At 30.4% G+C, this 71,878-nt stretch overlaps 6 protein-coding genes and 1 pseudogene across 10 annotated transcripts in view; 2 read left to right on the top strand and 5 right to left on the bottom strand.

Moving 5' to 3' along the window:
• The window catches only part of LOC114380530, a 3,737-nt pseudogene extending 3,291 nt beyond the window's left edge, over window positions 1-446 (bottom strand). The window contains exon 1 of the transcript XR_003659761.1: window positions 1-446. This exon is cut by the window's left edge and continues 14 nt beyond it. The product of XR_003659761.1 is annotated as a lipase-like (transcript).
• A 14,330-nt stretch (window positions 447-14,776) lies between these two features.
• LOC114380521 lies at window positions 14,777-19,660 on the bottom strand. The gene is made up of 7 exons (XM_028339623.1): window positions 19,005-19,660; window positions 18,822-18,908; window positions 18,377-18,586; window positions 17,548-17,712; window positions 17,193-17,246; window positions 16,479-16,625; window positions 14,777-15,424 (listed from the first exon to the last, which is right to left on the bottom strand). The coding sequence occupies exons 1-7, from the start codon at window positions 19,380-19,382 to the stop codon at window positions 15,047-15,049; spliced, it is 1,419 nt and encodes a 472-aa protein (XP_028195424.1). The 5' UTR covers window positions 19,383-19,660; the 3' UTR covers window positions 14,777-15,046.
• Window positions 19,661-28,916: 9,256 nt separating this feature from the next.
• Window positions 28,917-32,300, bottom strand: LOC114380513 (polygalacturonase At1g48100-like). Its single transcript, XM_028339612.1, has 8 exons — window positions 31,979-32,300; window positions 31,746-31,874; window positions 31,049-31,216; window positions 30,908-30,949; window positions 30,411-30,618; window positions 29,868-29,949; window positions 29,641-29,752; window positions 28,917-29,542 (listed from the first exon to the last, which is right to left on the bottom strand). Exons 1-8 carry the CDS (start codon window positions 32,222-32,224, stop codon window positions 29,138-29,140), a joined length of 1,392 nt encoding a protein of 463 aa, XP_028195413.1. The 5' UTR covers window positions 32,225-32,300; the 3' UTR covers window positions 28,917-29,137.
• A 4,944-nt stretch (window positions 32,301-37,244) lies between these two features.
• Window positions 37,245-40,950, top strand: LOC114380504 (cysteine-rich receptor-like protein kinase 3). Its single transcript, XM_028339599.1, has 8 exons — window positions 37,245-37,898; window positions 38,042-38,427; window positions 38,810-38,923; window positions 39,009-39,148; window positions 39,228-39,438; window positions 39,529-39,760; window positions 40,099-40,243; window positions 40,455-40,950. Exons 1-8 carry the CDS (start codon window positions 37,519-37,521, stop codon window positions 40,791-40,793), a joined length of 1,947 nt encoding a protein of 648 aa, XP_028195400.1. The 5' UTR covers window positions 37,245-37,518; the 3' UTR covers window positions 40,794-40,950.
• A 2,321-nt stretch (window positions 40,951-43,271) lies between these two features.
• Window positions 43,272-48,521, top strand: LOC114380481 (cysteine-rich receptor-like protein kinase 2). Of its 4 annotated transcripts, none has more exons than XM_028339561.1 (9): window positions 43,272-43,469; window positions 44,911-44,987; window positions 45,204-46,022; window positions 46,152-46,265; window positions 46,656-46,795; window positions 46,870-47,080; window positions 47,213-47,447; window positions 47,576-47,726; window positions 47,862-48,521. In XM_028339561.1, exons 3-9 carry the CDS (start codon window positions 45,257-45,259, stop codon window positions 48,201-48,203), a joined length of 1,959 nt encoding a protein of 652 aa, XP_028195362.1. In that variant the 5' UTR covers window positions 43,272-43,469; window positions 44,911-44,987; window positions 45,204-45,256; the 3' UTR covers window positions 48,204-48,521. The 4 variants fall into 4 exon arrangements, with proteins under 4 accessions (XP_028195362.1, XP_028195376.1, XP_028195367.1 ...); XM_028339566.1 differs by lacking the exon at window positions 43,272-43,469 and adding an exon at window positions 44,242-44,795; XM_028339575.1 differs by lacking the exon at window positions 44,911-44,987.
• Window positions 48,522-48,736: 215 nt separating this feature from the next.
• LOC114380496 (2-phytyl-1,4-beta-naphthoquinone methyltransferase, chloroplastic-like) lies at window positions 48,737-51,933 on the bottom strand. Its single transcript, XM_028339586.1, has 8 exons — window positions 51,784-51,933; window positions 51,637-51,701; window positions 51,475-51,565; window positions 50,676-50,764; window positions 50,330-50,463; window positions 50,184-50,245; window positions 49,556-49,655; window positions 48,737-49,037 (listed from the first exon to the last, which is right to left on the bottom strand). The coding sequence occupies exons 1-8, from the start codon at window positions 51,898-51,900 to the stop codon at window positions 48,937-48,939; spliced, it is 759 nt and encodes a 252-aa protein (XP_028195387.1). The 5' UTR covers window positions 51,901-51,933; the 3' UTR covers window positions 48,737-48,936.
• A 1,746-nt stretch (window positions 51,934-53,679) lies between these two features.
• LOC114380472 (homeobox protein knotted-1-like 6) lies at window positions 53,680-62,993 on the bottom strand. Its single transcript, XM_028339551.1, has 5 exons — window positions 62,609-62,993; window positions 62,369-62,494; window positions 62,080-62,215; window positions 54,355-54,593; window positions 53,680-54,067 (listed from the first exon to the last, which is right to left on the bottom strand). The coding sequence occupies exons 1-5, from the start codon at window positions 62,873-62,875 to the stop codon at window positions 53,909-53,911; spliced, it is 927 nt and encodes a 308-aa protein (XP_028195352.1). The 5' UTR covers window positions 62,876-62,993; the 3' UTR covers window positions 53,680-53,908.
• Between the last annotated feature and the right edge of the window lie 8,885 nt (window positions 62,994-71,878).

Genomic DNA, 71,878 nt, shown 5'->3' with positions numbered 1-71,878 from the left:
CAAAAATCCCATGAACCAACACAATAGGAGGAAGATCATTAGCATTATTGAGCTTGGAAATTTCCTCTTTGACCTCAACATTCACATTATTATTAGCCTTGTGAAAATATTCATTGAGAACCTGTGAGAGATCCCCAGCAACAGCGGAGCTAAATATGTAAAACCCATAAAGCATGTGAACCAACGAACTCACGAAAAGCTCCAACAATTGCAGATAAGAAATCCATAGCCTCAACATTTTTTTTCTTTCTTCCTTCCTTCTTCAAAAACAACAACAAAGAGCCTTCTTCTCAAAAAGAGAAAAACAAAGGAAGGCTCTTTGCAGGCTTATTAAAATCGAAAACCGTTCCAACCCTTTTTCACATTAAAGAACATCAATTTCTCCCTTCTTCTTCGCTGAAACAATATAAATGGTGAGGGTTGCTTGTTATATATGCTAGCAGAAACAAACACAAACTCGTTGGTATTCAATTACGGTATCATATTATATTATTTATATATTAAAACAAGGGTAAACAAGGCATCTGAATGTGTAATTATGTGAAAAATGAATTCGATAAATATAACATTTAGTTTTTCAAAGTAAAAAAGATTCTATCAATATATCCCATCAATATATCCCATCATGTGACTTGGATACGTAAAGTTTGAGTTTTTGTTCATATGTTTTTTTTAGGTTCGGTTAAAAAAGCTTATTTAAAGACGTTTTTGATTAATTAATTATTTTAAAACCTAGTGAAATACTAACTAAAAAAACTTATAAAATTTTGTATAAGTAATGTACAAATCCAAATATAATTGATAAACAAAATCATATTGAATTCAAGTCGTTAAAACATAAAGTATATCAAAAGAAAATAAAAAAAAAACATAATATTAAAAAATGTATGGAATAGAGATGATTTACACTAATATAGCTAAACAAAAATTATTATTAGTTAAATTAACAATTTTTAATCCAATTTTTGAATATATAATTATATTAAATATTTTTTAAAAAAATATATCTACAATAATTTCATCTTAGTTTACTCAAGCCATATCTTATATACTATTGATCGAAGCCGTACCCGAATCAAATAAACATTAAAAATGCAGTATCTAGGAAGTGATCCTAGGTCGTCTCCCAATGAGCAATGGTCAACCAAACGTTCGTAATAGAACAGTAACGAATTGGGGGGTTGTTTGTTTTTGTAAATTAAACAATAAACAAATTTAAATTAGAAAATAACATAATTAAAACATGTTTCCCCTTGATTCACAAGCAAGTCTCTTGGTTACGAGAATTTATCCTTAATCAGTTCAACCACTTAATCCAACCCTAAATTAAATTACTAAGCGAAAATTAACATAAGGCTGTCATTATGTGATTAAACAACACATACACCAATTAATCATGAACGAAACTGATCATTAAGCATGAACGTAAATTAAGCGCAGAGACAATTAATCAAGCGCTAAACATGCATGGATTAATAGCAACAAATACAAAGTAATTGGTGAAGAGAAAAAACTTATCAGTATTCAATAGTAATAACAAAATCTCAAAGAGAATTGTGTTTGATCTTCAAGAGAAAACAATGTTGGAGACTTAGTCTTCCATTAATCAGTAGAAACGAAACTGTAGATTGAAACTGAAACGAAATTGCAGAAAATGAAATTTATTCTATGTGAACAGTGTGCATGAACAGTAATAAAAACTGGAATTCTAAAATCCTAGAATTATTTCCCTCTCCGAAAAAAAACTCCCTAAACTAAAACCTTGGTGTTGTTATATAAGTCAGCCCCAATGCTCACAAATCTATTTTAAGTCCAAGTCCATAAACGAAATAAAATAAAATCTGGATAAGATATGATAAGATTAGATGAAATAAAATTTGGACGAAATAAAATCTAGATGGAATAAAATCTGGATAAGATGAGATTTGATAAAATAAAATTATTATTATTATTATTGTTGTTGTTAATTAAACAAGCCGGCTTGTCAAGCTTAACAAACTTTTTTTATAGTTTGGGCTTGACCTTTTTATCTAAAAATGTTTTTTAAAAAGCTTGAGCTTGACCTTTATAGTAAACAAGCTGAGCCGAACCGAGCCTTACATAGGCCGAGCCAAAGGCCCTCGACAAGTTGTTCGACTCATTTCCATCCCTATCTGTCACCTTTGATAAAATAGCTTATATGGCATAGAGAAATAAATTTATCAGTAACATAATTGTCAAGTCAATGTGGTCATGCTAACTAGATTAGACAAAAATGTCAGTAAAATATCTTTTTTGGACATAAATGTCGGTAATTTTTTGTTGAACGGAAATGTCAATATTTTTTTATTAGAAAAAAATGTCAATAATTTTTTTGACCTAAATGACAATACGTTTCATTTGACCAAAATGTCAATAAGTTACCATTATTGATAAAAAAAAAATGTCACTAATTTTTTATCGAGCCTAAATATGAGTATGTTTTCTATTCGATTAATGTGTTAGACCCGAAATTTTGTTTCATTTAAGGGTAAAAAAAAATTTTAGGATAAATTTTCACAATTTTTATCGTTATAAGCATAACATTACAATAACTATTTTAAAAAATAAATTGACAAACATAATTTAAAACAAACATAATAATAACAATAATATTGATTATCAACCATAATTTATCTGTCACGGTAGAAATTATCCAAAATAAACATTCTAACAGTGTATCCATTATTACAATTTTTTTCAAATTATAATAATTAGTTAGTCTATTATAAATGAAAGATAAATATATCTCATGTTTCACTTTTTCGAATCTTGACTATTTCATTAACGGTGACAGAAAAAAAGTTAATGATTAGATATATTTATTGCACGTTTTACACTTTTAGAGACTGGATTTTGTATGTTTATATTTTGAGAATGCATTTGTTAACGAATTACACATTTAGAGACAAAAATAACTATTTATCCATTCATATTTCCATAAACTGGGAATATGAAAAGTCAAGAAAATATTATATGACAAATATGTCTCTATATTGGCAATTAGAGATTGTTACGCTGACAATCATTTCAATGACAAATTCGTCTCTCTGTGTCACGTATGTTATTTTATTAACGGCGACGAACAGAAGTTAACGGTAAGATATATTTGTCGCACTTTTTACACTTTTGGGAACTAAATTTTATATTTTCATTTTTTAAAAACGCATTTGTCAGCGAATTACACATTCAAGGATAAAAGTGGTTATTTATCCTTAAAAGAATATATCTTATTATATGTAATATATATATATATATATATATATATATATATATATATATATATATATATATATATATATTACTTATGTCTATTTGTTTGTTATGGTAACATGATATTAATATATTATGTTTGTAAATACATGTCTATCTATACACAATTAACAAAATCATTTGTGGTACATACTTGAATATTATAATATTTAACAAATACATTTATAAATATTGAAATGATCACATTATTATGTCACTTGTTGAATTTTTTTTCTTATTTTGATCTTTAATTATCTTTACTCTTAGGGTATCTACACTTCAATTCTAAGGATTTTTTTATATATATTTTAAAGTAAAATATGAGGTGAAGAGAACAATAAGAAAAATAGATAAATATAAAAAAATATGTGTAGAAAGTAAAGATTATCCAAACATGTTTCTAATTATAATTGCAAAACAAAAAAAAAATCATTCAAGTCATGTTTCCTTTGCCAATGTTTTTGAGTTTGTTATCATTTTTAAACATTTAAATCTAAAATTAGCACATTATAGAAATATACAATGGTGTTTGTTTTCTGCCAGCGTTTGACAAATAAGAAATTTTTAGGACAATAAAAATAATTAATTAATTTTTTTATTTACTTTTTAGAAGAAAAAAGTTAAGGATAATATTATATTGAAATCATTAGAGAAACATGTTAGTTTAAAGAAATTAAAATTTATGTTTTTATTTTATAACGTAACATCCATGTTTCAACGGTTTAACTAAATTTATTTTATAAACTCCTCTCAAGAGAAAAAATCATCTTAAACATCTTACACAAATTCAATAAAATTATTTCTTAACATTATCACCTATCGATTAAGTCATTTTTTTTATAATTTGATGTCCATGATCTAAATATAAAATTCAACAAAAAAAAACTATCTAAATACAAATCCAAAAATCAATTTCAATACAAATTTGTATGATTAAATATTATAAGCATAACATAATCAAAGACAAAAAGAGAAATATATATCATCATGCTCTTCACAATTATGTTCTTCTCTTCTTTTTCCTTTCCTATAGACTCATGGCATACAAACTTTAAATCCCTCAATTACACACAAAAATGAGAGAAAGAAAATCAGAGCAATAAAAACAAAATAAATTAATTGGAAATGTAAATAAAATTAACACATAAGAAGACAAATAAAAAGTCTATAAAATATAAGAGGTTTTCTTACTTTATCTATCTCATTTATTTTCTATTCTCTCTACATATAAAAAAACTCTATCAATAGAATACCATATATGTTTTCATTATCTTTGAATATTAGAAAATTATATATTTATATGACTTGCATTTCCTAAAGACATAAATATAATAAGAAACAATTAAAAAACTTATAATATGAATGAGATAAGGAAAAAATTATTAATTTTTTTCTTCTTTGTTTGTAAAAAAACTTAAAGAAGAAACATCAAAATAAACAAAAATAATTCAAAAGAAGAAAATAGTTAAAAAGTTTTAAAATATAAGATATTTTTTACTTGTCAACCCGATTTCTTCTCATTTTTTTTTTTGCCAATATAATACCATATATATTTTTACCTCCTGAAATATTAAAAAATTATATATTTTCATGACTTTTATTGGCTAAAAGTATGAAGATAATAAAAAAGTAATTAAAAAAACTTTTTATAGTATCAATTTAACATTTTATAACATGATTTAAAAAAAAAGTGAACATTTAGTTATAATTTTAATACAAAAATACAACTTTTTTTAATTTATATATTTTTTTAATAATTAAAAACATAATTATCTTAAAAATATAATAACTAAAAAATGATTAATAAAAGAAATATTCTCTTTATCTATTATTATAGGTTATTACACGAGTTTGCTTCAGACTTTGAATATGGTTTCTTCCCACATTTTCTTCGTTTTCTACCTCACAATTCTGAATTATCTTTACCTTTTTTTTGTCTATTTTTTTATTCGTTCATCCGGCTGAGAAAACCAGCACAATAATAATAATAAACAAATTTATTTATTAAAAATAATAGTAGTAATAACGTATCAGAGATTCAGAATAAATAAATAAATAAAGTCTCGATTGGGGATGTGACAGTTGTCCTAGAAGGTGCCGAATGTGGGCACCACTAAATTCGACAAAATCTATATACAAAATAAAAACTAATATTTCACCTATAAATTCGGAGTAAAATATAGACAAAAATAACTGTAGATAAAGTTGGTTAAATTTCACAGCGTGATAGTAGTCTTATGGCGTTAATGTATTTTTATTACCATAGATAATGTATTTTGACAACGTGACGAGAGTAATATTTTTATTAGTGATCATATTAATAGGAAATAATTCTCATTAAGGAAGTGATTAATATTTCATCAAGTAAGTATTTTTATTTTTTTTACAGATTCTAAGGTGTTTCTTTAATTGTTATTTACAAGTACAGTGCGCTGTAAAGGAGCTGGAAGGTTCCCTGGCTCCAAACAAACCTCAACTGTATCTGAATTCATTCATTGGCCTTATCCATTGGAATTCGATATTCCACATCAACTCAACAACCCCAAAATCAAATCTTCTGTTCGTAATAAAAGGTTTGTTTGTTGGTTGTTCGTTGGGTGATCCACCACCCCCAACGCGCTTTTATGGGGGATTGTGAATTGACGCACATTGTTAGAACGTGGAGTTTTACTATGGACGGCTTTAGATCTTATCCAATCATAAATGTGGATTTTATTTTACCCTTACGGTCTTACCCAATTTCTTTCTTTCGTTAAGAACCATATAGATGTTGTACAAGTAATATTTTTTAGTGGTGTGTACATATCAAATGCAGCTAATTTGATGTGATTTGTGATTTGTGTTTTGTTATTAGTATGCCTCACTTGCTAGAAATAAAGGGTTTCGTTAAGAAACATGCTAGCTTCCCACATCTTTCAAACACTTATATAAATAATTGATGTATATTTACTTCCATAAAATACAATAATACTAGCAATTTTAAATCTTTTTTATAAAAAAACTGTAAGAAAAGTTAATCTTATCATGTTGTAATTTTAAAACTAAAACAAGATATTAGTAATATGAAGCTCTCTAAAACAATATATTAGTAATATGATACCTAATGCCTAAATCTTTTGCATTGAAGAGACCTATACTGACATTATTATTGACAAAACACATGTTTTTGTTAATCAACGCATGCGAATTTATATTGTTAAAGGATGTTAATACAAGTATAAAGGCGTGGGGTGGGGACAACCCCAAACTCTCCATCAAAATCATATCATAGTAATTGCCATCAAAGGTTTTAAATCAAGTGATACTAACTAACTGATAAGTTTTTTTAACAGCAACTAACTGATAAGTTTAGACTTAACAATTCACGATAATTTTTTTTATTAACAATTATTTAACTTTTAAGAGAACCGGCTAAAAATATTCAATGTTTTTATTGTTTTTATTGTTGAATACTTTTAATTGTTTTAGAAATTAGATTGTTGATTTTGACTAAATATTTGCTTGATATTAATTGAAATGAGCCTTCACATAAACAAAAGTTTAAGAGGTGAATACTCAAGTAAACTAACACATAATAAATGATTATCTATTGAAATGACATTAATTGTTTTCATAATAGTTATACGAATGATGAGTCCATTTTTTTTAAAAAAGGAAGTAAATATAATTTTTTTTAATTCAGAAAAAAATTGTTAATTAGAAGTAGGATTAGAATCTTTTGTTTCTTTTCCTAATCTCCCCCAAACATAATTTTGATATGACCAGAGAGATGTTGAACTACAATTAGATCTACAAATGGTTAGAGCGTAGCTTGCACGGCTTCAATAAAACTAGTCAGTCATTCTGCGCATCTTTCAAAAGTCATATGATGATTGAGTGGCACATGCATATTCCGTTTTAGTATTGTTTTATTTTACAGTAACAATACATAAATATTCATTTTTTAAAAAATATTTTATTAATATTTATAATTTTTTAATTTTTTTTTATATCATATTGTAAATCTTATAACATCCATATTTTTCTCGATTCGGTATCTTATAGCATAATAAATAATATTCAAGAAATATTTTTCTTTATTTATTTGTTTTTGTGTGGAGTGCAATAATAAACATTTCTTTTTCAGAAGAAAACAAAAGACGTGCAAATTGAAGCCGCGGGTCTGCACAATCTGTCTGTCATTATTCCTATTTTATAATTTTGCCGAATAGTTTGGTGATTCTTTTCTGTCGTTTGTGCCCATTTTATTAAAAAAATAAATAAAAAAGGAGGTGGAATAATAAAAAGTACTCATCTTATTTAGATTTTGGAACTTTCAAACATTTTGACTTTCTTTGCTGCATAAACAAATATGTTTAGCATTTTAAACAACGGAATACACTGTTTGATTACCAATTGTGTGTCTGATTTGGTTCTTACTCCTTAATTTAATCGCTGACATATAAATAGTCTTGCACGTGTTAACGGTTGAAATTCAATGCATCCAGAACCAGAAATCTTCTACTAGTTTTTTTAGGTCACCAATTTTGAAATATCATTGGATCATTAATGGTCGTCAACTATGCAGCTTAAAAAATACTAACAAGTCTGCTTTTTTCCCCTCCTTATTGCGCATTTACTGAATCTTAAGAAATACTAATGGAAAAATAATTAATTTATGTTTGATTTCTATTTTTAAGGTTTATTTATCTTGAAGTATGAAAATTATAAAATGTGCATCATGTCTCTAAAACCTAGTAAAAAATTAACAATAAGACAAATTAATAAAATAACAGCAAATTGTTTAGTTTAGACTCTAAATTAAAAAAAATTAACTTTAAATAGGTGATAATCACATGGATAATACATGATAATTAGGTGAATCACATATATAAATTTTATTTGTCACGTTATCATAAGAGATATCATAAAGACATGCACGGTATGAATAACATAAAAGAATTAATGATAGAATCAATTTGTCGTATTTTTTATATATTTAAGGATTAAATTTAAATTTTTTATCTTTAAGAAACTAATTTGTTAGTATCTCATACTTTAAGAGATCAAAATAGATATTTATCCAAAAAATAATTTTTTGTTTTTCCATTCTCTTAGTTCATCATAACTTGCACGTTTTTTTTCTTTATCTTGCACGCTAGGACACTGTTAGGTTTCAATTAAACATTTAAACAAGTGAAAAAAAATACTAGGCAAAAGTACATTTTTGGGTTGAGGGCCCAAATCTCAAATTGGAGGTGTAGGATTAAAATGCCCCACAATAACAAAGTAATAAAGCAGCCTCGTGACCAATCTCGTTGGGGCTGTGAGCCCAAAGCTCAACCCATCTTGCGCAACCCAGCATTACGTAGCCCAATTTATTATTTTGTGCACATCTCCAATTGGGCCTTACTAAAACCAAGAGGAAAAAAAATTAAACATTGACCTAAAAAAAATCACTGAACGAGTTTGAAGTTGTGCGTTGAAAAAGAAAATGTTACTGATTGTGCAGGAGCACATGTGATGTTGTGAAGCTTAATTACAGTAGAATTGAAAAAAAAATGAAAATTAAGTTAACAGGATTATATATATACTGTGGACACTATTATAATGAAAATAAATGGCTAAAATATTTAAATGTCTCAGTTTGCAAAAAAATATTTTAAACTCAATCATGAAAATTGAAATGAAGAATTCGCCATATGAATTCAATCATGTGTATTGATCATGCGTGGGAGCCACACACATGCAAAATCACTAAATCAAGACATGATCTAAATAAAGCAACCAATAAAATCATCTTAAGTTATGTTGCTTTTCTCAACTGTTAACTTAACTACAAGGAATTGATGACAGAAAAAGCAGAAGGGAGCTCCGGGTCTTAATTACTAACTTCCACAACTCTCAACGTATATGGCTCTAACACAAAAGCAAGGAATTGTTTTTAAGAATGCAGAAATGGCACTGATGGAATTGGAGAAGACAAATGCTAACTATATATATAATAATCTTTCTGCTCGCCAGTTTGTAGTTATTACATTGTATATACGAGAGAAGAGGTAACAGGGTATGGCATTTCCTCAATTGCAAGTATAAGCTATCTGAATGTTATTCAGGTGTTGATTAACTTCAAGAGTTGCAATACCATAAACCACATCAGAAAAAAAAGCCTTCATCAATACATTTTTTTAATAACCATATTATTAGTTGGAAGTATCACTAATTTTATGAATACTCTCTTTTAAAAGATTTGACTTATGTTTAATGAAGTCTTTCCTTCAATTATATTTTGTTTATATATAAAATTCAAACCCAACAATCTGGCACCTTAAAAGATCTTAACGGTTTTTTCAGAGCTATATTGGCACTGGGGAACCATGGGTCCTCCAAAGTTTTTCAAAATTATAAACATATATATATATATATATATATATATATATATATATCCAATAAATTAATAATATAATTAATAAAAAGTAATTATTTCTAATACTTAGTTTCTTTTACCTTAACTTAATTAATCTACAATTTAGCACAATTTTTTTTTTCCTTTTCAAAGAAAATCAAAAAACTTACATATTAGTTGTTTTCTTTCTTTCTCATTTTTTATTCTATGAACACCTAATCGGCAACTTAGTTTCAACAATTTCAATAGACTTAATTTCATATTTACACGATTTATTTTCATAAGTATATATGTGTTTTCGTTTTCTTTAGTTATATTTTAAAGTATATATATTATCTCAATTGGGTTATCAATTTACTTTTCTGTTTTTTTTTTATATATAAATTCACTGATCCACTAACTTTTTAAGCATTGTTATTACTCTCCTTTTCCATCTTGATGTTATTGTTGTACAACTATGTTTTGATAAAAAACAATCACTCTTTCCTTCTTAAATATGTAATGCTTAAGCCTATAATGTTTTCTTTTTCTATCTTAATATCAAAAAAGTTTATGCAATGCTATATTAATATATAATATATATTAATTACATTATATATATATTTACGTAATAATTTTTTCTTGAGTTAAGACAATTTACATGTATGTTCAAGTAGATGTTGATAGATTTTATCTATTTTTATTTGTAATAATTATGTAAATAATTTATTTTTTATGTAATTGATAATTTTTGTTTCTCAACTTAGTATGATATTGCATATTAAAGATGTAAATTGAAATTTATTTTGGCTCCCTCAAAATTTCGTTTAAAGCTCTGCTATTGTTCCCATGGCCAGTCATAAATTTAAATTAGTAGATTATCATTCACGCTTTAATGCTAATGATACATGAGATGAGGTACTATTAATTTGTGATGCCAGCCGGTGTACATGGCCGTTCTTAATGGACCTCACTACCTCAGGCCCACCTCTCCATCATTATTTCCACCGTGACCAGCTTCCTTTTTCAACAGAATTCCTGCAATTACAATTGGACCCGTTATTATGAATTTGAATTACAATCATAATATCCACAAATACAACTGAATTAGGAAGTCTTTTTTTTTTTTATGCAACAACACTCATCTTTGATCACACCAAAATTATTTATGTACATATATATATATATATATATATATATATATATATTTTATTCTCATTTTTAGGAAATTATTAGTTAACTAAGATATCCTCAAATTAAGATTTTTTTTGACACACAAATTAAGATTATTTGTCCGTATAGTTATGTTTTATTTAATACAGATTACTAAATTTATATCTTTATTTTTCACAAGATTATGGCATATATTCACGTGCAATATGTCATACTCTATATATTCAAAATAATTAAGGTTGGAATGCTGGTGGGAGATATATATCATACTCAATAATCATGTCCCAGATCATGCAATATATATAGTCCCTACATCTCCATTTGCATTGACTTGCACTAGTTCAACTTAAATGTGGTGTTGCAAAGGTCATTTACTTCTTTGTCTCTATAATAAAATAAGTCAATGATCTTTATCGTATGAACTGAGTCACTGCCTCCGGCCTAATTGCCATTCAAGCAATCATTTCTTTACGCTCCTTCCTACTTGATTAATTGCTGCTTTTATTTCGTATATATAGTTTCATTCATTTTTTTAAGGGTATAGTTTCATTCAGTATTGTATATATACGATAGTATTTTTAATTAATATGATATGTCGACAAATATTTAAGTATATTGTTCTGACGTACAGTATACATGTGTACCAAAAAAAACTACAGTGGCATGATCGACAATCAACCACCCTGTTATATATTCTAGAACATGAATAATGTTATTTATATCACAAATATTTAAAATAATTTATACACAAGGAGGAAAGATAAAAAGAACAAAAGACAAGTGTAAAATAAGATAAGTAATATAATGAAAGACAGATAAATGAAATAAATATTTAGAAATTATATAAAATTTAATTTTATTATGTAAATAACATTCTTCTTATATTATTTCTTTTAGTTAATGAGGCATTTTAATTTAAACGAGTGGGATCTAAAATAAACTTTAAGATTTTTTAAAAAAATTTAAACGGGATAATTATGCATTAGACTCTTTTACTAACTTATGTAACATCTTACTTTGTTAAAACTAATACATTAGCAAATATTTTTTTGGTTGATAAGCCTAAATTTAAACTTTAATAGCCTTAACCTTGAGTTTGCCTTGCAGTGAGTCTCATTATCTTAATGTCTTTCACTTTTTTTTTACATGATCACAAATGACCCAATTTAATCTTAGTTATTATACAAAAATAGTAAATTAAGAGATAAAGAAAGATGTAAATTAATCATATATTTTGAGTTGAAGCAATTAATTAAGGAATATTTTGAGTATTATTTGTAATTGGAAGGTGTTGTTCAAATTTAAAAGAGAAATTTATCATAAATCATAAAATTAATGATGTATACCTTATCATAATAAATATTAGATGGTATAAAATATTGTAAATTGAATAAAAAAAATGAATACATTAAAGTACAAATGCATCTATGACGGAGAAATGACATAATTGATTTGTAGAAGCAAATAACACAAAAAAGGAGGTTGAATTGTGTTTTTTAAAATTTAAAATTTTTCTAAGATGAAAAATACACTTATCATTTGATGTAGATAAACTTAAAACCACTTAAAAATGTTTTGATTAAGATTTTATTAGATAATGAGAAAAATATTTTTCTTTGTAAAACAAAAGGAGGTATAAGATTTAAAAATAAATTTAATTCCTTTGTCTATTCAAGTAATATAAAGAAGCACATAAAATCATTTTTATTGTTACTTTTGATTCTTACACTTGCAAGTTCTATTTCAAGCTTGACTTAAACCTAACATTATTTGTCCTATCAAGTCATTATTGACTCTAAACAAATCAACAAATTTTGTTGAAAGATTGCAACTAACTAAATAGGTGATTGTCTTATAGACAGATATATCACTTAACATTTTTACTTTTTTCTCTCAAGGTATACAAGATGCTTTGATAGCTTAGTATATTTATAAGAATTTACATAAAGTTTTATAAGAAAGAATGAAAGAATAAGATTGCATAGTTGATTCATGTCTTATTTCTTCAAAGCTGTTTCTATATATAACATTCATCTCCAAGTATCTGTTATCTTACAACGGTTGGATTCTTCACTTGGTTTTCGTCTAAAGTCTTGAGTTTGGTGGAACATTTAATGCTTGCATTAAATGCACACCACTTCTTCATACAAAGTCCATGCTGATAGGTTAACATTCATTGTACTTTAGCAGGAAAGTCACTTCTTTCATCATAGCAAGTCCGTAACAGCAAAGTGCGCCTTTTGTTGAGGATTTACGTCTTCGAGACTGCGAACTTCATTTATTCTTCATACAACTTTGAGAAATCTTAGTGGAATGTTTTTTGCATGAAAGAATCTCAAATGTAAAATATTAAATGAAAGTCTTAAATGCATTACTTAAATGCTATACCAGATCGTCTTATGAATGCATCGTCTGAAACACCAGACCCACAAATATAGATCATGACCTAATAGCATATTAGACATATATTTTATTATTTATGTTTATTTACATCTAATTAAAATAATTATGAATCCTAACTTGTCTTTAAGACATCATAATTAAAAATGATTTGGAATATATGATCAAATTAATTAAAGCACTAATAAAAATATACCAATTAAAAAATGTTTCAATAGTTAGAAGAGAAAGACGAATTAATAAGCTTCGAAGTAAAACTATTAAAATAAATGCACAAACATAAATATGAACCTCGAGAAATTCACATGGAGTGCTCTAGTTGACTAGTTCTACTGTGAATATTTGAATGCACACCTATTAAAATATGAACTTGGAGAAATTCACATGGACTGCTCTTCCTCTATAATATTTTCTTTGTTTTTGGGTTATGTTCTACAATTTATTGCGAAGCTTGTTTCTCACCTGTTATAATAATGAGCTTGATTTGAACCTACGAATCTTTTGCTATCAAATACATAACTTTGAAACTTCCGTGAGTCGTGGATGTTCAATCATTATAAGATATTGCTACATATATAATACAGTAGTAGTACATATGTAAAACTCAAATAAGTCAACGTGCCATTATATTGGCATGCTAACAAATTAAATGAAGATAATCTGTATAGCTATTGTTAGATATTTGCAAGATCAAAGATCCATGTTGACTATTTCCAAACTTTGATCGTGAAAGTACAACGAGCAAATCATCTCCTAAACTTTGTACATGTGAAAACTACAAACTAAATTACGCAACGGCAATTAGTTAAATCCTTTCATGAAGTTTATATATAGTTACAATTGATTAGGGAGCCCCTATTGGGTAATGGGTGGTGCTTATTCTCTTTTTATTTTGTTAATAAGAATCGGTGTTTTATAAGTTTTTTGAAAAAACTTATTCCAATTAATTAAGAACAGTGGCGGAGCTTGAAACTTATTTAGGGATTAAAGAAAAATTAAGATTAAAATATATAAATTGAATGTAATAGTTTTGATAATAGAATCTCTTGTGAACGATTATAAGAATTTCATTTATGATATTATTCAAATACTAACTATTTATTTAACTAATTAATATTTATGATATTAAAATATTTTCTACTTTATTAATAACACTCAAGTATTTTTTAGCACTTTTATATCCTTGTCTACTATTAAATAAAAAAATGGAAATTTACACCTGTAAAGAATTTTTGTATTTTACATTAATAAAAGATCAAATATTGCTAAACTCGCCTGAGCTAAATAAAATTATGGATTCTGTAAGAATTGTTATACAAAGTATGTCAATAAAGAACCAAAATTAGCTGTTTTATTTTTTCTTTCCTTTTCTTTCAATTAACAAGTCAAATAAGTTAATTTGTTTTTAGAGAGTGTATTTTTTTTTTATAGTTATGTGCCAGTTTTTAATTAGAGGGATAAGTAAACTAGAAAAGGAACAATATATGAGAAAGGTGATTTTAATCAGTAAAAAATATGAGGAAATGAATAAAAAAAAAGAAAGGAATGAAAAAAAACCCAATTCCAAAGAGCAAGAAAGGAATACCAAGAACCGTAATATATATACTATTTTTCTTTTCAGATGTACATAAGAGTCCAGGTGGTAATGGTATAACCAACGGGTGACTAGTTAGTAAAAAAAAAATAATCTTGATCAACAAACAAATTTAAATTAAATATAAGAATAAATGACCCATGACCCAAGCTTCTTGAATGCCCTTGAGACGGAAAACCAATGTCACCCAAACCCAAAAATGCCCAAAAAAGAAAAAAAAACTTCTATATAATTCATCCCCTTAATTAGGGACATCTCACATTTCTCCCAGGTCCACCATAGTAAAAGTAATTCCCCCAAACATTATTAATCCCTCCTTGAATGTCATAGCAATTCGGGTGATCCGCTAGAACCCGAAGATTTGACAATGGTACCAAGTTGTTATCCCAATCCACAACTTGCATGTTCCTAAAATATGAAGCTTTTCCAAAACCTTCACTTGCAAAATGTCCACTACCCATTTGGGTCGAAGTGTGAGACCCTGATTGCCTTGAATTCACAATTTCTCCACCAAATTGCACCATGCTTGCATGATCCCTTAGGTGTGTGAACAAGAATGATGGCCAATACCCAACTAAGATTCCGGATCCAAATTCAAGCCACCAATTTCCATGCTTTGGATCCTACAAAAAAAATGAAGCATTGCACCAAACCTTCAATGTCACTTTTTGTTGCAAACTACTCAAAGATAGACATAATTATGAATAGCAACATGTTAGCCAGGTTGGTAAGTGAAATGGGTCAAAAAGAGGGGAAAGAAAGGTGGTGCATGTTGGGGGAATAAGCAAAATTTTGGGGGGGGTTTTGTTAAAATAATAGTAAAATGAAGAAAAAAATAAAATAAAGTGAAGACCTCAGAATTAGAAGCTCTTTGTTGGGAAAAAAAGGAAGAGAATCTTTAAAAGAAGGAAAGCATAAGGGAAATACAGTTCATTATTAGAATTCACAGTGCATGCGTGTAATGTCCCAAAGTATTAAAGTGGGTAAAGTGGCATGTTAACTAAGACGGGACACTGTACAAAACTTTGTGCACCATGACTTTATTTATTCTTCCTCTTTTTTTTTTAAAATAAAATTTCACGTTTTATAAAATATAAAACAATTATCATGCCATGAAAAGCTTAAAATAATCTCCCCTTGCTTCTTCTAACAGTCTATATCACAAAATTCGATGGCATTTGCGAGACTTTCCAAAATCTGGAGAGCCCACCATTGGCAAATTTTAAACCCATTTTATTTATTTGTCTTTTTATTTTAGTTCCTTTGGGCTTTTGACTACGAAATTTGAAGACTTTTTTTAAACCATGAAAGTATTCAAATCGAACGGTAGGAACAGTCTTTTGTCATCAAATCTTTCATCCTTTAGGTGGGACCCTCAACGTGATCCTACATTGGTTGGTGGATTTAATTTAACCCCATCCATGTATGCTCATAAAAGATTAATCTAAACTAGGATAGAAAAGAACCCTTAGACTTAGTGGCTTAATCCGTTTTATGTATGATTTATATGACAAAGTTTAACTTTTCCCGTCAACAACAAAAACAGCGCATAATCACCACAAAAATAAATAATAAACACAAAGTAACCCAAAAAGAAATAAAATGGAGACTTTTACATGCATCAAGTTGCCTATAAATGTTTTTTAAGATCAATTTCGTAATGGAGCACGAAATTACCTTCCAGATTAGCAGGCTAATATCAAACTGTCCACCAGCATAGGAAGAAGTTGGAGAGATTGCAGCTCCAATTGCAATTCTATTATTCGTTTGAACAAAGCCTGAGCATAGTAAATTGTAACATCCAGTTGCTTGATATGCATCACTCTGCAAATAATAATTAGTAATAATTTTCGTTAGTTTCTTTCTTTGTAAACAAGAACAATAATTATATGTAAATTTAGTCTTATTATAATTTTTCTTCTATCTAAAACCTTCAAATTATTATTTCTATCCGAACATTTAAGATTATACTAAACACGGGATATCAAATAATTATAAAACTTTAGAAGCTACAAATGAATGAATATTTGACAAACTTTCAAAGATTATATAAGATGGGAAGAAAGTAAGATTTTTTTTATTGAGTGAAATTTGATATTTTGATTAGTAAATTTTTAGTACACGGATAATTAAAATAAGTAAATCATTTCAATTTATGAAAATTTTAAATAGAAAATAAGAATTTGAAAATTTTTGAAATAAGAAAATTAAATATAGGACTAGATTTGATTGGTTTTATAAATAAAAGAATTGAATTGACTAGAAAATTTTACCAATAAACCTTATAATTTTAATATTATCATGTACCTTACACTTTAAGCAAGGATAACAAAAAATAATACTACGTACTAAAATTCTGCTTTTTTTTTTTTTCAATGAGAGTTTACTTACCGTCCAATACGTAAAGAATCTCGGGTATCTGTCCCCGTAGATCTCGGGGCTGACCTGCAACAAAATTAATTGAAATAAATTTGGTTGTCTAAAACACAAAATTAAATACATGAACGAAAATGAATGGTAGGTAGTTGAGCATGCTATCTGCCTTATGAATGCTATTGCTAACAAAAAAAGAAGATATAGATTTTTGTTTTAGAAAAATTGAAAGAAAATGAGTATATTTCTGTAAAGAAAGAATTAGTTAAGTCCATGGATGTGTAGTTCTTGAATAGAGTCCGTGAGTTAATGTAAACTTCATTTTATTCTTATAAATAAATTAAGATGCAGCAATGGCTGAATTGAAACTTGCCTGCCAACCAGCCTCAATGGTGTTGAGATCATCCCCAAATGAGCCAGAGATGACCCACATTTGGGACAAGCTGAATTCATCTTGATTTTCCACTCGGGGTGCCCACACGTTTATGCTAGCCTTTGCTCCGTAGTACTGCTCTCCACTCACATACCCAACTGCATGCTGTGCAGTTCACCAACAAAAACTATTGTTAGGTTTCCATATAAGTAACTATAGTTTAATCACTATGCATTGCATTAAGAGTAATAATTATTGATATGACTTTTATGATAATTGTTATAAAAATTAATACAATAATTTATGATTAAATGATAGTGTAAAATTGTTTTATATTATCAATATGTAACTTGCCAACTTATTTTCTTATAAAATAAATAAGAAAAAAAAGTGTTTGTTGGGTCATTTTGAAGAGGTAGTTACTAGAGAAAGTTAAATTTAGAGTTAGATTGTTTTGTTAGATTTTTCTATGCAAGACAATGAGTTTAAATTTGATGATGAGTTGTTTGGTTAAATTTTTCTATACAAGGTAAAGGCAAGTGAAACATTACTAGCTGAGGGGAACCATGAAATTTTGTGATTGCCGTAAATAGGAAAAAGGTTGAAGTTTCCCAATCGTAAGAAAGGAATAAAAATCCAGCTAATCTAAATTTATTGTTTAGCTTCATAGTAAAGAAGCCAAATGCACATTGGGGAAAAGAAAAAGAAAAAACGTTGGATGAAAAACAAAGCACTCAACGTTGGATGCTTTTAACAGTTTCTGATAGAGTTGTTCGTGGATGTCTTCCTTTGGTTTGAAAAATGAAGAAAAGAAAGTTTCTGTGCATACCTCATGTCCATTGCTGTTGGTGTCCCTTCTAACACGTCTTCTTATTTTTCTTCCAAATCTGCTAACAGAACTAGCCCTTAACATGTCTTGTTCTGTTGTTCTTCTAATTGGAATTGTACCTTCTGGACATGACTCCCCTGACATGGTCCATAACTGAAAATTCTCACTCATGTCCATTTGGTTATGACCTTTAGGCCTTTCTGGAGGATCCTGCAAATGCATGAACATCACCACTTTAATTCCAAAATTCTCCCTAACATCAAATAATAAATTCTAAGAAATCATGTCCTTTAAGTATGTAATCATCTATTTGATTTCCCAAGTTCAAGATATTAGTATTTGACTCTCGACTAGGAGATACTCCGTTTAAAAAACAAAAATATATATATATATATATATATATATATATATATATATATATATATATATATAAGAAATTTTTTACCAGTGGTTTGTGTCCCTTCAACATGGGATGGTCAAAAGCTGGTTGCTGATGAGATACCACACAGTCTATTACATCACCATCAGGACTCTGCAAGGAGAAAAAAAAGGAAAAAACTTCACCATGTTATGGTTCAAAACAGGGGAGAAAACAGGGGATGTGAAAAAGCTAGAAACTTTTGCACACCTGAATTGACTTAACGGCGGGTTTGTTGATCTGTTGAAGACGAGTTCTTATGATGTTCAACTTGTGAGCCTCTTCTTGCGGCTTGAAAGTCTGGTTGGCAACTAGGGTGTTGCCAATATCTGAGGAACAAACAGGACAAAACAAAGAAGCAACAAGGAGAAAATGTACAAGTGTGGAAATGATTGGGGAGCTCAAACACAAGCTGAAATCCATGCTTGAGAGATTTCTCTTCCTTGTTTCTATTGGCAAATCCGTGTGACTTTGTTCACATTGGCCTTGTCTTCTTCTTCTTCTTCTTCTTCTACTTCTTTTTCTTCCATGCACAAAACAAAAGTGTGTGTTCCTAGGCTTTGATTCCACCAAATCTATCCAACACATGGTGGTGTGTATTCTAAGAAAGGCTATTTACTCCTTCACCATCTTCAATGTCTTGGAAGCACACAACAAGCAACGTCCTTCTATTCTCTCTCTGACTCTCTCTTGGAGTCTAGTGCACAAGACTTGGGAAAACTTGGGGTTTTATTGCTGACAACTTCAACTTCCAGGCGCTAACCTGATTATAAAATACATGCACAGGACAACAGGGTTGGGGTTTCTTGAAGTTTTGACCATGTGGGTTGGAGTACTTATAAATGCCAGAGTAGTGATGAAATCATGCTCAATTTAAAATTTCCAAGAAAAGAGTGGAGTACGGGGGGGTGCATGAATCATAGATTATTTAAAAAGTTGTGTGTGTATTTTTTTTACACAGTTGTCTTTTTAGTTACCATTTTGGTCTATAAGAAATGTAATTATCATACCGTCAATTAGTTTGTTGTTCAATAATAGGTTCATTAAAATGGTGGTTTAATGTCAATTTTAACATTAAATTAGTTATTTAATATTTTTTTATTAATATTTATGACGAAAGGACCACACTAATGACATTTTTAATGTTCGAAAATTAAAATCAAGAGTTTATTTACCCTTAATTATTGTGCTCAAAGTGAAAAAGCAGAGTTTTTTTTTTTCTTTTTTCAAGTGAAGTAATTAGAATGTGTTGGAAGGGAACTGAAAAACGATTTTTGTTAACCAATTTTAACTAAGAAATGAGTAATTCAAAGGGGTTAAGATTAGCAGAATTTAATGATGTCATTCTGCAGTTGTCAATCATGATAGTTTTCTTTTTATGTTTTTTTCTTTTACTGCAGAGTATTTTGTGTTAGTGCTTTCTATTTTGAAGTAAAAAAAATTGGACAAGTAACCTTCTATTAGAAAAAGGTTAAAAATATTAGACACAAGATGTACTTGAAGGGATCCAAATTGGTCCTAAGGCAGTTTGGGAAGGGAAAGAGAGCTAAGAGGAAAAATCCAAGACAGAGAGATATAAGAGGACATGTTTCCGGTCTCCAATACAAGAACTGAAACTTTAGCTTTTGTGCTGTTAGTTTTTTGGGGCAAAATGGGACTGATGATTTCTGTTATTCTTTACTTTGTGTCTGAGGACAGATTGGAATTACAATTGATTTATTAGGTTCTTTATTTGCTTTGCTCTAGCTTTCTCACTTCCCAAGATGTTCTATTCTGAGTCAGCTAGCTACTACTACATTTTTATTCCATGTATGTGTATACTGTATATACCATTTCAAAGCTAATTTCCTGTACTTTTGAAAAAATATATCAATGTCATATCGTATCTACTTATGCCAAACTAGATAGATGAATTTATCTGTAAGAATACTTAGTATACTAATGTGTGTAACGGACAAATTTCATGCACAAATATTTTACTTATCTTAATTATTTGAAACCATTGCTATTTGAAAGTCGTATTATAGTTTGATTCATCCGAATAGAAGTAAATCAATCCATTTAAAAGAATACAACTTTTCAGCTTTTTTCATATATGTGATAATTAAGTCTTATTTAGTGTTTTGTTCATACAATACGTGACTAACTTATAAATATTTCTTAGTGAATTGAATTTTCTAATTTCAATCCATGACACTGACAAGTTATTTATGCATATTTAGTTTTTTTATATATAAAAAACTACAAAAATGTCTTGTACCTAATGTTCCTTATCTCATGCACCTCGATGGAATTGTAAGTGTTATATAGTACCACAGTGAATCTGGCACTGCAGTTCCTATAGTAGTGGCCATGACTAAGAGTGAATCGAAACTGTATTTTGTGGTAGGGAGGCCCCCCCAACCTAGTTGGCACGCGCGCACCTGGCTTTGTGCGCTGCATGTTTATGCACACACTCATGCTCATTTCATGCACCCTCCATGCGTATCATGGTTTGTCTAAGGTTTTGGGGGCTCAATCTTTTCTTTGTCGTTAATTAGGTGAATCCCATTGAGAGAAAGAGCCATCACTATTGCTAATAATGTTTACCAACGTAACTACCTTAAGGCCACTTATTACATTTATGCTCTATGCTCACCAAATTCTTTTATCTTAAAGGATGTTTGTTCAATTTTCATAGACTATAATCATTTAATGTCTCTATGTTATGTAATTACTACATGGTGCCGCCGTACGTACGTAATCGAGTGGCTTGTCAAAATGCTAACGAACGCTTTTGAAGATCCTTGGTAAGAACGATATATATGGGGAGTAATAAAAGGAGAAGAAAAATTAATGATGTAAAGCACATATTAGTTTATTAAGCACATTGGAATTTTTTGCTTATATTTTCTCTCTTCTTGATTTTGAGTTCCTACATTGCAACTTGCAGTTGTTTCGGGAAGAAAATAGGATTTAATTAGCTCGTTGTTTGCTTAGTATTTGGGGATGTCTCGGTATTAAACATCCAGTCCAGTTAATAAAAGAACTAAAATACTTTGGTTTGAGTATATATTTTGCAGCTAATGGTAGGAATTATGAAAATTAAAATTTTGGAAGGGTAGATTGAATTATGACGTTACTGTAGGGTCAGTTGGCGTCATTGATAGCCGATGTCAGTATGGCTTAATTACTTTCATTGAAAAAAATGTGTCCACTGACACGCTTTAAAAATATGCAACAATATTAGTTAGAAGTCTATATGTTGATTATTGTTGTGATTTTCTTGTTTTTTTATAACAGGATTGTTTCTCAAATTTAGATAAATAAAAATATGCACTAATCTTAATGATAGTCATCATAATGATAAACATCAGCCTCACTATCTCGACTCCATGGCTACATAAAGGCAAAAAAAAAAGGCATGCATAGAACAAATTAATGACCAAGCACTTGATTGCAATTAAAAGAATAATTTCATTGGAGTAAAACTTTAGCTTAAGTTATATACTTAGGCCTGCTTACTTTTTTATATGTGAAGAACGTATGTCCACAATCAAAATAATTAATACCAACAATACATAGTGGATTTGAGCTAAGATAGAGTATGCTACACATACAACTCCTTTTGTAGCCATACCATAGTTTAAAGTTTAAACCTTTGTTAGACATTACCTTAGGGACTATAATTGAAGGCTTAAACGGCACCAAAACTGGAGTTGCCTTTCTTTCACAGTGTATCTCTAGTTTCTCCTTTTTGGGGCTCGGGCAATGATGCCACTACCATTTTGCAAGCATCCCCTTTATGTGTAGCTCTGAATTTTTAAATCCAATTTTTTTTTTCTTGCTTCTCAGAAAAGACCTGGCTCATATTCACTAACATCATCAGCATAAAAAATAGAAAGCATATAGAGAGAATCTGGTCCCCCTGTGAGTCACTCTCATCACAGCTAATTGGTCGGCACAATAAATTACATAATCTCAGTGAAACCAGAAACTCATGTCTCTTGCATCCAGAAACATTCAGCCATGCACTTTACACAAGTTAGTTGAAGGTCAAGGATCAAGAAGTGGTGTTTGGATAGCAACTATAAAACACAAAAGTCCAAAGATTTCTTTCACCAACTGTTGTTTGAGTGAAAACTGAAAAGACAACTTTAACTAACTCTTGAACAATTTCAAACAAGGGCTTAATCAATTTAAATATAGCCACCAGTTTAATGAATATGGACCATTGTACAACCAAGTTTAGATTCACAAAGTCCCCTAATTAATAATGCCTTAAGTTTTTCTGTTTATCTTTTAAGTTGTCAATTGTCACTCACTACATACATTAAATTTTTCATGGATTATTAAGACAGTTGATCCTTCTTCCTAATTGATGGGGGAGTTGAAGGGATGGAGACAGATGCTTTATTTCAGAAAACTATAATATAACAACCAGGGATGCCACTTGTTTTGCTTACTAATCCTTGTTAGTTGTGACTTGTGAGTGCATGAAACAGCAATTTGGCACAAAACTGAGAGTTTGTTTATATTGATAAGGGTTGATACTGAAAAGTTGACACATGTGCCTACATTTCTAAGGAAACAAATTAAGGCAAAACATGCTGCAGACATAAAAATGCAGTCCACAATTAGATGAGCATACAAAAAACAAGTGGTATGTGGTTATTATTAGTGTAATGGAAGGTAATTCTAGGTAAGAAATCAGTCAAATAGCTAATAAGTAAGGAGAGCATGGGTGAATGGTGGATGAGTGTGCCGTGGGAATCCATCATGTAGAGTTATGGTATAATTAATTTAATTAAGATGGGCTTGAATTCAAAATTTGCAATTTAAGTTACAATATTACACAAGAAAATAAGATAAGCCTCTCGGCACACAATGGTTGAAAGAAGAGTGAAAGAGGGGATTATAAAAATAGCAATTCCACTTGCATTCATACGGTTTTCCCAAGGTAAATTTAAATATTTAATAGAAATGAATATGTATGTAACAAGGGAGCGCTAAATATGATTCTATATGAATGATTGATCACAACATCTTGTCAGAGAAGAACGTGTGTGACTTTGTTTATTAATGTTATGGAATTCCATTATGTAAGTTTTCACATCTTGATCAGAGAATGGCCATAAACAAAAATTAGATTGAGGGAACATATGCACTGAAGAAAATATATACACAGAATTCCAAGGCTGCAAATAAGAATCTTAGTTCAGATACTTAATACTACTATTGATAAAAGAACTCTTCTTCTATAGGAAAAGATCTCCTTAGTTTTTAGTCTTGAGCATTTTTTTTGGCTCAGTATATCATGCAGACATTGACATTCCATAAGCTAACTACAAGAAATTTTTTTCTAAATTCTAAACCTCCTGATGTGTCGTTATCCCTTATTGATTTGAAATCTCAGTCATACATTACATCAAAGTTTTGTCATTTTTTCTTTCATATCCATATAAGGCGCTACATATAAGAGACCTTTTTAATGCATTATGTAGTCAGCATTGTAGTGCTCAATTCATTAAGGGCACTGTGCAACTTCACTGTAGTTGGTGGGCTAGTCAGTGACTCACACTCACTCACTTCCTTAACGCTTATATTCTTCTGAAATTCTTTTGTGCAGTATATTCTAATTGGGGCCTATGAATGTAATGATGATGTCTCCTAGTTGAAGATGTGTGATTAGCTTAGAGGGATGAAGCATATGGAAAAAAGAGAAAAAGAGGGTGGAAAAGAGCCACTTTGTGCGGTATTGTTTATGTGGCATTTCAGAGCGGGAGCCAAGCTCCTCTTTATTGACATTATTATTAGCGGCCGGCCGGAGGGAAATTTTCATCACACTTTATCCTAAAATCTTAAGGCTCATGTTTATGAATTTTTTTTCTTATTTATAATATTTAACTTTTTCACTTCTACTTGATATCAGACACTTTTAATGTCATCCTAATTTGAATTTGTCCAATTACATATATAATTATCAAAACAATAAATGTAATTATTATTTTTATTTAGAGAAAATAGATTATGCATTGTTAGTTTAATAAATTTTTACCATACCAAAAAAAAGTCTTAAAATTTTTTATAGCATCATTGTTTATTCATAAAAATTAAAAATAGATATGAAAGAATTTACAACAGATCACACACTTTACTTAACTAATTAAACTACATTTCTATAAATCCTATTCAGTTGGAGGGTTTACACTATTATTTTAAAAAAATATTATATATAATAAATTTATTAACTTTTATGTTAAAAATTATATTAATATTTCTGATAATAACACAATGTAATACTATATCATAGAAATTAAACTCTTTCAATTATGCAATAATTGCATCTGCAACAGTGCATAATAAACTATTAATATCATTTTTCTTTGATGTTGGTCTAATCTCATGCATGTATACTAAGGTGAGTGTGAAATGTAAAGAGCAAACTGTTAAAGAGGTTAACGGCAATTATATTATGACTCTTTATTAGCTTGTTGTTTTAGTTTATAATCATAGGAGAGATCAAAAGTGGTAATAGAAAGAAGGTGTTGAATGTGTACTGAGGAAAGAAAGAACTGAAAAAGTAAAAGCACAAAGAAGGTTTCACAGAAATGTTTGTCGCAAAGGACCCGACCCGTGAGACACATTGTTCATCTGAAGACTCCAATGGCTTGACAAGTAACTATTAGGGGTCATGTTCATTGCTCAGTCCATACTAAAAATTTCAACGAGAAATTCAGGTCAGCAAAGACCCTTAATTCCTAAAGCCAGTTGACCAAACAATGCAATAATAATGGCCTTTGGAGGTAACATTGACCAATGACCAAGACCCATTCCGTTTCTTCTTATATATGGGCCAACAACTTGTTCGTCAAAGAATGCGTTTTTCGTGGCACAATTTCTAGAAACCTCGAAAAGGGGGTGGCGCATTATGTAATGTGATGGGATGGGGAATTATAATTTTGAAGAATCTTGTGTGCGCATAGTTTACAATCTTATCCGAATCAATCCGATGACTTGATAAATTTGATCCAATTCAAATTAAAAACTTTTGATTAGTTTGAATTAAATTGAAAAAATACAAATCAATGAATTTGGATTGGATCTAGAATTTTAATTTTGATTTCCAAAATCTGATTCATCCGAATGGTTACTATGTTTTATTTTGAGATTAACTTTTTAGGTGATTTTTTTAAGATATGAGATTAAGTTGGTGATATAAAAAAAAGTTACAGGTTTAAATCTCCTACTAATAAAAATAATACATTTTCATGTGATTTTCACCTTATCTACCTGTCTTTTTTTATCTTAACATCAGTTAATTTCATAGATTTTTGTGTAAGTGAAACAATTAAATATATTTCATGGTGACTCATGTTTCAAAAGTGAAAATGACAAGTTTTTTTTGAAAAAGATCAATTTGTTACAAAATAATTAATTAAGGGATCATTTTATATTTTTTAAGGGATTATTTTACATTTTTTAATAAATAGGGACCAAATTATAACCTACAATAATTTTTATTATTTTAATTTCTAATATTGTTGTTTTAATTAATCTCTACAAATTATATGTTATATAAATAAATAAAAGTAAACCAAGCGCTATTTACGAAGAAAAAATGTATCAAAAAGAGATTGAAGAAAAATGTCTTAATGAGCCGCATACTCTGGCTAGCTTGTGGCGCTTTAATTCCTACTCTAAAAGAACTTCTATGCTCTAATTATATATGATCCCACCAAAAATAAAAATGTCTTAATATAATGTAGTTTGAGAGTTAAATATTTTAAAATAAGGTACGTAGATTTCAATGAAAGATTTTCTTCAGTCTTTTACGTGGCCATCAAGATTATTACTTTAATCAGCTCCTTAACTTTTTAAATCAAAGTGGTTCGATGATAGGTAAAAAAATTTAGGCATTTACCTCCATATTCTAAGCTAACAAGGAAGCCACAAAGCATATTGTACCTAATTAAAATACATATAAGTAACCACAAATTGAAGGCATCTAACTTTAGAGTTTTGTCTGTCAAAAAAAAACTAAGAGTTTTCTCTACTGAAAAAGTGGGATATTAGTCAAGTGATTCTATAAAAAGAAGAGAATAGTATCATTAGAAACGAAGGTGCTTAGATTTAAATGATGAATCTCCCTCTAAAATTAGATTAATTCGACAACTATCCTCTATATATAAGTACGCGTATAATATTTAAAAGCCAAAAGTTTCATGAAAGGGGGTCAATAGAAATATATTAAGGCTTCCAAGCATGGAATAGTGCTGTTAAGCAATGATTTTGTCTGAGGAGCTTAAAGGGCATGACCAGCTTTCCAAGTTCAAAATGTAAACACATGCAAAACCTGAAAGTGTGCAAAAAAAAACATAGAGATTGAAAACGTTGTCAAACATCTCGATCATAGGCATAAAATAGAGCTTCCATAAACCATAATTTGGGAGAGTGGAATAGTTTGGAATGAATGTTTCTCGGCCAATTTTATTTTCTTTTTCTAAACTTGTGGCATGTGATCATTTGCATGCTAGCATCATGTCTTGGCCAACCTGTCTAATACTGTGATACATCATCATCTACATCATGATGATGTTGCTCCAACGATATACATAATTTAAATAGGAAAAGGTCTTTAAATTGATTGTTATGTGGAGAAGAAATAATTATGATTAATCTTTGCTTTATTCATCCTGCACCTGTGCAAGCATAGATGTAGAACTAGCTCTTTGCAGAAAGGTGTTCAGAAACGTTAGAGATAGAAAAAGGCTTGGTTTAGAATACATACGAACGAATGAAAATAAATTCTACTATTTTTTCTCAACCAAGAAAATTTATTAGGTATAATATTTTCCTTAACTTTCTGTGACATACAAAGATTCACTAAATTTCAGGAAATCAGATATGGAAGAAGGGAATTCACTTGGTTTATAACAATGATCTAAAGGAATTCAGAAAATCCATTTTTCCATTTCTCTCCCTAGGACCCTTGTAAACATCTCTTCTGAATAAAAAAAAATACTTTAAATTGGATTATCAAATCCTTAACAACTCTAACAAGGTTGCAGACTGAATAATGTAGAATTAAAAATTCGGGATTACCAATCCGAAACCTTGTAAGAATTGTTACAAATTTGATAATCTAAAATACATTTTATATTTTGGATTACTCAATCCAGAATTAAGTTAACCTTATTTTAGATTACCAAATCTGTAATAAAAAAAATTAACTTCCAGAATTGCCTATCTGAAACTATAAGCGGATGAAAAAAAACTAGAACTTACAAAATTGCCTGTGCCGTCTACACAAAAGAAGGATGAGATGACAAAAGAATGAAATGCGATCTATCTCAGACGGCTTCCTGGGAAACTCATGGAGGAATGAAAGTAGATTTAGGAAAGTGATGGAGTGAGTCTGACGGAAGAAGGGCAATCTGGGGTTATTAAAAATATGGGGGTTCATGAAGCAAAAAGTGGGTGTAGGAAGCAATGGCTAAAGGTTTGCTCAATAACCAATGTAAAACTATGCCTGGCTGTAGAAGTGTGGATAAAATAAGGCCCGTTACAAAGCGCCATATGATACGTAAAGAATGCATTATTGGCTCATATCATAACCCGTGGACCATCCAATTTGCATTTGGAATGCAATGAAAAATGTAGGATGTAATAGTGGGAGTGCATGAAACAATAGCCTTCAACGCATGTATATGCATTTACTGAACATATCCTTCTCTCTTTGGGACTCTTACGTTGTCTGAATAAATTTGAATTCTATTTTGGAATGTTTACTATACTCTCTTGATAAATGCTTTCTATTTAATTTGTCACTCTTACAGTTATCATTCCTTAAAGACTCGCCCCAGCTATACTGCATGGTGCTAGTATAATTCAAATTAATGTGTCATTCTCTCACCTATTACATCTAGGAGCAATTGGAGAGTGTCTTATTTGCTATTAAGAAGTATTTTTTTAATGTGTATACAGAATTTTTTTTATATATATAACCCATTGGATCATATTAAGAAGTATTTTTTTAATGTGTATACAGAATTCTTTTTTATATATAACCCATTGGATCATAACTTATGTGCAGGTTATTTTAATTTAACACCAGATCTAGATTTCGACTAAAAAAAATAGTGGAGAATAACAAAAAAAATATTCATCAGTTAAAACTCAAATGTTTGGTCTCACTCAACAATGAACTAATAAACAAAGTCTATTGGTACATTAATTCCAATGGAAAAAAAAAAGAACTAAATTAATTACACCATCACCTTCCCACAGTTTAAAATATATTTGTAGAAAGGGAAGCTGCCACACCCACAAGGCTCAAAACTAAAAGTTCTTATCATCTGCAATTAGTAACACACTCTATCATGTGACCTTGCTATCCTCTTGATTAATCCACCACCACTTCTCAAGCAATAATCAATGCTTGAAGGTATCAAAGGACCTTGTGATTTTCCATAGGAGTTCCAGCACACAGCTTGTTGCAAACCTCTATACTTAGGGGAGGGACTCAGTTGAATATCGCTCAAATCAACATCTGTGCATGGTATGGAATTGCTGCAAGCTAGATGCACAGGCTGCATGCCATAAGTTCCATGTATTTGATCAAACTTAACCCCAGAAATCACCACAGTGCTTGTGTGGTTCTTGCAGATTTCCTTGTCACAATAGTATTGGTCTATCATTATTGGGTACATGACATCATAGACTTGAATTCTGGAAAATGTCACATTTTTAACCATGCCAATGCCTCCCTAATAATTAAAATAAAATAAAATAAAAACTCAAGTTAATTCCAAGAACCAGACTTTGTTATAACCAAGTTTAATTGCACAATTAAGTTAATTAATACCTGCCATGTTTTGATCCTTGCTCCAAATAGAGTGTTTTTCATTGAGATATCCTCAACAGTGATGTCAGACACACATGCCGCACTAGTCTTGTCTTTTCCTAATCCTCCCAAACTATATAAAGAAAATTAAATGTATAATGAATGAATTATCAGTGTGGTTTTGCTAACAAAATCACTAAGAGGATGCCAACTTGTACTAGTTAGGTTGTATATATCTTTTTTCTTACCTTATACCATGTCCAGGTCCACAATTAATGTGGTGGACATGAACATTAGAGCAACCAGTTTGGATGGATACACAGTCATCTCCTGATAATATAAAATAAGACCAACTATCAATATTATAATCTTCTGATGGAAAATATATAATTTGATATAGGTATAAGGTATTACTATATATGTTATCTGGTTTCAATTGGGTACCTACTACTATGCACAGTGTTACAAAAGTTAAAGTTAGTTCAGCTGTTAAAATAATTTTATAAGGTGCACGTTTCAAAAGTTAGTTAGTGGTGACAGTTTACCGTTTTAACTTGAAAAGGGTCTCTCAGCCAATTATTCTTTGTCAAAGTATAGTCAAGTGGCCAATGCACCATACTGACCATGATTTAACAATTTACAAGATTTCTACTTTGCTAGCTGGTAGCAATGGAATGTACAGTCATTTAAAATATATATATGATCCTATTTATAAGAAACAAGTTTTACATTACAACTATAATTTGTTTCTTATAAATAAGACCAGAGTTAATATTAAACTAAAACCTTACCTGTTGAAATGATAGAACGTTGAATTTCTACGTCCTGTGTGTTTTGTAAGTGAATGCCATCAGTGTTGGGGCTATTCTCGGGGGAGGATATTGTAATGTTGTTAACTTTAATCCCCTTTGAGTTGTCAAATTTTAGATGGCAAAGAGGACTGTTTATGATTCTGATATCACGAACTGTTACAAAGTTGCTAGAGTAGAATCTTATAGCCTGCATATGATAAACGCCAAATAAGACTTATGAGAAACTAATAGAAATTTAGTTTCTGTACGAATAAGGATAAGTTTCTCTACACTTATGTAGAGAAGAAAATTAGAAGAAAAAATGAAATATGGGAAAGCTAAAAGTAACTTTTTTATTAGTTAAAAACAGTTTTTCAAAGCTAAATGATTTTAATTTTTTCAAAGTGTTTATAAAGAAATTTATCCAAACTGTTCTTAAACTAAACAAAATAAGAAACAAATTAGTATGCACGTTAGACTGTCAGGGAAAATCTTACGGTTGGTTTAATGCTAGGAATATGTTTGGAGTAGGTCTTCTTCTGCAAGAATTGATCATAAATACAAAGTGAGCTAATTGTGTTTGAAAATTCACTTAATTTCGTCACATATACTTGATTTTTTTCTTCTGGTAATTCTACCTGCATGTCATAAAATTCTGAGGAGCTCCACCAATTATAGCCTTGGCCATCAACAGTGCCAGAACCTATGATGGTGAAGTTCTGCACCCACTTGAAATTTATCCACTGAAACAGACTAGATTGTGGCCAGGAAGATGCTTCAGAAGGTGCCAATAGAGTTCCATCTATCTGTTAGAGTTTAATTTGCACTAACATGTTAAACACAGCTTTCAAAATGCCACATAAAATATTGTGTGTGCGCGTGTATATTATGCTATGCAGATTAAAACAGATTAATTATATTTTTTATTCTAAAGCTCTTGTAAGCTATTATTTTGAGACTAACTGCCCTGTGTTTGAAGAAACTTCTTATAATAGGAGAAAAAAAATAAAAAACAAAATAATCTTCTTCTATAAGCTAATAATAATTTATAAGTTAATTTATAAAAAATTTGTTATATCAGTTTCTCTACAAAATTTATTTTTAACTTATGAATAAGTTAATTTTAATTTTTGAAAGAAGTTTATTTTATTTTATTTTCTTATATAAATACTTATAGATAATCAATGAGTCTAACTAACTCATTTAATTAAACATGATGTATGATTATTGTAAATTTTTTAATACATATTTTTTATTCCTATGAATTAAAAAGAATATAGATAAATTTATTCAAATAACTTAAAACTAATAAAAGAGTGAGAAGTGAAAGAGAACCTGAAGAGTAAGATCGGGCATACAAGGGCCTTGTAAAGTAACAGGTTTCATGAGGAACTTGAATTGTGCTGGAATTTTAACTGTAGCAGCAGCAACTTTACATGCACCATTCCATGCAGCTAGAAGTGCCTGATTTATATAAATATTTTGGATAATGTTATATAACTCTAGCAATTGAAACTCACTAATTATTGTCTTTAAATTCTTAATATGTTCTTTCTTTCTTTATTTACCTCTGAATCATCAGAAACTCCATTTCCCTTGGCGCCAAAAGCCAAAACATCAAAGGTACTCCCTTGAGGGGCTGGAACTGGACATGGAGAATGTGACCCTCGAGTGTGACCACCTTTGTGACGTTTGTGAAGTTTTTTCTTGATGTTAGTCTTCCTTGCTTCCATGGAAACTATAGAGAAGGTGGCAAAGACAATCACCAACAAGTACAGGTAAAAGAGTAAGGAAAAGCTTCTGCTCCTCTTCATTTCCTTTTTGTTTGTCACTTTAAGAAAAATACAACACTAGCTAGCAACGAGAATTCTAGGATCTTGAGGTGGTATTGTGCTTCGTACAATGAAGTCATATATATATGGTAGTTATAGAGGGTTTTTATATAGTGGACTATGATGGAAATAGTGTTTAAAAAAGTTGTTCAATCACTAATGCTTAAGGTTAGGTCCATTGAAAGAGACATGGATACCCTTAGTGTCACATAATATATGAAGATTCCCATAAGTATGACATGGGCTGTGTACTTTGTAAAAGTCATATTTGTTTATTATTGTGCTTTCTTTCATGATACTTTTTTTCTTCTTCAAAGAAGTGCTGAACAGAATTTCATGGTTGTCCCTCTGCAGTGAATATGCTTGTTGCCTGAGGAAAATACAGATCACAATAAGCTCCCATTAAGGCATGGCAAAGGTGAATTTGCTATCTTTTTGTAGGTCAAGAAATTTGGCTTATCCTTCCAATTGGTTGTCCACTTTTCCTATCCACATATATATTCATGTCCCTCCAATTGAATAATAATTCAGCACAAAAAAATGACAATGAGAGAAAGTATTAGCTAGAATCGAGAAATTCATCATATAATAATCCATGCCCCTTGATCGATGTGTGAAAACTTCTACACTAATAACTCATGCCAATTAAAATACTCATAAAAAAAATGAATGTGAAGAATTTAGTTTAATATAAACAAACAGTACTTCCGCTTTTCATTGCTCTAATATGGTAATATGATTAAAAAATTAAAACTATTTTTATTAAAAATTATAACATTTAATGCTATTAATACACATTCTACCATTTTTTTAATAAAAATAATATTTGTTATTCCTTAATCATTTTCCTAAGTTAACACAACCGTTTTCTTGAAAAATTGTAATAATGAGTACTAAGATGTATTGAACTGTGTGTAAAGGTTTGGCTTACTTAAACATGTGGTTTTACATTCAATATCTGATTTATATATGTATGAAAAAGAAAATTGGAAGAGGTCTCTACTTTAGCGCTTAACTTTATTTTGAGAGACTGGTTTATTACCTATAAAAAAAATTGGAATCCTCTAGAAGACTAAAAAAATATTATAACTTAAATTATCCAAACAAAGAAAAAAATAGACTATTTATAGATTTTTATATGCATATATAAGAATTAATTTGTTTAATGTTAGAAAAAAACAAACAAATATAAATATTTTAAAACTAATGGCATACTAAGTTGGAGATTTAAAAATTAAATGCAGTGTAAGAGCATTATCCTACATTTTACATGTATATCCTAAAATCTCTCACAATCTATCAGTACGTGAGTAGAATTGAACAATCTGGTAGACTGTTAGTAGGATTGTCTCGTTTTCAATGCATGGAATAATCAAACAAATTCTCCCCACTGGTAAAGTAGTAAGTCAATGAGAAGAATGTGCATAAATTATACTTACCATTTTCTGTTGTTAATCATTGGTAGCATAATCATTTTTTGTTGCAATTTCATAATAAAGCATTATAGTTCTTTATTTGTTTGAGGGGGCGGCGGATGAAAATAAATAATTGTTTCATATATTATATAGGACAGGCTAGCTTTGTTGTTTTTACATAGGCTAGCTCCTTTTTCCCCTAATCGCACCATTTGACCATAATTATAAGCTTGATAAGGATAATGTAATCATTAATTTGAATAAAGCAATAAAATAAATAAAGAAAAGACAGCCTAACCAATTACAAAGTAAAAGCAGCTATGGATAACCCAGGTCACTACCTTACTAAATTAAACCCTTATCTTCTCTGAATTATGAGTAAGAGGTACACAATGCTTCTTGTTATTACTCCATTCATTACATGTGTAACAATGTAGTTCTCAGAAGAAGCCTATCAGGAGTTCCCAGGTTGTTATGTTGCAGACAACTAAGAGAGGACCATTAAAGCAATCACTATTTAAAGCATTCTTTTAGTTGTCATCAATAATGAGGAAAAGTAATGTATATATTTACACAATATAATGCACTTTGGAGGATAAAATTTAAAAAAAAAACAATTATGATAATTGTAACAGCTTATAACCTATATATGAAATTGTTACAATCACAACAATTGATTTCCAAATTAATACTAAAGTTTATTCCTATGTGTACTTTAGAGGAGCCGGTCCTCCACGGTGTCATTCAGCATTTTTTTTTCTTTTTCAAATTGATATAACCACAATGGTCATGATTTGTGTGCCGAAACAGATGGTATAGAACAGCATCTCCGTACTAAAATCATTGAAAATTTGTCACAGAAAGTGTGCTTGAGTGAGGCTTGCTGGGTAGGAAAGTAATCCGTACTAAAATCATTGAAAATTTGTCACAGAAAGTGTGCTGAGTGAGGCCTTCTGGGTAGGAAAGTAAGACACTCCCAAGTTCCAACCTAGTTTAGTTTAATGGTAGCCTTATGGAGTTATGGTATTATATAATACATATGAATGAATGAGAAGGTGGTTTACACGTATAATTAGACGATTAAAAAACAGTTTTTAGCTGACATTGTAGAGTGAGCCTAAAATGGAGACATAATTACTTGTATGGGCTGAAAAGAGAGTCCAGCTGCTAGTTGTTTTTGTGTTGTTCTTTCACACGGGTGGGCCACAATGGGACCGGTGGTCTATATATGCTATTATGCAACTATTCTTTCATAGGATATTGGTAACCAATATCCTTATATATGGATTAAGGAATTAAAAAAATATTTATTATATAAATAATAAGAGAATGTAAAAAAATTATGGACAATATAATTTTTTTTGTCTTTAAATAAAAATATTTTGTATTTTAAATTCTTTAATTAATATTTTTAGGATATTGATTAACATTTGTCTTCTTCTTATTACTCCTTTTGCAAAGCATATACTTTATCCACCAAATTAAGGAGAGCCAAATTATCACTTCTAGCCACCAAAGAGGTGTTGAATTTTTCACATGTTGGAGTACATATGTGAAGTAAAGTTTTACCTTATGTAAAAATATAAAAGTTAAACACCAATATAAGTTGAATACATATTTTCTTATAGTTAGGAAGAACTCATTTTAGTCTTATAAAAATACTTATGGACCCCGACTAGAATGACAATACGACCAATAACAAAAAATAAAATCCATTAAAACAACTTTGTACCATCAATTTTTATAGAAAATAGAATGACAATGGGACCAATAACAAAAAATAAAATCCATTAAAACAACTTTGTACCATCAATTTTTATAGAAAATAGAATGACAATGGACCAATAACAAAAAATAAAATTCATTAAAACAACTTTGTACCATCAATTTTTATAGAAAATATTTATAATTTGATGTTCTAATTGATCAAAATTATATTAATAATAAACATAGAATTTCTTTCTTAATTATATGTTACAAAAATAATCAATAATTGAGTTTATACTATTTTTTAACAAATTTCAATTCAATGTATAGCAACAAATATGGTCAATAAAAAATCATCTTCCATCTTAGTACAAGTGTAGTCTTATCACTAAAATATTAAATAAATACTTTTGCCTCTTGCCAACATCGTACTCATGACTACAACACTTATTATTGTGTGTTTTCATAATTTAAAAATTATAATAACTTTCAATCAATTTAATGACAACACTTGTTTATATGAGATTTGAAAAATAAAAATTATTTCAATACAAGAAAATAGGATTTAACAATTAAACATTAACAAAGTCAAACAAGAAATTGATTAAATAATAATTAAATTTTAATGAAATGTAATATTTAGATAAAATTTCTTATAAAAGATAAAGTTACTATTCATTTTATAATTTAAAATTTCTTAGATAAGATTTATTAAAAAAATATTACTATTGATTTTTATAATTAAAAAAATTTAAGTACTAAAAGCTAATTATACAATAATTAAAATTTACTACAATATAATATTTAGTTTTAAATCATATTTTTTTTTATCAATAAGGCGTGATATGATTGGTTCCTCTTAGATAAATCTTAGATAGATCTTAGTATTTGGAAATATTAGTCCTTAACTTTCTCAAGGAATAGTCTATCCATAAAAAAATAAGATTATTTTATTGAATAAAAATCCAGATTTCTGTAAAATAAACAAAAATAACCCATTAGTTTTTTTTTTTAATTTAGAAATCCCTCGTCCAACGTGGGTCCACCCCTGACTTTCAGTTACGTTTTGGTTTCAGCAGCCAAATACCATTTAATGTCATTAATATTGTGATAATGTGAGGTTGACGTGATGCTAATAAGTGTTCATGTGTGTGTGCTTTACATTTTAGTTTCTATTCTTATTCTCATATATACTAGGCTTTGGCCCTTGTACCCGCACAATTTTTACTTTTCACATCTTTATATATATATATATATATATATATATATATATATATTTATGTTTTAGTACCAATGAACCCCTTTCCACTCTCTTCTCCAATCTCCTCTTTGTTCTCTTCTCTTCTTTTTCATTATCAACATTTTCCTCTTCCTTTTATTTTGCATGTTTGATTTCTTTCAAATCCTCTTGCTTCAACTAATTCTCGTTACCCTAAATCAGAAAATCTTGAAATTGCAGAGTTCGCTTCTTGGACAAGATATCTAAGTAGGGACTTGTGTATACATTTCTTGTAGTATCGGTGACTTATAATATTACATTGTTTCAGTGGTGATGACTTGCAGACTAGGTTGTGGTGATGGTGACTTGCCAAATCAAAATAATAATCATTTCTTAATTTCACTTATTGTATTTAATTCATGCCAAAAACATATTTTCTAAAAAAAATTATAATTGACAATTCAGTGTCATATTTACATACATTAGCACGATTAATTTCTTTTTAAAAATCTTATTCAATCGTGAGTCTTGACAAAAGAATCGGTGCGTATTGCATACGAATATCCGAATAATCCTAAACAAAACTTTAATGTAAAATTCTAACGTGAATACGAAATGTGCATGAATCGTCCTATTTTTCTATATCTTCCCATGTCCAAAATGTCGTGTAAAAAGACAAGTTCACAGATGTAAATATGCAAACAACGAACAACACTGTTACAGATGATATTCCTAGTAGTTAGCACAGAACACACGTAGTTAGCATCAACTTTTGACTTCAATGTTGGTTGTGTTGTGTTGCTCACACGGTTTCTTCCTTGTTCACAAAGCATTCACTTCACTTTCTTTTCTACATTTTCTATGTTGCACACACATTTCCTTGCATTTCAAACCCCATCAACAATAGAAACAATCTATTGTTGCTTCCAACTTCAATGTCCTTCGCATCATTTTTTCTTATCTTCCTTTGTTACCATGCACTTCCTGCTCTTGCTGATCCAAGAGCCACAGAGGTAGCAGTGTTGTGCACCAACACAACAGCACCAATGCCTCAGAGACAAGCTTTCTTAACAAACTTCTATGATGCCTTGGAAGCCTTAACCGCTTTGGTTACAAGGCAAAAGTATGCTTTTGTTGTTAAAGGGACTACTCAAAATAATGCCACTGTCTATGCTTTTGGTGAGTGCAGGAAAGATCTTACAAAACCAGATTGTGATGTGTGCTTTGCACAGTGCAAGACACGTGTCCTTAGGTGCTCTCCATTTCAGAGAGGCATTGATGGTGGCATGTTTTTCTTTGATGGATGCTTTCTTAGGTATTTTCTTTTTTTTATTATCGAAATTGTTAGTTGGTTATTTTTTGTTAGCAGGATTCAGGAGGGATCAAACCCGCCATCTTTTCCTCCTTTTCTTCTTTCTTAATCACCAAACCAACCTTATATCTCTCATGCTTTCTTAGGTATGATGGCTACAACTTCTTCAATGAGAGTCTTAGTCCTCAGGACTTTACTGTTTGTGGAACCGAAGATTTTAGTGGGAATTGGAGTGTGTATAAGGCCAATACTGTGGAGTTGGTGAGAAATTTGAGCATTGAAGCACCTAAGAATGAAGGGTTCTTTGTGGGGTATGTGAGTCAAAGGAATGTGACTGTTTATGGGTTGGCTCAATGCTGGAAGTTTATGAATGGCAGTGCTTGTCAGAACTGTTTGGTTGAAGCTGTCACTAGGATTGATTCTTGTGCTTCAAAAGCAGAAGGGAAGGCATTGAATGCTGGATGTTACTTGAGGTATTCCACACACAATTTCTATAATAGTTCAAACAACAATGTTCCTCATGAAAATCAAGGTTAGTTGGTGCCACTCTTGGGAAATTTGCCTTTTTCTCTCTTGTTTAGTAGATTTTCTTTTTTAAGTCTATACCATGATAGATAATCTTGCATGAGCTAGGTAAGATCATTATGAGTAGTAAAGCTCTCGTTTCCAATATTTCTAGGACTCAATTTGAGACTACTAATTAAACTGAAACAATTAAGTAACGATTAATCTACATGTTAAGTGATTCTTTGTTTTAGAAGATGGTTTTTGGGTTTTAAGTAAATTTGAAGTGCACATTTTGTTCATGTTGTTTTTGTTTGTTATAGTATTTCATTTCTTAACAACACAGCAAAAATCTTCATGACTTATTCTTGGAAACCATACAAATAAAGCCATGTGTTACTGTGTATTAGGACACAAAAATCTTGCTATAATTGTGGCTGTAGCATCTGCTTCCCTGGCTCTTCTGCTGATTGTTGCAACCGTGGTTTTCTTTGTGAGGACAAATTTACTGAAGCGGAGGAGAGGTATTTATGTGTGCACCAAAATTATATTACAGATTGTCCAATGTTTAAACTTCAGGTACTGAAATTTATATTGTTTTTGCCTCAGAAAGAAGACAATTTGGTGCACTTTTGAACACGGTGAACAAGTCCAAACTAAATATGCCATATGAAATTCTTGAAAAGGCCACAGATTACTTCAGTCATTCCAATAAGCTAGGAGAAGGGGGATCTGGATCAGTTTATAAAGTAACTTCTGATCTCATCTTTTTTACCACCAAAATTGTTCCTTTAGATGGCCTAAGTGTGTGCTATTGCATCAACATAGGGAGTTCTGCCAGATGGAAATACCATGGCTATAAAAAGGCTTAGCTTTAACACATCACAATGGGCAGATCATTTCTTCAATGAGGTCAACTTGATCAGTGGCATTCATCACAAAAATCTAGTGAAGCTTTTAGGGTGCAGCATTACAGGACCTGAAAGCCTTCTTGTTTATGAATTTGTGCCTAATCACAGCCTCTATGATCACCTATCTGGTTGCAATTTTAATATTTTTCATCCGGTCTTAAAACACATAATCTTATTAATTGAAAATAATTACTAATGTGTCCTTTGACTTGCTCCAGGTAGAAAGAATTCTCAACAGTTGACATGGGAAGTCAGGCATAAAATCATATTGGGAACAGCTGAGGGCTTGGCCTATCTTCATGAGGAATCACAGAGAATCATTCATAGGGATATAAAATTAGCCAACATTCTCGTTGATGATAACTTCACACCCAAGATTGCTGATTTTGGACTTGCCAGATTATTTCCAGAAGACAAGTCTCACCTTAGCACAGCCATTTGTGGCACATTGTAAGTTTACCTCCCTCTCTAATATAATGCACAGATACATCACATAAATGCAATTGATTCGAAGAGGATTAAGCACAGGGGAAAACTTGTTTTATAAACAATGGAATTATCATAATAAAATGCAGAATTGATGAAATGTAAACAACACATTTTGAGTCAACGTAATTACATTTCAATGATGCCTTTTTACGATTGATATGCACTTTGTATGTTGTAAGAAGCTCTAAAAGTAACCCTTCTGTTAACTTCTAGCTCTTACACATTTTCCTACCTTAGTTCACAACTCTATATAGTCTTTCTACACAATTCTCTTACAATTTTTTCATGTCAACTTGTAGGGGTTATATGGCTCCAGAATATGTAGTGTTAGGGAAGTTAACTGAGAAAGCAGATGTGTACAGTTTTGGGGTTCTAATAATGGAAATTATATCCGGCAAAAAGAGCAAATCCTTCGTTGAAAATTCATATTCCATCCTACAAACGGTAACACTCTTTATTATTAATTTATAATCATTCGGCATATTTCTATTAATTTGGTCTATAACGAGTAGAATGACATTGTTGTAATCCATGTAGCAGACTTTATCTAGTGGGATAAGGCTTTTTTGTTGTAATATACTTCTACTAATTCATTTTGTGCTTTTAACAAGTGTTCTCATAGCTCTGAGACTTTTCTTTTCTCCTTTTGTACAAGGTTTGGAGCCTTTATGGATCAAACAGGCTATGTGACATTGTTGATCCAATCTTGGATGGAAATTATCCGGAAATGGAAGCATGCAAACTCCTCAAGATAGGGTTGCTTTGTGCACAAGCATCTGCAGAGCTTAGACCACCAATGTCAGTAGTTGTGGAAATGATTAACAACAATCATGGAATTACTCAGCCAACACAACCACCATTTCTTAGTTGTAGTAGTGCAGAATTCAGCAAATTTATTTTACAAGGAGAGAGTTTTCATCCTATATCCTACACTCAGCCTTCAGAGGACAGCGTGACCGAAATTCTGATTCAGCATAAACGGGTTACAATATAAATCTGAAGAGAGTGGTAACAGTACAATTTGTAACATACTCTTTCAGTTATGAGCATGCCTTGCACATATTAGATGAGAAGGTACTTGATTTGTTTTTTCATACACTGGCTTTACTTTCTGATTGAAAAATAAAAAATTCCAGTTGAGTTAGGCTCAACCTATGTATATATAATCTTGTTATAGATAAAGAATCAATTAACAAGGTGAAGCAAGAGTTCAAATCGAACCTGAACAACTATTTTAATTGAAATAGTTGAAATATAATTTTTATATATTTTTTTGTTTTATATTTGTTGTGGGCATTTTTATTGTTTTAATGTACCAACTGTCTAAAAAAAGGAATTTGATTTTGAAAGAAGTCTTGTTCCACTTCCAAGGATAATTTCCCTTATTAGGAAAGTCTACCCCACCTATTCACAAAAATCAAACGTTACTTAAAAGGCGTAAAGCCATAAACTAAACGTCATTGGATTGAATAATGAATGGTTAAGCTTAATAAACAAAGTGATATAACTTTTTTAAGTGATAATGTGATTATCAAATTATTTTTAATTTTCAATCATCCATGTATGTTTACACAAGTGATATTTGATAAATCTAATTAAAAGTTGAAAAATTAGTTAGAATAGTAGTTAAAAGTTTAAAGTTAATTTATTAAATTCATATATTTTAAAAAAAGTTAATAAAAAAATTGAATAAATATTTTAAGGATAAAAGAAAATAAAATATAAAAAGCTAAAAGTTAACATTTTAAAAAATACTATTTGAAGTAGCGCTCTTAAAAAACATTAAAAATCACTGATAAAATATTAAAAACTACTAAAAAAATGTTATAAACTACTTAAAAAAATTCATTTACCAAACAGTTAAATAAATTTTTTAACTAATAAAAAAATTAAAAATTAACTCAAGCGACTTACTAAAAATAACCATAATCTAGATGTACTTCTTTTATTCCTAAAAATAACCATAATTTCAAATTCTCTAAATCTGTTGATATCTTTCTTCTCACTAAATTTTATCATATTTGTCAACATTTTATCTTTGAACCTACTACTTCTACTTGACTATACTAAAATGAACCCTAATCATTTTATATTTTTAAAAATTTCTTTAATTTATGCTTATGGATAAACTTTCATTAAATTCTTTCCTTTTTAATACTCAAATCAATATTTTATAAGTGATCAAAGATAAATATTTTTAGCGATGTTCATGGGTCTAGATCAACTGGTGACCCAACCCAACTTGATCCAATCATATTGGATTAGATCTTCTACATGTTCAGATTAAATTCTAACTCAACCTAATTAAGATTTAATCATATACAAGTTGGGTAACAAAATTTATTTTTTCAATTCAATCCAACTCGATCAATTCAAATCATATAATTAAATTTATTATTATATATAAATTAATTATTAAATACAAAATACATTATTTTTTAGCTCATATTATTCATATATTTTTTTCCTTTATGAAATTGTTTTTTTTTATCTCTGTATTGATTTTGTTTATGTTTTCTCATGCTAACACAATACTTTATTTCTATCTAAAATAAAAATATTATATTAACATTGAAATCATTAATTCTATTATTCAAATATTATTACAATTTGATCTCTTTTAAGTCATTTAGTTATTATATACTTACAAAACTTTAAAGATAAATAAATTATTATTCTTAAAAAAATATTTTTTTTACAAAATATAAAATAATTTTTAAATATTCAAACACAATTAACCTAATTTAACTCAACCTATTTATAATCGAATTGGATTGAATTAAGTATGTAAAAAAAATTGCACAAACATGATCAAATCCAAGCAGTGAACATTCCTAAATATTTTTCTCTAAAGACATACTCCCCAAATAAATATTACCTTCCATCCTATAAAAAATAGTTGTAGTATATTTTATACTATAATTTATTTCTTATATAGGACAAGAGGTAATATTTTAATGCCTTCCCCTCCCTTGCTCTTATCTTTCTCTATAGTCTTTTTTTTTTACTTGATCAGAAATTACAACTATCTCTTAGTTCCCTGAATCACATACCGAACTTGTTTGCAATATGTGATCATTACGGACTAAAAATTTTTACATGTAAAAGAAATCAAAAATAGATTTTCGTGATCTTGTTCTCCAATGTTTGAACACATAAGAGAGATCTTATACTATTATTTCAATCTTATGCATTTTTCTCTCTATGGTTATAAATACAATCATATTTATATTTATTTAATTATCTGAAACTATGAAGATGCAGGGCAAGACAGTAATTGTCGAGGATATTCGTGTCTTTGAAACTGGAGACTGATTCAAAGGTAGTACGATGTTACCGCGTAGCTACACTGCACTGCACCCAAGTCACACTCTTTTTTCAACGAATTGAATTCTAAGCGTGGAAACAAAACACTTCAAAATTTTCAAAGTTTCTATCAGCAAGTTGTTGCGACCCTACCATACCATATTATTATTCGTGCTTGACTCGTTTACATGAGTTTTTTTTGTCTCAAACCTCATTGTCCCAATAAAATCAATCTTCACCTCCCCGTTCCCATTCCATAACTCCATTCTCTCACACAACTAACTTCAATTCAATTCAATTCTCATTTGCCAGTGCTTCTTCTTCTTCTTCTTCTTCTTCTTCTTCTATGCAGAGCAAAGCAAAGGTAAGAGCTAAGAACTTTCTCCAAAACTTCAAATAAAATATTTTTATGTGTAACAATATTTGCTTCGTGATCATATCGTTAAACAAACTAAGCGACATGCTATGCACAAGCGTTATTATTATTATTACCCTGATCGCTCTTGTTTGTTGTTTTTCTTTCTTGAAACCATCTGTTTTTGTTTTTGATCACTGGTTTGGTTCCTGTGGCGAAGACATGGGTTTGCTGGCACGTGTGGGGCCTGTTCTCTATGGATGATAAATGGGGTAGCTTTTCTTGTGGGGAAAGGTTTTTATTCCAACAACGGCTTTTTCTTCTTTTTTTCTTTCTAGAAGCTTTTTATTTTCATTAGCGAACAAAATAGAAAGGCAAATCACACAGCTGTTGTTTTTCACCATGTTATATATACATGTCAAATATTTGCTCATCCACTTTTAATAGAATTTCTTCTTTTAATCATATTATATTATCTAAACACAAGATCTTCTACTTGAACCAGCATAATATTTTCCCTATTTTATTAGAATGATATTAGATTATTTTATAATTTAATATAATTATTATTTTAAATTAATGTTTTTTAATTATTGTGAAGAAACTTATGAAATTTCATTTTGAAGAGGTTAGAGTTCATATTTTATTCTCTTCTTGCTTTTTTTTCTTTCTAAAAAATAGTTTATAAATTAATTTCACACTATTCAACCATCAATTTCTCGTTCAAAATCTATTGAGTTTGGAAGATTATTTTGTAAACAAGTGTTTTAAAAACTAAAAAACATAAATAACTAATTTTTCTTCTTCTATTTTAATCTTCTTTAACCTCTTCCTCGTTTCTATACTCTACTTTGTGTCTTGCACCACTTCCACCAATTATCTGAACAATTTTATTTCTCTCACTACCTTTGTCACCGGGTGATAATGATAAGTTAGTGGATTAACAGTGTGTCACTTAGGTAATTCAATGATATCTTACCTTTCTAAGCAAAATAACATGATTACGCTTGCTAATTGATACACTATTAACTTATGTAGACATCACTAATCTGGAGAATGGAGAAGTGATGGTTATTAATCCAAAGTGGGGTCTGGAGTGGGGTTGGGGTGGCTTCTATTCTGCACCTCATTTTTGAAACACTTGGTTTGATACTTAAAAATTTTCAGCATCATTCATACTTCATGAAAGTGTGAGCAAGTTAAAACTAGAGTTTTTTTTTACTGATGTATAATAAACAAGGGAAGAGAACCAAAATCTACCTTTCTAATAATGATTGCCAAAGCAAAAGTACTTTCTTTCATTCTTTGAGACTTCAAAGGATGGCAACAAAAAAGGTAAGTACCGACTTGAGTTTCTGCCCTCTTCCCTTCACATGTTAGAGGTTACTTTAGGAATGTTTTTTTTTCTGCCAGAAGCCCCTCTTTGTCTTCAACTTGCCTTTCTTCTCAGGAACAGAAAAGTTTTGGAATTCAATTTCACATCATATGGCATGAAATTTGAGCTATAATGGCGGTCTCCAACAATAGGTATTACTGTATTATTACCTCATAAGGTAGCTTGAGTTGAAACATGTTGTGACCATTTTATCGTAAGCATAACAAGCAGTTGTACCAAATAGATAAACTTGCTACTTGTTTTGATTTTGATTCACTAACAAAACTCAAAGCCATGGAACATGGAATGACCTTTTTTTTATCAGACATAGCTAACCAAAGATTCTAAACCCTCCTTTTTTTCCACAGTTCCTTGTGGATAGCCTACCAGAGAAAATGATTTAGATCGGATCGTCCCAAAAATGATGAAACAAGTCTCTCTCGTCTCTTATCAATGCAAATTTTTCCTTCTCATCAAGTTACTGCTACTATCAAAGACTGTAATAGCAGAACCAAGGGCCAAGACAGTCCTAACAACATGTGGTCATGAACTAGAGCACAATACTACTATCTTTGTTCCAAATTTTGTTGCAACTATGGAGAAGATCAGTGATGAGATGCGCAAAACTGGCTTTGGCACAGCAATTGTAGGGACAGGGCCTGATACTAACTATGGCCTTGCCCAGTGTTATGGAGATCTTTCATTACTTGACTGTGTATTATGCTATGCTGAGGCACGCACGGTTCTTCCTCAGTGCTTCCCTTATAATTCTGGTCGAATTTTCCTCGATGGTTGTTTCATGAGGGCTGAGAATTATAGTTTCTTTAATGAGTATTTGGGACCGGGAGACAGAGCTGTATGTGGGAACACAACAAGGAAGAACTCGAGTTTTCAAGCAGCGGCAAGACAGGCAGTTCTAAGAGCAGTTCAAGATGCACCTAACAACAAAGGATATGCCAAAGGGAATGTTGCTGTTGCAGGAACAACTAACCAATCTGCTTATGTTTTGGCTGATTGTTGGAGGACTTTGGATAAAAGGTCTTGCAAAGCATGTCTTGAGAATGCATCCTCTTCCATATTGGGATGCTTGCCTTGGTCAGAAGGGAGAGCGCTCAACACCGGTTGCTTCATGAGGTACTCAGACACAGATTTTCTTAACAAGGAGCAGGAAAATGGGAGTTCGTCAGGTAAATAAACTGTGCAGTTTTTTTCAGTTTACAGTTGAGTATCAAATTGTGGTAGGATTCAAAATCCTGCATTAAAAAATTTGAGTGATGGTGAATCTTGAGAATAGTTCATTTTGATGACTTGTGCAGGTAATGTGGTAGTGATAGTGATTGCAGTAGTCAGTTCGGTGATTGTTTCGGTGGTTGGAGTAACTATTGGAGTTTATATATGGAAACAAAGAAACATTCAAAAGAAACGAAGAGGTAATTGACTTATCTAAAAAATCTGAAACCAATAATGTCTACCTGCAAATTTTTAGTTTAAGCCAATCTGAGCCAAGTCAATGCAATTTGAGCCAAGTGAACTCACTTGAAACAAGGTTTTCTCGGTGCTTATTTTCTTCATTCACAAAATTCAAACCTTAAACCTTGCTTTACTAAGTACCTTGCCACTTAGACCACCAAACATTGGTTGTTTCTGTTGCATATTTATATGATAGTCCATGTCCTCTGAATCATAAATATTGTATATGAATTCTTTTATCTTTTGAAGAGCTTCACCTTGTCCTATAAAAAAATCGAGGAACCATCACGAGATACAGCACAACAACATTAAGGATATTTACTGATCTCAATCTTCATTCTGGTTTTCAGGTTCAAATGATGCAGAGAAGTTGGCAAAAACACTACAGAACAATAACTTGAACTTCAAGTACTCTACATTGGACAAGGCTACTGAATCTTTTCATGAAAATAACAAGTTAGGGCAAGGAGGATTTGGAACAGTTTATAAAGTAGTTCTCTTCTCTAAAGACCTACATCTCTATCATTCTACACATCAAAGCAATCTTACAATTTGCTATTGCAGGGAGTTCTAGCTGATGGAAGAGAGATTGCTGTGAAGAGATTATTTTTCAACAACAGACATAGAGCAGCAGATTTCTACAATGAAGTCAACATAATTAGTAGTGTGGAACACAAGAATCTAGTCAGACTGTTGGGATGCAGTTGTTCGGGACCTGAAAGCCTGCTTGTATATGAATTTCTACCCAACAGAAGTCTTGATCGCTACATTTTCGGTAATTACTGAACTGATGCAGTAGGCTTGACTGCTATTTTCACCTATAACACCTCATTCTGATCACTATAAGTGATTATCAATTCATCATAATGTGAACTAAATATAATATTTCTCAATTTATACATGGCAGATAAAAACAAGGGCAAGGAATTGAACTGGGAAAAGAGATATGAAATTATCATTGGGACAGCCGAAGGATTAGTTTATCTGCATGAGAACTCCAAAACAAGGATAATTCACAGAGATATAAAAGCCAGCAACATCTTATTGGATGCAAAGCTTCGTGCTAAAATTGCAGATTTTGGTTTGGCCAGGTCCTTTCAAGAGGACAAGAGCCACATAAGTACAGCTATTGCAGGAACTTTGTAAGTATCTTTTTATAAATCATAACATACTTTTGAACAAATCACAGTAGGAGGCAAAGAGGCAAGTGCTATTGCAGGAAACTGCAGTGTAGTACATCTGAAATAACCATTTACTCTTGGAACTGCAGGGGGTATATGGCTCCTGAATACCTAGCTCATGGTCAGTTAACAGAAAAGGCAGACGTATATAGTTTTGGAGTGTTGCTGCTAGAGATAGTCACTGCTAGACAGAACAACAGGAGCAAAGCATCAGAATATTCAGACAGCTTAGTTACAGTGGTCAGTTGCAGATTCCCTTGGTTGTTTTGTTCTGATTGTTGTTCAACTGTACATTGATTGTGGTAAGATAAGATAAATTACTGATGAAACAATTCTGTTCTTTCTTTTTTAACCGATATATTCGGGTAACATCAGGCATGGAAGCATTTTCAGGCAGGGACTGCTGAACAATTATTTGATCCAAACCTAGACTTGCAGGAAGATCACAATAGCAATGTTAATGTTAAGGATGAGATTTTAAGAGTGGTTCACATAGGACTTCTATGCACCCAAGAGGTCTCTTCTTTACGACCAAGCATGTCAAAGGCACTGCAAATGCTAACAAAGAAAGAGGAGGATCTTGTTGCTCCCTCTAATCCACCCTTCCTTGATGAGAGTACCATGGAACTTCATGACACAAGTGGTGACCCATTTTATCCTCTTACTGCACCTGATTCAATTGCCACTATGTCCCATAGCTCTTTTTATCCCAGGTGACCAAGAGAATGCAGAGAAAATCCCTGACATGACATGTCGGCAGCGCAGCTTGTGATTGGCAAATAACTTGGTCTGCCTCAGAAATCAGACCTATGTCACTTAAGGTTGTTAACAAAGCAATCGATCCTTTGCTATTTAAAATACATACTTAAGACACGGGGAGATTTTGAGCCAAATGTCCAATACGGTTATGGGAAGCAAACAGTGTATACTGTATAGTTCCATGATTAACATTATTAAACAATTTTAGATTAATCTGATATATGTAACAAGTCATAAATACTACGTTTGGATACAACTATTAATTCATTTGCGCAAGAATAGTTTTCAATGGGAAAAATATAAAGCAAAGATTGTAAGCTTTTAATATTTTGTTCTTTAATGAGTCCAAATCCAATGAGACAAAATGATTAAGCACTAGCATACTCGGAACGTTATCGAGAGGAACAAGGGGCTTTGAATGACAATGTACTGAAACATAGCAGTTCATAATGAATCAATCATGATAGAACCAACATTTGAGAAAGATCATGTGAAGAAAAATGAAAACATGACTGGAGCATTCCCTTGGAACATTTATCAAATAAAATTAACAAAATGCTGGGCAATAGGTCAGCTACTGTTAATTAAATAGTAATTAACAACAGGTTTTATGTTTTTACAACCAGAATAAAGTCCACATGGGGGGGGGGGTGCAATCCGTTCATAGATAAGATAATTCCATAAATCCCATCTAACGCTTAGCTACCAAACACCCCATGAGGCCTCCACCAATCTCATAATGTCGAGCAGCAGAAAATCCTACTTCCAAGGCAAGTTTCTCCAATTCCTTACCTGCATCACAGGAGTATTCTTATATTAGGCAATCAATCATGACAAAGTTCTACCTTCAATGGACATAATTTACTCTTCCCATTTGTATAAAGGGAATGTCGGTGTATATTTTTCAAAAAATAAAGGGGGTTAGTGTAGGAATAGATTAAAGCTCGGGAATTTACTCAATAATTTATATCAAGTAAAACAAGTCAAGCTCAAACCTTATATTTTAGGAAACATGCCAATTTTTTTTAAGATAAAGCATAGCCCTATATTAGACCAGCAGAAACAAAGGCAAGGCAAGTCATACCACCAAAGACCCAAGACACATAGCCAAACTCCTGTCATTCTATAGCAGAGAGAAGATATCATCTATAAATTAAGTCCTAAATATATCCAAGGTATGGAGAAAACAAGTGAGAGAACACAATTAAATAATCCTATAGAACAACTTCATAAAATATAATTAAGAGCGTTGAATTCTCTTATTGATAACTTACACTTGATCTGATAAAAACTTTCACTTGAAAACAAACCTGTTAAAAATTCTCTTATTGAACTTTTGAGGTATCTGTATTCCTCTGAAAGACCATAACCAGTGGCAACAGGGACAACAATATTGTCAATCATCCATTCCTAGCATAAGTAAATACGTGGGGGTTACCTTCAGTGCATCCACAAAATTGAAATTAAAAACAGAAAATTTATAAAAAAAAAAAAAAAAAAAGAGTGTAGAATATATGATATGATAATGGAGTTATAAGGTTGGTTTAGAAGTGAAGGGAGAAGGGAGGGGGTGAGAGGTCACTGTCATGGATTCGACTCCTCCCACTAACAAAAAACTAACAATTAGTAACTAACATTTGCCAATATAAAAAAAAATGATATGATGATATTCATTTACACATGTGGACTGTAAGTTTTTCTCTAAACATAGCAGAGTCAAACATGAATACATCAGTCCTGTCAAACTGATGAACAAAAAGGCATTGCTGAAAAGAATAAATTTATTTTCCTTTCACATATCTTGACTTTCAACCTCAAGCCAAGCCTTCCAATTTACTAAGAAGATCAGAAGAGTGACTACACTTGTTCAAAATGGAGCATTGCTGTGCCAATTATTATTATATCTAATATAAAGCAACTAGTAAGGCTAAGATATACCGTAAATGCAGAAGTTAGCAACTCATTGCTTTTATTAAAGTCCAGGATAGACACTGTAGAGCCTAGAAAGTAAAATAAACCATAGGATGTGTCAAATTTGTATAAACATCAATCTTTATATTAATGGGTTGAGATACAAAACCTACCAGTTTTTAGGACGCGGAAAATTTCTTGCATGGCCTTTTGCTTATCAACCACATTTCGAAGACCATAGCCCATAGTGATAGCATCAAACCAACCATCAGAAAATGGCAAGTCAAGAGCATCACCTTCAACCCACCTATCTTGCAACAAACCATTAAACCTTCCCATATCACCAATGGTACTAAGATACAACACAATCGCAAAAGAACTCTACTATAAACACCGCTAATAGCTTTATAATACACAAAAAAAAAAATGTTGAAGAATCAAATGTGGACAAAGAGTTAAAAAATTTCTCCAAGTTATATAATTTAATGTCTGCATACTGCAAAATTTACCCATTCTCACTCGATATTTGTGAAGCAATTCTTTGAAAGTGATTCCTGCCGAGATGAGGCAAACAATAGCTGATCCTTCGAGAAATCAAGACCAATCACCTACACCCGAAAACATTTGCACAATCATAATTTCACTACAATCGCTGTAAAATAATAGAATTTAATTTAAATGTACCAACAGATTACCGTGTAAAAGGTTTTTACAGTCACTCAATCATAATATAATCATGTAAGATAAGTTTTTTAACATAATAGAGTAAATAAGCTATCCACAGATATTAAATCCTTTTACACTTATCATTCAATCACAAATCATGTGTTAAGTTTGACTTTTATAATAGATTTAATTACTTATATGATCCCATAAAATTTTTCCTTTTAGTTTCTATACTCAGAAACATCTCATTCTAGTTTCTAGACATACTATTTTTAATTTAAAAGAGATTAAAAATGAAATGTGTTGAGACTAAAAGAGGATATTTTTAAATAAAAAGATTTTTCTTTTGCAACTATCAGAACCAATAATTAAACCTTTACAATAAGTCAGTGATTTCTGATTAATTAATTGTTTACTTTCACAGTGCACCTCCATTAAACTCATAATAGCTACTTGGAAGTCATGTGAAAGGTGATTCCGATTGATTGACACAATGCATGGTAATTAAACTGGTGAGGACGATAATAATAATAATAACAACAATAATAATAATAAACTGTCAATGTTTTTACAGTGTAAATTAATTATAAATCTTGCAATGTAGTATGACTTATAACTTAATTAAAAAAAAAAATATGAATTGGTAGAGAACCTTGCCATGAGAGCCAACTTGATCGGACAAGAGAAAGGACAAATCCCCACTTCCACAGCACACATCCAACACACGGTCTCCCATTTTCGCTCTACACGAAATTAAGAAATAAGAAATAAATAAATTTAGAAGAGAATGAAAATGTGGATAGCAATAGCATACCCAGTCCAGGACACTGCCATTCGCTTCCAAATCCGGTGTTGGCCAAGGCTCAGCAAATCATTCAGCTATCCAAACACACAAACAGAAACGGCGTAAGTTATCAAGAGACCATAGCAGAAAAGAAGAAAGGCACTAATGGTGGCGCACGTTATCATAGACAGGAGCAATGCGGCTAAACAGCGCCCGCCGCTCGTTGGAGTTGGCGCATCGAATCAACGTCGGTCGGAAACTGGAAGATGTTGAAGGAACAAACGTCATCGCCATGTGGCATCTGCTGCAGTTTCGACATCGTTTGGGAATCACTAATTTAAACTATTCATCTAATCGCACGTGTGATGTGTTGTGTTACCCAACAACTTAACAGGCTTCGTGGCCCGACCCATGAGCCTATGGTATGGATTGTGTCCCAAAACTTGTCTTTTTACAATGTCTAAAGTGTGTGCTTGCTTATTTTTATTTTTATTACTCCTTCAGTTTTAAGAATATAATTAATTTATTGCATTTTAAAAAATATATATTAGATAATTTTATAATATATTATTTATCTCTCTAATTAATGATATATTTATTCTTCCTATATACTATTTTCACTAAATATTGATTAAAAGTAATCTTGAAAAATAAAAAATATTTAATACAACATTAATTTTATTAAAAAAAACATTATTTTGGAAAAAAAAATATCTAAAATGTCATATAATTCGAAACGGAGAAAGTACCTCTCAAAGAAAGCTTAAACAATGGTTGATTGTTGATAATGTTCCATGATGTGTAGCAAGTAATAATTAACATTTACGGCATTCAATATTTTGTGACTTCCATCTATTAGTATTAATTAGAATTAACATGTAGTATTTACTGATTAGAAAAGAGAGTGTCATAATAAATAAAAAAAGGATAAAAATTATTTAGTCTTAATATTATCTATTTCCGCTCACATTGATTGGGCCAATTTTTTACAATTCTAATTTCTAAAAGAAATTAGACTTTCACTTTCAGATTTGAACTTAGATTCAAATTTTCTATGCATCTGGATTCAAAATTTTAACTTGAGAAACGTAATTCAAAGAATTTTAAAAAAAAAATTATCTAAAATTCATTGTTTGAATTTTTTATTAAGAATTTAAATTTTTAAAATTTTAAAACATAATTTTAAATAACTAAAAATATAGAATTTTAATTTCCTTCTAAAAGGTGAGAAATTAAAATTCTTTTTTTAATAGAACCTTCCAAAACATTCACGTATTTCTTTTATCACATTCATCCTCTTTTCCATCTGAGAGGTCTGAGCTCGCAGAGCGTCGATCAAGTGTAGACGTAGAAAGATACATAGAACTACATCCACTATACGCAGACCAACCATATATTCTATTCTTTTTACATTCATTTTCTTTCATCTCACAATTTTATTTTATTTTTATTCAAATACAAAATTTTAAAAATAAAAAAAATTCAATTGAAATATTTAAAATTCTTAAAATTTAAAATTTTTTAGAATTTAAAATTCATTCGTCCAAACATATTTTAAAAGTTGTCTAAAATCTAATTTGTTAGATACCTATTTAATTAATTTTAAATCCCTCTAAAACTTTATGTTTTTTTATTCTTATATTTCTTTTATTATTTGTAGTCTCATATTTTTAATCATCAATATTAGTCCTTAGAGGGAATAAATATACGCAATAGCTCTTAGGAGGGACTAATACTGATGAATAAAAATGAATAAAATACTAAATATGATAAAAAAAACTTCACAAAGACTAAAAACAAAATCTTCACAAATGCAATAGTTGACTTGCTGCAAATTTCGTACTAACTTTGCAGTTTAATTTCTGATCTACCTATAAACATTTAAAAGTATTAATACTTTTCAGGGTACATTTTTCATGTTTTTCTACATAAAATAGTAATACTTTGATTGCTTTCACACATAATATGCTTTTCAAACATTAGTATAGATATCCACAAAAATCCAGTTAACCATAAACTATCTATTGATACATTGATAAATGCAAAGTGACAAATTAATTAATGCAACGGCAATGAGCTAGAATGGGAGAAGAACCTTGAACCAAAGTATAAGTGTTAATTCACAATGTCAGTAGTTATTTATCAAGAATACTATTATGATCATTTCCCTTTTCCTTCATGGGAAAGTAATAAGCATTTTACTGTCAGTAATCTGCTTTTAATTTAGAATTTACAAAAAAGAAAATACAAGCAATAATTAATCGGGATATACATTTGAAAATATCATGTACATGCACCTCATTCATTCATCAGCAAGGATCCGTCCGTTAAAATTTTCCATCATAGAAAACTGCATATTCTCTGATGGTTTCCAATGACGTTTTCTTTGGTTAATAAACCAATTGTTAATTTGCTTCTGGTCCAGCCCTGTTGACTTAGCCAGTTCAATCTTATCAGCTTCCTATAGATGATCAAGTAAAACAAAATACAAGTTTAATAATATTAAAAAAATGATATTTGTATAATAATTCATACAACCAACATTTTTTATGCTTATCTTTTTCCTACACATCATTTGTTACATGTTTTAATGATGAATAGAAATAGATGCAAAAAGTAATGTTATATAAATTGTTGCATGAATTTATAGTATATGTATCATATCTCAATAATATACAGTTGATATATATGAAAATTATATTCACCATTTTGCAGGGGAAAGTAAAACACAAGAATTGAAATATTTACCGTAGGGTAAGGCCATTTGTAGTGAACATTCCACCATTGAAGCAATGCTTGTCTTGCTTCCTTTGGAAGCTTACCCTTCTTTTTCTTCTTTGAAAACTCGAGTTTCAAAGTACCGATGTGACTCCCAAACTTTCGTAAAAGCCTATCCTTGAGCTCACGATCTTCACCCTTTAATTGGCCATCTTGAGCATCACCATCTCCGGTACTCAAATCTTCGTCCGAAGACACACCCCCATCATCTAGCCAAACAATAGCAATATCAAAATCATTCAAGGGATACGACTTCGAATTTACAATAATATAAAAGTTAAATTATTTGTTGTAAAATAAAAATTAGTTACAAAAAAATGCAAAATATAAGAACAATTATAAAAAAAAAAGAGAATCCTATATGAAATTGTGATGCATAAATATAACAAATAAAGTAAATATACTTGTCGAACATTTTTCTTATATCATTCAATCACAAATTGTTATATATGATAAATTTGGTTAACATCTATAATATCTTGAAAGGCATATTAACAATAATTTTTAATTAATTGTTGATGTAAATTTTATGCATTAGTACATTCAACTCAAAAAGTAACATAACAACATACAAGTTTAAAATGAAATTCAATAACAGAAGGTACAAGGTTTTATTTTATAATAATATCAATATAAACTATGGTACAAGGTTTTATGTTTTATAATAATAGTAATATAAACTAAGGTACAGGGTTTTCTTTTATAATAGTACTATCGATATAAACTAAGTAATAATAGGTCAAATCCCTCGTCAAAACTTACTAACTTACTTCAAGTTAGCCTAAGTCAAACCCTAAGTGAGTATGTTATGTCATTTGAAAAACCTTTTAATCAAGCTATTTGTTGGTCCAAATGAAAAGACTATTAATTATCCTTAAGCTAAGTCTATATTAAGGGGAAAAAACACTCAGACTGAGTAAGCAGTGGATTTGACTCAAATTAGATACGATCCACCAAACTTTTCGGATACTTAAAACATCTTTAATAAGAATTATTAAGCTAGATTTTTTAGCTCAAAAACTCATGTTCATCAAATTTATTATTATTTTTGCTCAAGAGTTTTCCATTCTAAAAATTGGATTCCAAGGAAAGAATTCTCAAGAAATTCACTTTGGTATATATATATATATATATATATATATCATTTTATAATGTCACTTGAGATAAAAGAAGGGTGATGTTTTTTATTTTTTTTGTCCAAGTAAAATTCAAGAACTAAAATTAGATTTTACCACTAGAACAAAAATAACAAAAATTCTTAAATCCTATATAATATCACCCTAAAAAATGATCCAAGAACCTAAAATAAATTCTTCCCTTAAAAAAGTTCATGGGGTCCCAAAAGATTTGTTTTAAACCTAACAAAATCTGCATAAAAAAAACCTAACAAATTGTCGTATTAAAAGTAAATAATAATATTATCATTATAATAAAATCTTACTACAATATTTTGAATTTATATATTTATGAATGTATTAAAACATGAAGCTGATTTCCACATATATTTACATTTATCAACCTACTTATAGAAGCAAGCTTCTATTACAAAATAGTTTTTTAATTAAACATTAAGAAATAAGTAAAATAAATTTTAAAAAAATTACAAATAGTTTTTAATTAAAAATTAAAAAATACTGGATTTTTTTAATTTTTAAATCAAACCTTAGATCAAATAAGTAAGACCCAAACCTTTAGATTTCAAAAAATACTTAAAACCTTATAAAACCAAACCTATTCCATTTCCATCATTAATTATCTCATTTCCATCCTGAACATAAATTAATCTTGAGAGAAACTTTTGTCACTCATGATTTCTTCTGAGCAGATTATCTCAAAGGCGATCGAATAATGGTTAAGTACAGGGCTACTAGCCCACGAGCACCCACCCACAAATTGCTTCTGACACCCACTCAATCCGACAAGGATTTGACCATCGCATGAGAGTACACTGTACAACCAGACCAGATCAGACCAGAGCAGACCTAGGTTGGAAAGAAATAAAATAAAAGAAAGTAAAGAAAAACATCAATGTCAGTGCCCGGTTCCATCCATTGTCACTATGGCCCTAACCAGAGAGAGACTCAAAGCTTCCAACGAGGCACACCGTACAGCATCATCACAGCCCTAGTTATTACACTTCAGTTTCCTTAATTACCCATTTCATAAACCTTCACATCTTAATCTTTTCTCTGTTAATACAATTTTTTTATTCCTACAAATCAAATTCGAGTTACAACAACTCACACACAGGTCACGTATCATTTTCAACCAATCAATCAAACTAAATTTATCTTTCTCTCTTTATTCATACAATACATTTAAGTAAATAATAAAGACCTTCCTACGGCTTGTAGTACCCCAAAACAAATGTCCAATACCAACAAGATATGGCAGATAGCAGGATTTCAGAAGTATAATAGAGATTCAACTCTAGCTATGTGTACGAAAAAAGACTTTAAGTGATCTTTCAGTCTCCAAAAGAAATTAGTGTCCCTATTATAAAGAATATCCTTGATTAATAACAAAAAACGCCTGAGGAACACACTACTAAGTACTAACGAGAGAATTAAGTCTCAGCTTTAACTATGCATGATAATAGGGTTGCTTTGTTCACAAAGAGGGACCCCATTTATAAAAAAGATGAGGCATTTGGGGATCGAAAAGTGTTACGCATCATGCAAATGACCAAGGGGTCAATGGCAGAGGCCCACAAGATAACAAAATATCGGAGAATGGCAATGACACGCAGCGGCAAGAGCAGTGGGGAAGGTATATACATATTACATACATGGCAATGACATGAACGTTCTATCTTCAAAGAAAAAAGAAAAAGCTGTAGCAAAAATCACAGCGAATTCTGCGGGAGTGCATGTGAAAGCTATGACTCTTTGATCACCCGCTGCACACGGGATTTTTCTAAAAGGTCCTAATTAATATTTCATCAGAAACCACCAGCTTCCAACTCTTTCCCTCACATTCTCCATGCTTATTATATGTAGTTATCAAAATCCTAAGATGTCGAAGAAACAAATAAAGAAACCATAACGTACAAATGAAAAAAAGTCCAAATTATTTTGGAGATTCGAGAACTTGAGTCCTTTCAGAACCACCATAAAAATGTATAAAATGTGTTTTATATATGAACATAAAAATGAAGCTGAAAGCCCTTCGTGTAATAGATACCACCTATCCAGCAGCATGATATTTTGCATATGATTTCTGCATCACTGTAATTTAGGCACCCGCAAAAGCAAATCCTCTAGGGTTATCAATTCCTTAACTTAAATCTTTCAGAATATAAATAAATATTAACTTAGAAGGCAAATTAATGTTGCACTACGTAGACACAAAACAGGGAGACGCTATGCTTATGATCTTATCATATCTCTTGGACTTAAAAAGTCAAAACATCCAAGCCACTAAACACGGTCCAATATAAATACATACATGATAGCACTACTTGTGGTTTTGAAAGTACTAAAATTATAATTAACACGTGTGAAATAAAATTTCTCCATTTCACAAAATTTCCGAAATGAACAATGCCACCAATACACTTTTTAGTTGGTGAAAAATTCATGTTAGATCCACTAAATCATGCAAGACTCATTCCCTATTTTAACACGTCCAACGTAAAATTCATTTAATAATAAAAAATGTGTTGAAAAATAGTACTACAAAAGAAGTGTGATGTTAGGATTTCAATACTCCAATTCCCTAACATCCGATGCACTCACCATTTTACACCTGCCATAGATTCACCAGATGATTGAGGACGGAGCAATAGTGAACTTTTGTCCACTATAAAATAAATAATGAACACACAACGGAAGTGCAAAGAAACCTACTAATAGTAGGCTATCAACGGTTATTAAGTATTTTTATCTTTACTATAACATACTACATTCATGATTAAACAGTTATGTGATTGCAAAAGATCATAAAATAAGACGGAGGACATGAATGAATAACTAATATATATTTTCCATTCCTTTTCATTTCAACCCACTATTTCCTTCATATCCAACTCTTAATCTAAAGCAATTACTTTAATTATGTCTAAAACCTGGAGGTATTAGATTTTTTTTAGCACTTTACTGATGCCTTCAGTCAGGGAAAAAAAACCTTCGGTTAATTACACACTTCAATGACATCATGAGCAACAAAAAACATCCATTCGACCGTATGCTGAAAAAACACATCAGAGTGTAAAATATCACAATGTTCATGCCCATTTAGAGGCCTAATTGAGTAAAACTTTTATTTAAATGGATCATTTAGGAATCACACTAGATATTCAAGTTGTTTGGGACGATCTGGAAAAGGCATACATTAAAAAGCACAGCATAATCAACCATGATAGAGGTCAAAAAATATGGGAAGAATTTAAAACATTTGTGGCAATTACTATGCTTCTCCTGTATTTGGTCTATTTTACTACATAGGAATGAAATTATCTTCAAGAATTATACTATAAATTAATTGGAACAAAGTATTGCAACTAATCAAAGTTGAAGCTGGAGTTGGATCAAGTCAAAAGTTTCAGGTTCTTCATCTTTTGTCGGGTGATATTTAAACCAAATGAGTTTTTTTTATTTTTTATCTATGCCTAGGAGGTCAAAGAGTTTAGGAAATATATAAATGTAAATTATTGTCGACGTTCTATTTGAAAATGGCTGGGAGAACCTTTTATACTCCTTCCCAATAAGATTTTGACTAATAAAAGAAATAAACCAGAGCCAACAATGCCTCACTAATGCAAAGAATAAGCATAAGTTTGTCACAAGTACATGTCAATCCAAGAACCTGAAAACTTGCTTCTAAGAAAATACCAGATCCAATTTGACACAGTGATTGCAGTACGTGTACAAGAAAAAGTAGAAAGAAGAAATTTAGAAGCAAAGGATTTCACATCCTGTCAACTTAGCTTTTGAGGCAATCGCTAAAGGAATATAGGTAGGCAAAAAGCATAATGAAGGAGAATCCATCAAATTAAGGATGCAACACAAAGCAACTTACAAATGAAAACATCAACCCTGAAAAGGTAATCTGTACTTCCAGGTATAAATAGTAATATTTGCCAACCTTAACCAACCTGATGACCAATGACCACCCTTTTTAACATTAAAAAATATCAAAATATAGTATTAGAATCCACACTGCATTCCAGCCTCCACACTTAGCAAAACGGTATGGGAATTGTTACTGATCTTTCTGGCGGGGCTAAAATTCAGTAACCAAAATAAAATTCTACAATAATAAAGTTGACAACCCCAAAATAAATATTTGACACATGCCTATGTTCAACTTCAACATAGGGTAAAATATTATATAAAGAAACATGATCACGGATTGAACAGAGAATGAGAGAGAACAAGATCTGAAAGAAATTGAAGTAAAGCATCAATTTACAATCAGCTGAGTCCTTTAGATTAAAACCTCATTTTACAGTAAATTCGCAAAATTAATTTTCTTCAACAAAAGCATGAACAAACAGGATAATCTAACTTCAATAATGTTGAGCTCATTCTTTTTTCTAATTTTACTAACCAACAAGATAACCCAAAGCAACTAAATTTCGATTATTTTAAGAAAAATCTGACATTACTTTAGCTTCAGACAGATAATCAGCCCTTAGACAATTCCCCATGAGCATTTTTTTTATCTCCCAACAACATGCATCACCTGTGCTCTATTGGAACTCGATACATTAATAAAGTATGAAAGCAGAATCATTGCATGCTATTACTGTCAGATCATGTGTAAATCTAATCCAAAATGGGTACATTAGAAGGTTATACTAATATTTAAATTACGTTATTATCATAATAAGTCTTTGAAACGTGTAAGTTTCATGTGTGCTGGAAGAAAGAAGAAAGTAGTTCATCTCAAGCAATGAGCATTTGGATGCCGAATTAATAATTCACACATATGAATCACAACAGATATCATATACTAGTACTATATCATATAATTTCTAGTTTCCAATACTACAAATTATAGATAGCATTTCTGCTATATTCCACAATATAATATTAAGCCTGAGAGTATACTTTTTTAGCCTCTAATGTTCATGATAAATAAAAGAATATAAGTTTGACAAATGATTATCAGATAACAATTTGAATTTAATATCTAACAAAAAATAATCCTTATAAATAAAATTTAGGTGTCAACGCAAGTAAAACCACGGCCTTCAAAATATTCACTACCAGCATTTGTTTCTGAGTTGAATAGCTAGCTAGGGAAGCAAAAAGAAAACAAACCTTTTATCAGGAGAAATGTTCTCCAACAATTAGAGAACCAAAATATACCAACTGGAGAATATCGATCAAACCAGCGGGCATAAACATTACTCGAACGAATTTTCTGTGGAAGATTTTCAAACAGAAAGTTGTTCAAAATATGCATGCACTTACAAGCCTATACATATTGGGGAGCTGAAAGGGGCGTCAAAAGGACCAAAGTAGTAAGGAAAAACATTTAAACTCAAGGGTGTTTGAAAAACCAACAATCATCTATTGTTTGGTCAGTGTCTTAAATCGAGGCCACTATTTGAGATGTCATTTAAGAACATCTGCAATGTCAAAATTGAAGGGCCAGATGCCAGATGCAGAAGACCGTTGCTCGTCAAACTTGACACATTCGCAAGCAGGAAAAGCATAAAAGAAAAATAAAATGAGATTAAAAAAATATTAGAAACTAAGAAAAGCGTGCGGAGAGAACAACTCCAAGGCCAAACAAAACAAACCACACAAGTCCATAGAAGCTAGCAATTAATTCGGAGACCCGTATAAAGAAGGAACTGAAAAAGGCGAAAGGCTCAAACAGCATTACTACTACCCCGGAATGACCAAACAACCAAACTTTTTTCTCCTACTATGACGAAAGAAGCCATGGATTACTGTCTAACAGTGAAAGCACACAAAGAAAGTTACATACATTAACAGCGAGAAGCCAGCAGCAGCACAGTCATACATAAACACTAATCCATAGGAAAGAGAGAGAAGTGTTAGGGTTTCCCTTTCCTTTTTGTTTTCTTTCTAGTACACTCTTCGTAAAAAAGCTGTGTGTCATGTCTCCATCTCATTCTCACAAGCACATATTTGCTGCCAACTTATAAGACTATTTCTGTGAGGTTTATTCATGCATGTTCTCAGCCAATGGTTAAACAACCAAGAGATAAGGACCAGGCACATCAAAGAAAGCAACCAAACATGAAACATTGTTCATTGCTCCATGTGTGGCTTAATTAAGAGTACTTCTTTTTTGGTCCAAATCACATGTTCAAAACACGTATACTAAGAACTCAAACTCAAACTTAAGATTTGGTTAAACTGAAACAATTTTTTGTCCATTGATACATGCGTCATCGATGTGCCAACTGGTTATACTATTACTACTTAAGACCCAAAACTCGAGCTGCATATACCCTGAGCTCGAATTAGACCACTGATTAAACTGAAATAAATTTGTAAGTTATCCACGCGCTTGAAGTGCTAAGGGTACTATTACTAGAACAGCTTCCCAGCGTTTATTAAAACCTTATCGTTTTTTTTTTCTCTTTGTAAAAAGCAGCACAGATATCAACGAAGGAACATCGAGTTCCGAAATTATAATTAATAGCACTAGCAGTGAGCAAGAGCTTACAGCTAGTAAGACACTGAAGAGAAAGAGGGAGAGAGAAGAACAAACCAGAAACGTTGGAAACGGAAGCACCAGTGCAGAGATGGCTGAGCTGCATTTCGATCTTGTTGAGGAAAGTGGTTGCTTCATCAAAAGGGCGAGCCAAGTCGGATTTATACTTCACCAACATGTCGCAGTAGGCTTCCTGAAACCAGAAAAAAAAATGGATAATCGGAAACACAATCTTGACGAAAGTTGTAATAATAATATATATAGATTATAAATATATATATATATATATATATATATGTATATATATTTGTGTGCGTGCGTGTGCAGAGAGAAAGAAAGGGGGGACCATGAATTCGTCAAGCTCGGGATCGGCTCCAAAGCACGTGGAAGAAGAAACGGCGTCGCTCTTGCACGGGTCATTTTCTCGCCGGATTTCCTCCAACAAGCGCGCGATTTCCGGAGGCGCCCCAACCTGCAACAGCAGCATCCGTAACACAAAAAAAAGTTTGTTATAACCGTTTTTTTTTCTTCCTCCGAGAAACGTTTACAAATTGTTGCAACTAATTTTAACGAGTTTGTTATGCACCTTCTGACACTCGATGTAAGCTTGGAGGAGGCGAGGGTAGTGAGGGTGAGAGGCGATTTTGGCCTTCATGACAGTGGTGGCTGCCACGTCATCTTCCTGCTGCCGGTGAATTCCGGCGGAGGAGGAGAAGAACTCGTCGGATCCGAACAGCGGAATCCGGCCGGCGGCGAGGAAGTCGTGGTGGTAGTCCGGCGGGAAAATCAGATTCTCCGGCGTCATGAGAGCCTTGTCGGCGTACTCCGCCGGCACTCCGTACATTCCATCCATAACCAGCAGCGACACGAAACGAAACGCTGCGTTTGCTTTGCTTCGTTCCTTACCAGAATTTCTGGAACCTTTTTCTGGTTATGCTGCCACTGCCCGAGACAGCTAGTCTTCAAGGAGAAGGAAATAAGTAACACCCAAAAAATATATATAATAATATTAACATTTTATTATTATTATTATTATTTTAGATTTAATAGATTCTATACTTATCACTTTTAATTTTTATATTTAATAAGTAGATTTGTTGATTTTTTAAGAGATTAAAAAATTTACTTATTAAATTTTAAGAATTAAAAAATTTACTTGTTAATTATAAAAATTAAAAGAAATAAATTTAAAAATTATAAAAACTAAACCGATAGTTAAATATTTTTTAAAACCAAAATTTAGATTCATCAAAATCACACCAGACTTGAAGCGCTTACAAATATATTTATACCTTATTTACCAGTAAGATAATAAGATGAGTTTGGTCATTAACAATTGTATCAACTTTTATTGAATTATTATTATTAATTTATTTCACAAAAATGAACCAACCACTCACTCACATCGTCCTAACAAAGATGACAATGAAAGACCATATTTAAAAATATCTAATTGTATGAAAATAATTTAACTTTTTAAAGGAGACACTAATTAAGTAATTATTAATTTCTCTTTTAAAAGAATTTAGTTTGGTTGAAATTACTAGAGTTTGGACTTTGAGGAAAGAGGAGAGTGGGAATGGAGTTGAGGTAGGAACTAAGAAAGTCACTGTAGACTTACCTCTTGAAAGGTCAAGTGCTTTTTGGTTCATTCACTCTTTATTTGCTTTCAATATTTTTTATTATTATTATTAAAATGATCAGGTGCGTGCGGGCTTACGACACTTCCCAAATGATGGAAACATGGTTTGGGTTGTCTAGGCCAACCAATATTACATGCTAGTCTCTAGACCTCACCCCCTCCCCTCCTTTTGTGTATGAATGGTCACTTGTCAACACCTGTCCCATGCTTTCAGAATTAAATGTGGAAATGCATATTTACATGGTAAGAATTAAGGCTCAATAGTTCCTGCCACTCATTTTCAAAGCTCAAAATGTAAAATATTCCCTCCCTTTTTTTGGTTATATATTTATAAAGCTATTTTATTTTTATTTGTTTGTCTATTGTAAATTTGAAATTGTATTAATCATTGTATGTTAGTTATGTTTTTAGCTATTTTTTGCTACAAACCACAGGATTTATGAAGTAGAAGATTTTTTGTTTAAATTTTTTTTAGACAATAGTTATTAACTCAGTAAGTAATGAGATTATTCTCTTACCTATTAAATTAAAAGACATCCGTGATCCAGGATCATAAAAAATAATTAAATGACTTTATTTTTCAGAGATCAAATTTATATTTGAACCAATTATATGATTAATTATCCTAAATACTTAATTTACAATTAGTGTTTTATGTAAACGAAAGTTCTAATGTCATGTATCTGAAGTTTCAGCAACGACTATAAAAGCATTTTATGAATAGAGCAAAGGCCCCGGCAGGGTCTTAATTTCTGTCTTGAAATAATATCTGTGTCAAATACAATGCTGAATACTTTTTTATTCAATGTAAATTTTTGTAAGGCATTTCTTATTCATCAAAACGTACGAAAGGTAAGGTAGTCAAGCTTGCACAACCCATAATCAAAACTCTAACAAATGCACGAAAGTTTGGTAACTAAATTAACTAACACCTTCAAAATTAGTAAAAGGAATGCAATCAAACTCATTTAAGTAAGCATACCATAAAATTGAATTCAAATTCCCGCATTAACTAATTTAAACGAATCTTCGATTCCTTTGTTCGTTTATTTTGTGAATAAAAATATAAAATAGAGGAATCTTTACTCAGTTGTTCATGAAAGGATTATATTCATTCATTCGAAGAATTGCACTCTTAATTTTTAAGTAAACAAATTGGCATGAAAAGACCTAAAAAGAAAAAGGAAAAAAGGAAGGCAACTTGGCATATATATCGTAAATCTTCTAGTTGCTCTTCAACCTCATCCAAGATATTGCATATTTCTTGAAAAATGAAAAAGAAAATAATTAAATTAAGGATCCATTTAATTATTCTAAGATCAAAAGTTTCTTTTATCACATATTGACAAAATTGTTCTAAAAAATTATTACTTATTGTTTGAAAGGTATTCGAATTTTTACGTAAAAAATAAACTTACACATTTATAGCATTTTTTAAAATACAACTTCCATAAAAATAATTCTAAAAACACGAACAAACTGCCTGAGTTTAATAAATTTCTTAGAATCACTTATATTCTCTCGCAACATATACTTATACAATAAAGCACTTCCATTATCATTCCGTTAAGGAAAGCAAATTTCAAGATTTTATTTTATTATATTGTATATTTAGATAGAGTTTAATGGTCATACACACTAATAGAATGTAAAATAATCTTATACTGCCAGTTAATATGATTTTTAAATTAATTATTATAAAAATTAATAATCTTATTATACATAATAAGTTATGAGTGAATAATAGTACAAAAAAAATTATACTTTTATTTTTATGATCTTTTTTCTCATTTAAATATTTCACAAATTACCAAAGAGTGCGTAAAACTTCTAGTGTATGCTTTTTCTAATTGTGGTCGACATGATGGCTAACGATCGGATCACCAAGTTGATTAAGAGATTCACTAATTAAACAAGTAGAACTTAACTATATATGCTTATCTGCTACTTTGTCTATTTTACTTTGCATCAAATCTATCCCAGGGACCAGAAATTTTAGGAATGACGAGATCGCATCTTATGTCGTAATGAAAAAAAAGCGGTAATAGAGACAAATCAAAGGCAACAAGACATAGAAGATAACTTAATACAATAATATTTGTTTTGGATTAGACTTGAGACTCAATTTGTATAACATGACACAGTAATTGAAAAAATTAACTCAATTCACCAGTTGTTGAGTTCGATCAATGCTTTCTAGCTACTTAGGATTAAGAACACTGCAAAACGTACTTAGGAACAAGAAAGTATATCTCGACTTCGATCGAGAGAAGTTAGCCTATTGTTACAACATAAAGTAAGATAATATTTCCCTCCTTTGATAGTCCTTGAGCTTCACACCAAGAAATTTAGTACCTGTCAAACTCTTACAAATATATAGTTAATCTTAATAGTGTTATGTATGTGTTTATCACACAATATTGTTTAGTAAATTTGCACTTAAACATCAGAATGTATTTTGCGAGTACTCACCTTAGGCCACAACACCTCAGTCGTGTTAGAAAGAAGAATCACTACTCGTACACTTCGGCTAGGAAGATAAGGTTAGAACCTCCACCACCCATGGCAATCTCTTTTGCAAAACAATGAGACACCTAGCTGGCTCTCCATGCCCAATGAGGAGTGACAATTATTTATAATTATCGTAATTGTTATAACCAATTTCAATTTTCAAGATGTTTGGTGATGAACAATGTCCCATTATGGGAATTAGAGTGTCAGCCCCTAGTGATGTGATGATATATAATTAGGCAACTACTCATCTCTAACAACTTATAAAAAAGCATTTTGAGTCATTTAATTTTACGATACTTTTTTTATTTTGGAATCTTTAAATTTTTTAGCTGTTGTGATTTATTGCCAGGTTTTCACCAAACTGTGTTTTCTCTATCATATGTGGTCTTAGTGTGAGAGAGAGGTGTACTTGTGGAATTTGCAATGAAGATTCACTCTAAGAACGGAGTTTTAATTGGGAGCTTCAAAGCCTTTTTATGTGTTTCCTTATTATGCTAAGTTGTTATTTTCATTCATTTGGTAGTTGTAATGATTGAATTATGTGAATTTGTTGGAAAGTGTATCAATCTATTTTAAGTGGTAAAGTAAAATAGAAGTCTGAGTGTTGAATTCACCGAGACTTTATTTATATTTAGACCGGTGCAAACTCAGTTTTTAAAAAATTAGGAGTAGAAGAGATAAAAAATTGTAAGTGAAAAATTAGAGGACAGAAGTAAAAGAGAAACAATAATTTGAATGCAAAAGATAAATTTAGAATGTGTTGGGACCTAGCATGCCAAAACTATTTGTGATGTAATGTTCATAATTTTTCTTTATCTAATGTTATCATAGTTTCCACCTGTATCTATTATGATACTCTATCTTTAGTTCTCCGCATAAAAAGCCTAATTTATATATTTTCTTTCACAAATTCCTTTGCAAAGATTAAATATTAAATTGCATTAAAATTAAATATATATGAAATAGGCTAAACAAACATCACTTTATTCTTAGCAATGATTTCATTTAAATGTTCTTTTCCAGTTCTTAGGAAATAATCATTTTTCAATGCATTACCTCTTAAACAATATATGAACATCAGACCATAATTAATAACAATAAAGCACAAAAAATAGCAATACAATATGAAATTACATTAAATAGATAATAGGGAAAAATTATATTACAAGAGTTTGGTCTGCCAGGCTCCCAACAATAAGGGTTTAGTCTTTCATTGTCACGAGAGACTTTACACTTTAAGAGTTAACGTGGATAAAAAAAGGAAAAGAATGAATAAAGGAAGAGAATAGAGGATGGCTATAGAAGGAAGATTTTCCCTAGTAGAGATGCTCAGACTTTGGGTGTATTCAATATAGAGTTGAGTCTCGTGTGTCTTTCTCATTTACTTCCTACTCCTTTTATAGGCCTAAGATAGCTTACATGCGACCTCGCGATAAGCATGCCCTTCTGGGATTAGCAGGTATGACGGTGTGATCACAGGCTGAGTGCGATAGCGTCTGGGCTTAGTGAGTATGACGGCAATTACACGCTTAGCGCAGGATTTGCGTTGAGCATGCATTTGAGCTTCTTCGTGGACTTTCTTTGCACTAAGCTTGAGCTCATCTCTAAACTAGGAGACGCGTTGGGCTAGTCTTGTGTGCTAAGTGAATTGCCCCAATCGTTAACTTTCTCTTTACGTTTTTGCTTCAATTTTTTCTCTAAATCACTTGTAATTTCCTTCTTTTGAACCCTGCTAGTCTAAAAATTAAAATAATATTAAAATCCTCATTATTTCATTAAAAACAATAATAAAATTGAGAAATTCTAATCATTCTTAGTCAAAATTGATTATCAATTAAACCAAAATTTCGGAGTTATCAAATTAATATTCTAAAACCTTTTAGCTTGTTTAAATAAGTTTTAATTATACTCTTTATGCTTTTATTTCACCTCTGTGACTAATGCTAAATGCTATTGGTGTGGTGGAAATCATTTAATTTGAAAAATAGACTTTGAGCTTAGATTTGTAACGCATAATTTGCATAAGCTTTGAGAATGGAAGTGCGTGTGGGTTTTACATACTCTTTGAAAATCCTAAGCTTAATGCATGAGTGCTTAGTAAGCGTGCCTAATTACTCTTTTTTGTTTTTAGTATTGTGTTTATTATTATTATTATTAAGTATGGATAGGGTTGGGTACTAAGGTACCACACCCGTGTCCATAAAATTTTATGCGTACTTACTGTATATATTATTCATTGTCATCTCAAGTTATTATTTTATTAATTAATGTTATTATTTAACAATAGTGATTAAATATTTTTATTTTAAAAAAATAAAATTAAAATATTATTTAAAAAAAACAAAAACAAAGAGAGAATGTTTTATAAGGATCAAATTGTTATTTAAGCTTATTTAGAATTTATGTCATATATCTCTCTCTCCTTCCAAACAATGAGCTCTAGTAAAAAAAATGTTTTGAATGTCACGAATATTACAATTAAGAACTTAATTAAAACAATTTTGATAGTATAAAAATTTAACCATAATTTGTTATGTGAGGTAAGGTTTTCAATTTTTTATAATACATATTTTAAAATCATATCTAAAATAGTTTTAATTGATTAACATAGTAAATTTTTTATATTAACAATATATTACAATTTTCAATTGATTTTTATATAATAAATAAACAATGATTATAAAAATTCATCGATAATTTAATCATGTCTTTCCATCAAGTCAGACAAAAGTTTTATCATCCCATCCGTCTTGGGTCCCAAATTTAATTATCCAAGATCATCAAACGAATATACAGATTATTTACGTTTTTAAGGAAATGTATTTTTCAATGACTAAAAGATTGACCTAAAAATGGCTTTATCGTGTACAGAATTCATCGTAATTGAGTCTTTTGTAACAAGAGAAGGAAAATGGTGGGACAAAGTTCACGTGTGGAACGACCTGGAAGTATGGTAAGTACATTTCCAAGATGCCAAAACCAGAGGCTACAAAGCAGCAGGTGAACCCTGCAACATTGGACCTCTAAGGTTGGACCAACACTTTTTTTTTTACTCAAAACTTAAATTTGTTGCATAACATTAACATTTACATTTTGTTGGAAATTTAATTTATGGGTACTGTTATGTAAAATTTGTTTACATTATTGTTTCTCAAAAATGTATATAAATTCTTTAAATTACAACATACTGATTATAAAAATCCAATTATGTGTTTACCATTTAATGTCGCAATATATACTTTTATTCAATTTTATAGATTCATAATAATCATCACAGTATATAATATCCTTCTTTTTTTGGTGAATAGTATATCATATCCTTCCAAATCTAGCTTTTGTTAAATCGTTAGCTATCGTATATTCGTATGTGTTTTGTAAATTTTACATGAATGTGTACGTGTATTAACTAATTAAGGTGTTCTTGGTTAATTAGGAATAAAATCAGAGAGTTTCTTATATATGAAAGTTGGTCAATTCTCTCTCTTTAAATTGCTTTTTGAGATTTAGTTAGCCTCATTCCATATGTAAAAAAGTTCAAGTTAATTCCATATCCTTAACTACTTATTTCAACTCAAATTGACACTTCAATCCATTTTTATTATATAAGCTTTAATATTACATCATATATATAATATTTAATGAAACGAGTTTATTTTAATAAATTTTACAGTAAAGATTTCCCAAAGAGTTATTTCACGTGAAATTGATGAGTAGCAGAAAAACGAATAATTTTTTTGAAACATTTATGAAATACATAAAACTGTAGTATTTTATAATATAAAATATGATGAAAATATTGGGAACACAATTTTTTAAATGCATTTTTTTCATTAATTAAAAATGATTGAAATTCTCAAAATTTTGTGATTTCTCATGCTATTTAACGATTATTTTTTATAATTTTATAATTCTTAATAAATTTTAATGAATAAAAAAACACGATTAGAGAAGTGTGTAAGATAATGTAATAGTAGACACTTCTCAAATGTGATTACGAAGATTACGGACTATATATCCCTTGTCCATGTTTGTGTTGTGTGTTGACTGACTTGGCTAGCTGTCGTGTTGCTTATAAGTAACTGTTTGGTTCTTTTCAGTTTACAAGTTTGATTGATTGATGGATGGATTGTTCAGTCTTCACTCCAATCCTTTCTCTCTTTTATAACCAATGCATTGTATGATTTATGATCTGTATCATATTATATGCATTTTTCGTTAAAATACTTTTTTCCTAATGTGAGAGATTTTTTTTTTGGGTGAAAGATTACGGGTATTGTTTAATTTATTAGATTAGAAATTAATTTTATTTATAAAATATGAATGTTATTGGTCTAACCAAATTTTGTATATAAGATGAAAATCAAATAAAAATTTTTTTATTAAATAAATTATTCATATAAATACAACAAAATTTTATATCATTATCTTAATCTTTAAATTCATTAAAATACTTGTTTAATAGTACAGTTATAATTATTTTCAATAAACTACCGTATGAAAATAATTTATGTTTAAAAAATATTAAATATTAAATCTGGACAGATTTTTTAGTGAAAATTTCTCATACAATTATATATATATATATATTATATATATATATATATATATATATATATATATATATATATATAACAAAATGTAAAATACTTATGAGATAATAACTAAATATATTTTTTCTGTTTAAATATTTCCAATCTCTTTGCAGTTTTTGAAAACTTAAATAGTTAATTATATTTATCTCAATGTAAATTTTGGATATATAAATATATGTATTTCGAATATGCATAAAAATAAAAAAGACTGACTCATATGAATGTACTGATATCTTACTAAATTTTGTTAAACTACCATTTTTTTTAGATAGTTGTAATTTATATATATTATGAGACTAATAAAATAGAGTATCGATTAAGGAATGATTTTTCTCTTCATATAGGTTCCTAATCAAACTCTTATCATATTTTTAAAGAGTTTAAGTTGTAAGTTATTTGTGTCACATCATATAAATAAAAATAAATCTTATTTTCTTATAATACGTATATGGATTGTCAGTCCCAAAGAATGTTTACATTAACCTCTATTTTCAAAAGCATCGCATTTCTTGCTTTTGTAGTGAATGCGTATTGGATTTCGTTTCACCACATTTAACCAGCAAAGCAAATACACACATAATCAATCACCATTAATTATAGAGTGTTTGTGTAGGCAGTGAACCAGACGCAACAAAAAAGCAACACCGTAGTTGTTTTGATGTTTTTTGTTTTGAATTGAAGAATTTTTTCATTTAACATGAGAAGAATGCATTTTTGAACATATGCGTGTTTGGTTTTCGGATGGATGAAAGGATAAAAAAGTATATTTGAGAGGAAATAATTTCAAAATACTATTCTCTAAAAATAGGTTTGAGACTAAAATTTTGTCTCCAAACTCAATTTCGGAGAAATAACATTTAAGTGTATGTTTGTTTTATTGGTGCAAATAGAATTTTGAGACAATAAGGTTTGCAAAACCATTCAAATCCTTTTAGCAAAATTAAATTTGTGGACTATTAGATTTTTCTTGGAATTTGTGCTCCATATTTTAAACAAAATCCAAACATAACCTTACATATTTTTGCAAACTCATTTTACAAATTTAATTTGAAAACTTTAACCCAAACATGATGGTTCCGGTTCCTGAACTTCAAAACGAGCTGATATG

This window comes from Glycine soja, chromosome 2 (assembly GCF_004193775.1).
Source record: "Glycine soja cultivar W05 chromosome 2, ASM419377v2, whole genome shotgun sequence".
Classification (NCBI taxonomy): domain Eukaryota; kingdom Viridiplantae; phylum Streptophyta; class Magnoliopsida; order Fabales; family Fabaceae; genus Glycine; species Glycine soja.
This window is presented reverse-complemented; position numbering and strand designations above follow the sequence as displayed.

Bases quoted from the DNA above. Each gene is read 5' to 3' on its own strand.
- LOC114380496 (XM_028339586.1), bottom strand. From the start codon at position 51,900: ATGGCGATGACGTTTGTTCCTTCAACATCTTCCAGTTTCCGACCGACG. The intron at 51,702-51,783 runs GTGCGCCACCAT...GTGTTTGGATAG, and splicing joins TTGCTCCTGTCTATGATAAC to CTGAATGATTTGCTGAGCCT. The intron at 50,246-50,329 runs GTAGGTTTTGTA...TTTACTTTCTAG, and splicing joins TTTCCGCGTCCTAAAAACTG to GCTCTACAGTGTCTATCCTG.
- LOC114380504 (XM_028339599.1), top strand. From the start codon at position 37,519: ATGTCCTTCGCATCATTTTTTCTTATCTTCCTTTGTTACCATGCACTT. The intron at 39,439-39,528 runs GTTGCAATTTTA...GACTTGCTCCAG, and splicing joins CCTCTATGATCACCTATCTG to GTAGAAAGAATTCTCAACAG. The intron at 39,761-40,098 runs GTAAGTTTACCT...GTCAACTTGTAG, and splicing joins ACAGCCATTTGTGGCACATT to GGGTTATATGGCTCCAGAAT.
- LOC114380521 (XM_028339623.1), bottom strand. From the start codon at position 19,382: ATGTGTTGGATAGATTTGGTGGAATCAAAGCCTAGGAACACACACTTT. The intron at 17,247-17,547 runs GCAAGTTTCAAT...ATTTTGTTGCAG, and splicing joins CCATTGAGGCTGGTTGGCAG to GTCAGCCCCGAGATCTACGG. The intron at 15,425-16,478 runs GTAATTTCGTGC...TTTTTTTTGTAG, and splicing joins TTAGCCTGCTAATCTGGAAG to GATCCAAAGCATGGAAATTG.
- LOC114380472 (XM_028339551.1), bottom strand. From the start codon at position 62,875: ATGGATGGAATGTACGGAGTGCCGGCGGAGTACGCCGACAAGGCTCTC. The intron at 62,495-62,608 runs GTGCATAACAAA...CTGCTGTTGCAG, and splicing joins CTTACATCGAGTGTCAGAAG to GTTGGGGCGCCTCCGGAAAT. The intron at 62,216-62,368 runs GTCCCCCCTTTC...TTCTGGTTTCAG, and splicing joins CCGAGCTTGACGAATTCATG to GAAGCCTACTGCGACATGTT.
- LOC114380481 (XM_028339575.1), top strand. From the start codon at position 45,257: ATGATGAAACAAGTCTCTCTCGTCTCTTATCAATGCAAATTTTTCCTT. The intron at 46,266-46,655 runs GTAATTGACTTA...TCTGGTTTTCAG, and splicing joins CATTCAAAAGAAACGAAGAG to GTTCAAATGATGCAGAGAAG. The intron at 47,727-47,861 runs GTCAGTTGCAGA...GGGTAACATCAG, and splicing joins CAGACAGCTTAGTTACAGTG to GCATGGAAGCATTTTCAGGC.
- LOC114380513 (XM_028339612.1), bottom strand. From the start codon at position 32,224: ATGAAGAGGAGCAGAAGCTTTTCCTTACTCTTTTACCTGTACTTGTTG. The intron at 31,217-31,745 runs GTTCTCTTTCAC...AAACTCTAACAG, and splicing joins TGCCCGATCTTACTCTTCAG to ATAGATGGAACTCTATTGGC. The intron at 29,543-29,640 runs GTATTAATTAAC...TTTAATTATTAG, and splicing joins CAAGGATCAAAACATGGCAG to GGAGGCATTGGCATGGTTAA.